Source organism: Pongo pygmaeus, chromosome 1 (assembly GCF_028885625.2).
Source record: "Pongo pygmaeus isolate AG05252 chromosome 1, NHGRI_mPonPyg2-v2.0_pri, whole genome shotgun sequence".
NCBI lineage: Eukaryota > Metazoa > Chordata > Mammalia > Primates > Hominidae > Pongo > Pongo pygmaeus.
This window is the reverse complement of record NC_072373.2, coordinates 133,659,634-133,731,722: the sequence shown is the minus strand read 5'-3', so window position 1 is coordinate 133,731,722 and position 72,089 is coordinate 133,659,634. Positions and strand designations below refer to the sequence as shown.

Below are 72,089 nucleotides of genomic sequence, written 5' to 3'. Positions count from 1 at the left end.
TTTGTTTTATTTCAACCATTTTAAAACATAAAAAAATTCTTAGAGGACTTCTTATTTCAGATGAGACATATCAAGAGTTTTAAAGTCATCACTGCCAATCTCATAACAAGTTAAAAAACCGAATATCAACAACTCCTTTTAGATCCATCAGAGAATTGAGGACACAGAACATACCACCACCTGGAAAACTAGAGAGAGAGGGCAATATACCTAATGCTAAATGATGAGTTAATGGGTGCAGCACACCAGCATGGCACATGTATACATATGTAACTAACCTGCACATTGTGCACATGTACCCTAAAACTTAAAGTATAATAATAATAAAATAAAATAAAAAGAATCACAACTTACCAGGAGCTGCAGCAGGTAACTGGTAGGAACACTTAAATGGTAATTGATGAATTGTTAGAGGCTGAGTGTGGACTAGCTTGAGAGTTAAAAATTCCTGGGGGTCCAGTCTTAGGGAGATCCCTATACCTTTGTGAGTTTTATTTTCAGGAGCCCAGACTGGAGGAAAATCCTCTCCCATTTTTTGGCAGGAGGAGAGAAAAAGTAAACATTTTGAAATATGCCCAGAGCATTTCATTTTTCTTAACAAAGCCCTGGCCTCAAGGGAAACTACTGTAACAGGAATAAAAAGGAAGATTACACAGTGATAAAGGGGTCATTCTCCAAGAAGACATTAAAATCCATAATATGTGTGTGTATTGGTAGAAGCATGTATATACATAAGTGTGTATGTCTGTATGTACACACAGTAATGTGTATGAGTGTATGTATAGGTGTATATATGTGTCTGTAAATATTGTTTCATCAGTTTTAACCAATGTACCACATGAATATAAGAACTAATAATAGAATAAACTAGAGCAGAGGTGGGGAAGCGTATATACAGGAACCCACTGTACTCTCTCTTTAATTTTTCTCTAAATCTAATATTGTTATAAAATATAAAGTTATTTTTTTCAATATTCTTAGCTCACAGGAATTACAAAATCCATCTGCAGGTTGGATTCAACCTCTGAGCCGTAGTTTCTTGACTTCTGATCTAAGAGAGCTTCATTTTGAGGTCGGTTTTCATCTTTTTGAAGCATTTTGGAAATATCTTTGTGAGATATGCCACATTCTGTTGGTGGTAAACTCTATTTTTGTTTGTCTGAAAATTTTTCTATTTTATTCTTTCTTTGAATAAAGTTTGGCTAAAGAATTCAATTTTAGGTTGACAGCATGTTCTTTAAGTATTTTGAAGACACTATGCTTCTGTCCTTCTTTTGTCTGTGAGAAATCTGCTGTAATTTGTCTTTTCTTTCTGATAACCTGTAATACTTCTTGTTTGTCTCTGGTGTTCTATAGTCTCTGGGATAGGCCTGATTGTGTGTTCAAAAGGAGATTTCTTGTTATTCCTATTTGAATTTTGGGAAGGATTCTTGACACTGAAGTTTTCTATTTTTTAATAATTTTATATCTTTTAATAATATATATATATAGCAGTCTTTATTTCTTTAAACATTCTTAGTTATCAAATCCTCATATTCTTGCCCCTAACCCTTTGACATTCACCTCTACATGCCAAAATCTGTTAGCTGGATCTTGCTGTTCTCTGCCTGATTACTTTTTGCTTGATCCTAAGGGCACACTCAGCCCAGGCACAAAGAAAATTCAAAGGATGAATGACCTGATGTTTCCAGAAGCATCCTTTATTTAATGATGGATAAGAAGTTGATAAATAAGCATCGCCAGCTTCTTTGTATCTTAGTTGGGATAACTCTGAAGCATGTTCCACCTCTGCTAGCAGCATTCCCAGTGATACTGAGATTCAATTGTCCACAGTAGAAACTCATTTGATAATATATCATCTACTGACTTCTTTCTCTTTTCTATCTAATTTTCCCAATCCTTTACTGATACATTCTGGGACCATCTACTACATAAACTACTTGCATTTGAATCCTTCCCTTGCAGTTAGCTTCTGGAGGGAAACCAAAATTTTATTTTACATTCACCATTTGATATTCCCATTACATGATGCTCCTGAATGGTACATTTGCTGTGTTTTTTTTTCCCTCTTGATTCATGCTTTTGTTGGCTTATTACTGTGTGTGTGTGTGTGTGTGTGTTTCTTTTGTTGTTGTTTAATTGTGAATTTATGTTTTGCATAATTTATTTATGAGACTCTTGCAAGATTTGGGTTTTGAGTTTATTTGGGTTCTCTTAAAAGAGATTTGTTCTTTGCTTTCATCAGGCTTGCCAGGGTGTTATGAACAAAATTATGTTAATTATTTTAACTTGAATTTCCCAAACAATTTGTCATAGTGTTTTATTTGAATCCAGAAGTGGTTAAGGGAGCCAAGTCTCCCTGGGTGCAATTGGTTGGGCCTGGTCTCCAGAGCTGCTACGGCTCCCATGGAAAGTGTAGCAATCATAACAGAGGCTGGCAGACAAGGTGGTGGCAGCTGTGTCTGGTACAGAGGCAGCAGCCAGGACTCCCATGAGGAAGCAGCCACCGGGCTCCAGAGGTGAGAAAGATCAACCAAATATGAGATGGTACATAAATTGCGTCCAGTGCATTGTGTCAAAGGTACGAATTGCAAGAGGGGAATTTTCTTCAATCTGGAGCCCAGGCTAATATAGAAAACTCACCTTCCCCAACCCAGCCCCCTGGCCCCTAGCTCACCTTTTCATTGAGGGAATAGGCTTTCAAGTGCCTGTCTTTTCCAGGGGGTCTCAGTTGCAAGCCTTCATCTTCCACAGTCCTAGGACATTTTCTCCGTTAGGCGTTGGGCCATTATCACCCAACCCTGGCCCCAGTGCATCCGTAGCATTAACATAAGCCTAGAAATGTGTCTTTCAACTCTCTTTTCAGTTTGATTTCTGGCAATTTCTGCTGATTTCTCAGAAATTCCTCCCTGTATTTATTCAAAAGGGCTTTTTGGTACCAATTTCAGCTCTTGTACATGAGTCTTTTGGATTTCTATCACATTGTCAGGAAACAATAAATATCTCTTCTTTTGAAAAGATTTATTATTCTATAAATTTGTCTTAATTTTATAATTAGAAAAAATATTTAAAAGCATAAATAACTATACAAATACATACATATATGCCACCCAAGAACTATGAACCAAATTTACATGAATAGTGATTAATTTGATCAGAAAGGTTAACCTACAACCATGGTTCTTAACCTTGGCTGCACATTTAAATTGACTATAGGAACTATTAAGAAACCATAATGCCAGGATTTCACCCACAGGAGGTCTTATTTTACTGGTCTGAGGTGAAGTTCAAACACAGATATTTTCATGAGCTACTCAGGTACTTCTGTAAGCATTTCTGGCTAAGAACCAGAAATAGTCTAGACCCATTAGAGAGACTCCTCTGTAAGGAAAGAGGAGTGATTAGACTTAGAAAGGACAGGTTCAAATAAGACACAGAACTTTACAACTCATCATCAGCATGAGTGCCCTGAATGTGAGATCCAGTACTCTCTACAACTAGTGACTCTGATATCCTAACTAGGACCTCCAGTCTAAGCTTTGGAACCAACCCAGTTCCAAATCAGGTTCCTTTCTTACTCCTATAACTAAGTCTCTTCCTTATCTTCTATTTAATAAAATCAGTTTCCGATACCTTCCCTTCAAAACAGTTTTCTGCTTCAATAACCTGTGTTACAATAACTACTCCAGCACCCTCTACGATTGGAGCTCTATTTGTATGCTTGTTGTATGCTTTACAGATTCCTACATTGTAGTCATTAAGAGCGCTCAGATTTGAAGTATGACCAACATGGGTTTAACTCCCAGTTGTGTCACATACTAGTTCTGTGACTTTGGGTAACTAACCTGACTTCTGTATGTCTTTATCCATAAATGGCTGTGATAATACTGCCTGTATTATAGAGCTGATATGATAAGAAAATGTGATGCTGAATGTAAGTTTTTTATTATAACACCTGGCAGATGGTAAACTCAAAATGTCATTGTTAATGTATTGTTATTATTATTTAGTATCCCTTCCAAAAACCCGATTTCCCATGCTGCCTCATCTCATTCAGGGTAACTCTCAGGCTAGTAACTTCATAGTGTTTGACTCATGACACCCTAACACCATCCTCCCTCTACTCCTACCTGCTCTGGCATCACCAGGTACCCCCTGACTTAGACCACCCATTCATTTATCCATTCAGTGTTTATTGAGAGCCTAATGTGTGCTAAGACCTTTGCCAGAGCTAGAAATACACTGAGAAGGAAAAACTGTCATAGCCTGGAATGTCACTTCCCACATTTCACCTTATGTCCTGCATGGAGAGACAGAAATGTGTGAATTTTTAAAATGTCCCCCTAGCTACTGCTGAGTGATGTATGCTCACCTCATCCCCCACCACACACACACACACACACACACACAGACACACACATACACACACGTACACCGATTATTGGTCCAGCTGAACATTTTCTCCCATGGTAAGATGCTGGTCTTATCGTGCAAACAGGTCTTTCCTTATCATCCCCACTAAGTTCTTTTAAGATCTTCTAAAATTCTAGGCACATAATTGGCATAATATAAAACATATTAAAATTTGCCCACATCATACAATAAATACATAGTATAGTAACATTGTATAAGTTGGGCTAAGCTTCAGTGAGGCCAAAATTATTATTATTATTTTTTTTCATTTTCTTTTTTTTTTATTATTATTATACTTTAGGTTTCACGGTACATGTGCGCAATGTGCAGGTAAGTTACATATGTATACATGTGCCATGCTGGTGCGCTGCACCCACTAACTCGTCATCTAGCATTAGGTATATCTCCCAGTGCTATCCCTCCCCCCTCCCCCCACCCCACAACAGTCCCCGAAGTGTGATGTTCCCCTTCCTGTGTCCATGTGTTCTCATTGTTCAATTCCCACCTATGAGTGAGAATATGCGGTGTTTGGTTTTTTGTTCTTGCGATAGTTTACTGAGAATGATGATTTTCAATTTCATCCATGTCCCTACAAAGGACATGAACTCATCATTTTTTATGGCTGCATAGTATTCCATGGTGTATATGTGCCACATTTTCCTAATCCAGTCTATCATTGTTGGACGTTTGGGTTGGTTCCAAGTCTTTGCTATTGTGAATAATGCCACAATAAACATATGTGTGCATGTGTCTTTATAGCAGCATGATTTATAGTCCTTTAGATATATACCCAGTAATGGGATGGCTGGGTTGAATGGAATTTCTAGTTCTAGATCCCTGAGGAATCACCACACTGACTTCCACAAGGGTTGAACTAGTTTACAGTCCCACCAACAGTGTAAAAGTGTTCCTATTTCTCCACATCCTCTCCAGCACCTGTTGTTTCCTGACTTTTTAATGATCGCCATTCTAACTGGTGTGAGATGGTATCTCATTGTGGTTTTGATTTGCATTTCTCTGATGGCCAGTGATGGTGAGCATTTTTTCATGTGCTTTTTGGCTGCATAAATGTCTTCCTTTGAGAAGTGTCTGTTCATGTCCTTCGCCCACTTTTTGATGGGGTTGTTTGTTTTTTTTCTTGTAAATTTGTTGGAGTTCATTGTAGATTCTGGATATTAGCCCTTTGTCAGATGAGTAGGTTGCAAAAATTTTCTCCCATTTTGTAGGTTGCCTGTTCACTCTGATGGTATTTTCCTTTGCTGTGGAGAAGCTCTTTAGTTTAATTAGATCCCATTTGTCAGTTTTGGCTTTTGTTGCCATTGCTTTTGGTGTTTTAGACATGAAGTCCTTGCCCATGCCTATGTCCTGAATGGTAATGCCTACGTTTTCTTCTAGGGTTTTTATGGTTTTAGGTCTAACATTTAAGTCTTTAATCCATCTTGAATTGATTTTTGTATAAGGTGTAAGGAAGGGATCCAGTTTCAGCTTTCTACATACGGCTAGCCAGTTTTCCCAGCACCATTTATTAAATAGGGAATCCTTTCCCCATTGCTTGTTTTTCTCAGGTTTGTCAAAGATCAGATAGTTGTAGATATGTGGCATTATTTCTGAGGGCTCTGTTCTGTTCCATTGATCTATATCTCTGTTTTGGTACCAGTACCATGCTGTTTTGGTTACTGTAGCCTTGTAGTATAGTTTGAAGTCAGGTAGTGTGATGCCTCCAGCTTTGTTCTTTTGGCTTAGGATTGACTTGGCGATGCGGGCTCTTTTTTGGTTCCATATGAACTTTAAAGTAGTTTTTTCCAATTCTGTGAAGAAAGTCATTGGTAGCTTGATGGGGATGGCATTGAATCTGTGAATTACCTTGGGAAGGATGGCCATTTTCACGATATTGATTCTTCCTACTCATGAGCATGGAATGTTCTTCCATTTGTTTGTATCCTCTTTTATTTCCTTGAGCAGTGGTTTGTAGTTCTCCTTGAAGAGGTCCTTCACATCCCTTGAAAGTTGGATTCCTAGGTATTTTATTCTCTTTGAAGCAATTGTGAATGGGAGTTCACTCATGATTTGGCTCTCTGTTTGTCTGTTATTGATGTATAAGAATGCTTTTGATTTTTGTACATTGATTTTGTATCCTGAGATTTTGCTGAAGTTGCTTATCAGCTTAAGGAGATTTTGGGCTGAGACAATAGGATTTTCTAGATATACAATCATGTCATCTGCAAACAGGGACAATTTGACTTCCTCTTTTCCTAATTGAATACCCTTTATTTCCTTCTCCTGCCTAACTGCCCTGGCCAGAACTTCCAACACTATGTTGAATAGCAGTGGTGAGAGAGGGCATCCCTGTCTTGTGCCAGTTTTCAAAGGGAATGCTTCAAGTTTTTGCCCATTCAGTACGATATTGGCTGTGGATTTGTCATAGATAGCTCTTAGTATTTTGAGATACATCCCATCAATACCTAATTTATTGAGAGTTTTTAGCATGAAGGGTTGTTGAATTTTGTCAAAGGCCTTTTCTGCATCTATTGAGATAATCATGTGGTTTTTGTCTTTGGTTCTGTTTATATGCTGGATTACATTTCTTGATTTGCATATATTGAACCAGCCTTGCATCCCAGGGATGAAGCCCACTTGATCATGGTGGATAAGCTTTTTGATGTGCTGCTGGATTCTGTTTGCCAGTATTTTATTGAGGATTTTTGCATCAATATTCATCAAGGATATTGGTCCAAAATTCTCTTTTTCTGTTGTGTCTCTGCCAGGCTTTGGTATCAGGATGATGCTGGCCTCATAAAATGAGTTAGGGAGGATTCCCTCTGTTTCTATTGATTGGAATAGTTTCAGAAGGAATGGTACCAGCTCCTCCTTGTACCTCTGGTAGAATTTGGCTGTGAACCCATCTGGTCCTGGACTCTTTTTAGTTGGTAAGCTATTGATTATTGCCACAATTTCAGCTCCTGTTATTGGTCTATTCAGAGATTCAACTTCTTCCTGGTTTAGTCTTGGGAGGGTGTATGTGTTGAGGAATTTATCCATTTCTTCTAGACTTTCCAGTTTATTTGCGTAGAGGTGTTTGTAATATTCTCTGATGGTAGTTTGTATTTCTGTGGGATCGGTGGTGATATCCCCTTTATCATTTTTTATTGCATCTATTTGATTCTTCTCTCTTTTTTTCTTTATTAATCTTGCTAGCGGTCTATCAATTTTGTTGATCCTTTCAAAAAACCAGCTCCTGGATTCATTAATTTTTTGAAGAGTTTTTTGTGTCTCTATTTCCTTCAGTTCTGCTCTGATTTTAGTTATTTCTTGCCTTCTGCTAGCTTTTGAATGTGTTTGCTCTTGCTTTTCTAGTTCTTTTAATTGTGATGTTAGGGTGTCAATTTTGGATCTTTCCTGCTTTCTCTTGTGGGCATTTAGTGCTATAAATTTCCCTCTACACACTGCTTTGAATGCATCCCAGAGATTCTGGTATGTTGTGTCTTGGTTCTCGTTGGTTTCAAAGAACATCTTTATTTCTGCCTTCATTTCGTTATGTACCCAGTAGTCATTCAGGAGCAGGTTGTTCAGTTTCCACGTAGTTGAGCGGTTTTGAGTGAGATTCTTAATCCTGAGTTCTAGCTTGATTGCACTGTGATCTGAGAGATAGTTTGTTATAATTTCTGTTCTTTTACATTTATTGAGGAGAGCTTTACTTCCAAGTATGTGGTCAATTTTGGAATAGGTGTGGTGTGGTGCTGAAAAAAATGCATATTCTGTTGATTTGGGGTGGAGAGTTCTGTAGATGTCTATTAGGTCCGCTTGATGCAGAGCTGAGTTCAATTCCTGGGTATCCTTGTTGACTTTCTGTCTCGTTGATCTGTCTAATGTTGACAGTGGGGTGTTAAATTCTCCCATTATTAATGTGTGGGAGTCTAAGTCTCTTTGTAGGTCACTCAGGACTTGCTTTATGAATCTGGGTGCTCCTGTATTGGGTGCATATATATTTAGGATAGTTAGCTCTTCTTGTTGAATTAATCCCTTTACCATTGTGTAATGGCCTTCTTTGTCTCTTTTGATCTTTGTTGGTTTAAAGTCTGTTTTATCAGAGACTAGGATTGCAACCCCTGCCTTTTTTTGTTTTCCATTTGCTTGGTAGATCTTCCTCCGTCCTTTTATTTTGAGCCTATGTGTGTCTCTGCACGTGAGATGGGTTTCCTGAATACAGCACACTGATGGGTCTTGAGTCTTTATCCAATTTGCCAGTCTGTGTCTTTTAATTGGAGCATTTAGTCCATTTACATTTAAAGTTAATATTGTTATGTGTGAATTTGATCCTGTCATTACGATGTTAGCTGGTTATTTTGCTCGTTAGTTGATGCAGTCTCTTCCTAGTCTCGATGGTCTTTACATTTTGGCATGATTTTGCAGTGGCTGGTACCGGTTGTGCCTTTCCATGTTTAGCACTTCCTTCAGGAGCTCTTTTAGGGCAGGCCTGGTGGTGACAAAATCTCTCAGCATTTGCTTGTCTGTAAAGTATTTTATTTCTCCTTCACTTAGGAAGCTTAGTTTGGCTGGATATGAAATTCTGGGTTGAAAATTCTTTTCTTTAAGAATGTTGAATATTGGCCCCCACTCTCTTCTGGCTTGTAGGGTTTCTGCCGAGAGATCCGCTGTTAGTCTGATGGGCTTCCCTTTGATGGTAACCCGACCTTTCTCTCTGGCTGCCCTTAACATTTTTTCCTTCATTTCAACTTTGGTGAATCTGACAATTATGTGTCTTGGAGTTGCTCTTCTCGAGGAGTATCTTTGTGGCGTTCTCTGTATTTCCTGAATCTGAATGTTCGCCTGCCTTGCTAGATTGGGGAAGTTCTCCTGGTTAATATCCTGCAGAGTGTTTTCCAACTTGTTTCCATTCTCCCCATCACTTTCAGGTACACCAATCAGACGTAGATTTGGTCTTTTCACATAGTCCCACATTTCTTGGAGGCTTTGCTCGTTTCTTTTTATTCTTTTTTCTCTAAACTTCCCTTCTCGCTTCATTTCATTCATTTCATCTTCCATGGCTGACACCCTTTCTTCCATTTGATCGCATCGGCTCCTGAGGCTTCTGCATTCTTCACGTAGTTCTCGAGCCTTGGTTTTCAGCTCCATCAGCTCCTTTAAGCACTTCTCTGTATTGGTTATTCTAGTTATACATTCTTCTAAATTTTTTTCAAAGGTTTCAACTTCTTTGCCTTTGGTTTGAATATCCTCCCATAGCTCAGAGTAATTTGATCGTCTGAAGCCTTCTTCTCTCAGCTCGTCAAAGTCATTCTCCATCCAGCTTTGTTCCGTTGCTGGTGAGGAACTGCGTTCCTTTGGAGGAGGAGAGGTACTCTGATTTTTAGAGTTTCCAGTTTTTCTGCTCTGTTTTTTCCCCATCTTTGTGGTTTTATCTACTTTTGGTCTTTGATGATGGTGATGTACAGATGGGTTTTTGGTGTGGATGTCCTTTCTATTAGTTTTCCTTCTAACAGACAGGACCTTCAGCTGCAGGTCTGTTGGAGTACCTGGCCGGCCGTGTGAGGTGTCAGTCTGCCCCTGCTGGGGGGTGCCTCCCAGTTAGGCTGCTCGGGGGTCAGGGGTCAGGGACCCACTTGAGGAGGCGGTCTGCCTGTTCTCAGATCTCCAGCTGCGTGCTGGGAGAACCACTGCTCTCTTCAAAGCTGTCAGACAGGGACATTTAAGTCTACAGAAGTTACTGCTGTCTTTTCGTTTGTCTGTGCCCTGCCCCCAGAGGTGGAGCCTACAGAGGCAGGCAGGCCTCCTTGAGCTGTGGTGGGCTCCACCCAGTTCAAACTTCCTGGCTGCTTTGTTTACCTAAGCGAGCCTGGGCAATGGCGGGCGCCCCTCCCCCAGCCTCGCTGCCGACTTGCTGTTTGATCTCAGACTGCTGCGCTAGCAATCAGCGAGACTCCGTGGGCGTAGGACCCTCTGAGCCAGGTGCGGGCTATACTCTCCTGGGGCACCGTTTCCTAAGCCCGTCGGAAAAGCACAGTATTCGGGTGGGCATGGCCCGATTTTCCAGGTGCCGTCTGTCACCCCTGGAAAGGGAACTCCCTGACCCAAGGGAACTCCCTGACCCCTTGCGCTTCCCGAGTGAGGCAATGCCTCGCCCCTGCTTCGGCTGGCACACGGTGCACTCACCCACTGACCTGTGCCCACTGTCTGGCACTCCCTAGTGAGATGAACACAGTACCTCAGATGGAAATGCAGAAATCACCCGTCTTCTGGGTCGCTCACGCTGGGAGCTGTAGACCGGAGCTGTTCCTATTCGGCCATCTTGGCTTCTCCTCCTCCCAAAATTATTTTTTGAAGTCTCACACCTCATGTAGCTCTTGAAATCTTGTACGCCCATGACACTTTGCCTACATGCCATTACCTTTGCCCACTCACCTCATCACCATTTCAATTCTCCTTCTGCTCTGACTTAGTTTTCCGGAGAGAAAGGGGAAAAAAAGAAATGGGTAGATAAGTTGCTCATAGGAAAATTAGAAATATTCAAATTCTGCCTTCTTTGCAATTTTGTCCAAGTCTCAGATAGCAACTGATATCAAATGCATAAATAAAAATATGCACATATATTTAATAAAAGGGAAACCTACATTCCCTTGTCAGTCCAATCTAGTAGGAACAATTTTCAGCTTTTATATAGTGCTCAACATTGAAAAAGTATCTTCATTTACTTAACATTATAAACAAAATATAATTATAATCCCATATGATGACAAAATTGAAAATCAGAGAAGGAATGTATCTTGCCGAGGATAACACAGGCAGTAAAAGGAGAGCTATGATCTGACCGGTATGCAGATGTGATGTCTGGAAATCCCAATTCCTTATTCTGTGACCAGCTTCCTGTATAATGCACAGTGATCCCAAACAGAACAGGGCACCTCCCTCAGAGGGAGCATATGCATATGTGTTCTCAAAGTACCGCTTCAGTCCTCTCAGCGCTTTGAGACTATATCCCTAAAATGCAAGTGTCTGCTGATTCTAAGCCCTGACTGAAGTGGAGCTGCACCCGTATGTGCCTATTCAGTGCCAGGATGCTGTTTTACTGCCGCTCCCCTGTCTTTAGCAGCAATCTAAGAACAAGGACCTCTAATCCCATATCAAATTTGCACTGCATCAAGGTCAATATCTCTTTTTTACCAAAGTAGTAAATGCATTCTTCACAGTTTTAAACCAAATAATAACCATTCCACACAGACTGGGTCTGACTTCAACATTATTGCTTTTTTTTAAGGTCCATAACTGTCTTAAATTACTGTTCCTTCCAGCATCAGCCATGCTGTAAAATTTTCAGGGACAAGCCTTTACTGCCTCCCACCTCTTCCTGCTTTATTGTCAGTGGCAATTTTAATTCATTTCATTTCTGTGTCACTGTCACTCCAACTGCTGTCTTCAGCTCTGTGTGGTGTCCTGAAGTTCAGAGTTAATGTAGAAACCTTTGCTTTAATAGAAAAATCATGTTGACTTTTTCTTTAACATTAATAGAGAGTCAGCCAAGACCAGCTCCAAAATTCCGCAAAATAAAATTATTTCCAAATGCTAAGGGACCCTTCACTGTCTTTGAAAGAGTGCTAGTCAGGCAAGAATTACCATGTACCTGAAACAAATAAGAAAACAAGATTTTAGGGAATAAATGGACTGGTTTTTCTGAGGTCTGGCTTTAGTTTCTTGCTTTATCACTGATTGGATGGACCTGTGATTTCAGAAGAACATCTTAATCTAAGGTTCTCCCTCTCTCCTTCTCGACCCCTTTCTAAAAATTGAGATACAGCTATTGCCATTTATTTTCCACTCAGAGATGCTTTAAGTTTCAACTCAGTGGAAAAAAAAAAAAAAACAAGGTACAAATTGTTACTGCTGACAATGGATCTGATCTTGTATTGAGCTAAGATGAACAAAATGCTCTCTGGGGAAGAGAAAGGTTCACCTATGTGAGGTAAATGAATTCTTCCACAGCTCTAGGGAACAGTGAGATTGCTGTATGGTATACTGATGCCCCAAGGAGTTTATTATCTTTATCCTGTTTGTGGATAACTTGCCCGGACTTGATATAGAACCCAGTCAATAATAATGTCTTTTTTGGATTTACACAGAAAAACTGGATACTATGTTTAGTACTCTTTTATTTTTGTATCAATAAGTACCTTGTAGCTGAGGCACAGAAAGAGGGGCAGCTATTTATCAGAGCCAACAACTGCCCCCTCCTTGTTCCCCACCACAGTCTAGGTTTGTGGGAAGATGGTTACCTGAGTTGGCACACAAAATTGAAAATAAGGAGTAAAGAAGTGGGAAACAGAATAAATGTTGATAGTAGCATTTTCCCATCCCCAGATATCTTTTCCTTATTTTCTGTCTCTGTATGACAAAGGCATTAGAAGGAAGGAAATGTACCTTCCCTAAGGAAGGTAGGGGATTTATGAAATTGTAATTATTTCTGGGCAACTGATAGAGTTTCTGGTAAAAAAAAAAAAAAAAATGAAAGAGATGACTCATATGACTTATCGTCTTTATGTTCTGTGATACTTGAGTCACTGAAGTAGAACTGAATGAATTGGTCCATATTAGAAATGGGGTCTTTCCTGGAAAATCCAGCTATATGACTCCTTTACCTCAGACCTGTATCTGAAATTGAAAACTTATCACTTCTGGCTTTGACCTCCTCTTTTCTTGCTAGAAAATATGCTAAACAAATAATTACATCATGGTAACAATAGGCCAGGAACTTTTCCAAGCATTTAGCAAACTGTAAATCAGTAACTGGTAGAATGGCTGATACTAAAGTTTCCCAGAGTCTCCAAGATAGTCTATCCTTTAACTCTGTAAGCAAATAGCTTTTCCTTTTCAGACTCCACAATTTCCACAGTAAAACTGAATTTCTAAGAAAAGCAAGGTAACATTTTTTCTGTAATCTTATAGATGTTACTTTTTTTGTTTGTTCTCTCAAGAAAAATTTAACACCTATTAGACATATGTTGAAATTGTAGATTTCCCACTTCCTATCCCACTCATCTCAGAAGTGTGCCATTCTCAGATGATACAAAAATTTTATACTGCTGGAAGTCTTCACTTTAAAGAGATTCAAATGTTCTTTATTATGTTATGGTCTTAACTTGAAAATACAATGCAATAGAAAAAAATAGCAGCTACCGAACATTGAAAATAATTATTTTTCTATCAAGAATTGTTTTTGCACTAAAAACAAACAAGTGTAAAGAGAGATTGGGATTAATCCCCCAGGCTATTTTTAGCTACAGGTAACATAAAACTCCAACTAAAGTCATTTAAATCACAGAAAATTAATTATATCCCATAACAAAAGCTTGACAGCAGGAAATTCTGGACTTAATTCGGCAACTTAACAATGTCAGATTTCTCTATGATTTTCCCTTCGCTTTCACTCATGGTCACAAGATGGCTCCAATGGCTCCAATTATCACTTCCACACATGACAACATGTAAAGATAAAAAGCACAAGCTTTTATTAGGTGTCACTTTTTAAGGGTAAAGAAAACCTTCCGAGGTACTCCCAGGAACCCTCTTTCTTTTATTTAACTGACTGCAGTGCAGCACATGACCATCTTTTGCTGACACGGGAATAAAATGATTATGATTGGCCTCAACATTTATCCCTCTAGTTTTGAGAAGTGATCCAGGAAGCACTTAAGAACCCAATACTTAAATAAAATAAAGATTTGATTAAGAGGCCGGGCGTGGTGGCTCATGTCTGTAATCCCAGCACATTGCAAGGCCGAAAGGGGTAGATCACCTGAGGTCAGGAGTTCGAGACCAGCCTGGCTAACATGGCGAAACCCTGTCTCTACTAAAAATACAAAAATTTGCTGGACATGGTGGTACGTGCCTGTAATCCCATCTACTCAAGAGGCTGAGGCAGGAGAATTGCTTGGACTGTGAAGACAGAGGTTGCAATGAGCCAAGATCATGCCACTGCACTCCAGCCTGGGCGACAGAGCAACACTCCATCTTGGGAAAATATATATATATATATATATATATATATATATATATATATAAAGAATAATGAGGATGGGAGCTATTTACCAAGGAGGAAAGCAACAAAGGATGGGGTAATACTCTAGAGCTGGTAACCACAGGAGGTGTCACCACGTCTAAGCCATGAAGAGGCAGGAAAAGAAGAGAAAAGACCATGAAGCATGGGCCATCCAGCAAAAGCTGTAGCCTGCCACAGAGTGAGGCAGCCACATGTGAATCCACAGGGAGCAGCCAGGAGAATGAATTCCTCAACCTAACTGTACTCCCTGTCTCTCGTCCCCCCTATAGACCGAGCCTAACCAGAAGCCAGAGAACATGGGAACTCAGTGATGCATCCTGTGTGTCAGCCTCCTGGGTGCAGAGCAGGATTGTAAAGCTTGAGGAAGCTGGAAGATGGTTCAGGAGAGACAGCAGCTCTCCATCACAGTTGCCATTCATAGAGGACTTACCTTGTGCTAGGAAGTATGATAAGTGATCTATATGCATAAAACAGGGATTTCACATGACAACTTCAACTGGGTAAATATGCTATTCACCACGCCCCCAGGAAAGAAATAGCAACATTGTTTTTAAAGATCCTTTGAGGAGAAATTGCGTGGGAAATGCCAAGGCTGAGTGGATAAAGTATGTAAGCAGAGAGGCCAAATATTCTGAACCTGAAAGACGGGGAGATACCCCAAACTGGGAAGGGGTGGGGGTTTTGACTGGTTTTGCAGGTAGTGAAGATCCACACCTAATTCAGTTTCTGCTCTCTCAGAAGATACAAGGCCTTGGAGTGAATGGCTGTGTGCTGTACTAGGGGCACTAAAAGCTGAACCTCCCAGTCTTAGCAAAGGCCCCTACACCCAAGCTTGACACAGAACTAGCAGAGCCTCTTCTATTAGAGTTGAACTATAAGCATCTAATAGCAACTACCATGGGTTGAGGAGTTGAGAATTGTTTTCCTTCAAGACACAATATAAGGCTCCTAGATTCTTTGGAAACAACTATCTGTGGCTAGAGGCAAAGAACAAATATGAATGATAATAGCTGTCTCACTATCCTGGTGAATGGCTGCTCATAGTGAGATTTAGTTTTTATTTAGAAGAATCATATGACATTTCTTACACCCAAGTGTGATAGGATAAAATCAATATCCTCAATACTTGTATCATCTGCTTTATCATACAAAATTTGTGAAATAAGAAATACTGTCTCTATTTTATTGATAGTGAAAGAAAGATTTAAAGAGTCCAAATAACTTGTGTATGATCATTCCACTGAAAAGTGGCTGACTGGGACATCCATTTGCCACAGTGTGCTTCAGAGCCTCTGTTCTCAATCACTATTCTATTATTACACAAAACTGACTGGTATGGAAATGTGGTCATCTTCTCCAGGCATCATGGAGCATTCTGTACAACATACCAGGTAATTTCATTGGATAATATTTGCTGCTACTGTACTTTAAGTAAATAGCAACACATTGAATCGTTGTAAACATTATCCCACTTGATTCTTACATTTGATTCCTGCCAAGTAGCCAAAATGTTACAACCACCACCACCATTCATCACCATTTTACAGATGATGAAAGCAAAGTTTTAAAAACTAAGGAGGGGAAAAAAAGAAGGAAGGAAGTAGAAAGAAAAAAAAGGGAAGGCTACCTAACTTAAGCAACTAGGAAAAGAACCAAAATCTTTTGACTCCTAGTTCTGTACTCTAATGCCTCTCTGCTTTAAGCACCACAAATTTTAAAAAGCAAAAACCAAAACATTGGTTTCTCCTTCCTACAGCACAGACAGTGATTCAGTGTTTGTGCAACGAGACTGAAAAGGCAAAGAGCTCTGTATATATCAGTGCGAGAATGCCAACAGACTGCTAATGGAAGTTAGATAATGGGTAAATGTCAGACAAGGATCAGTGACTCTTTGAGGATCACTTACCTTTTCAATACAGATCAAAATCCTTAGTACAAACTACTAATATGCCACATGTGTCAGATTACCCCTCCATTCCATCAACAATATCAATGGGGTGGCCTATCTTCCTGTCCTGGTAGCACTACAACCCCAACCTTAAATACTGTATCTACGACGTAAGACTTTTCTTCTGGGCTATGTTATTGAAGTATGGCAAACATCTTTCTCTCTTCTTCTCTATTCTTTCTCTTCCTGGATTAATTATCTCAATTGATGCCATATTAAGTCTCACAGTTTTCCAAGAGTAAAATTTGGCTAATCACCCTTGAAACTTATTTCCGTAATCCCTCAGAGCCAATCAGCCAGTATCAAGTCTATGCTATTTCTGAAATGCACCTGAAATCAGATCCTTCTTATTCTTTCCCCACTACCATTGTTGCTATCCCCTTAGTCCATGTTTCTATTTTTCTCCTGCCTGACCTTGGTAATAGACCCCTCTCTGATCTCTCTACCAGTAATCTCTCCCACACTAATTTATTATATATGCTCCTACCAGAGTTATATTTATAAAAGAATGTTTTGATGACATCTGTCTCTTGCTTAAAAATGTACTCAGTGACATTCCCCTATTCATTAAAACTCAGTTCCTTGTCAGGGCCCACAAGGCCTAAATGACCTGATTCCAACTTCCCTTACCAGCCCTTTCTCCCTCCTCTTCTACTCTAACACTACTAAATTCCTCTTAAGAACCTGATTGTATAATTTCTATGTCTTTGCATATATACGTCTTTTTTTTTTTTTTGCTTTCACTTCCCTCTCTGCCTTACATTCTTCAACTTACCCCTTGAAATGAGCTTAAATATTCTCTCCTCCATGAATCCTTTCCTAACCACTTAGGCATGGTTAATCAGTCCTGTGTCAGGATTATAATATCACTTTGGCATTGGACTGGGGCTAGCAGCTGGAGCTTAAGCTGTGTTCATGGTGGGATCCAGCTATATCCAGGCAAGCCTGGCAGCCTGGAATGGAAAGATCTGTAGAAGCTATTTGCACTAGGAACCAGGGGCCTTGAAAGTATCAGGCCCAGACACTGACCAGAACCAGTTTTGTGAGAAGAAATGTTTTATGCACAAATGGGGTCTGTTTCTCAAATATTTCCCCTGGTCCACAATAGCCCTAAACTCCTATCTGAATCCTTGGGAATGAGGACTGCAAAAAATATGTATACTAGCAAACTATCTCATTGGGAGCTCTGTGGGCCACTAAAAACAGGAGCAGATTGTTTGGGCACAGCCATGAAAAGCAAAAGGCACTTTCCTTAGGTTCATATAGAAGTAGTTCCATTACTGTTTGGATTCATTGAACTAGCTCTAGAAAGCTTGATGCAGCTTTAGAAATGGTCATGCTAGAAATGTTCATTGTCTGCCCCTCTGTGGGGGAAGTGAGGAGGGAAGAAGGGTTAGGCTGCAGAAACTCATCCTTGTGGCTATGGGACAAGAAGAGGTTTTAGCAGCAGGTATCCCAAAAGGGAAATAAAGCAAGATTAAAAAAAAAATGCGGAGATTGCCACATTTTAGTTCAAAAAACCATATTAATGAACTCAAATGAAATACACCTCAGAGACCTTCATCCATTCATTTACCACTTGTTCATGAGGGTCTACTCTGTGATTACATCCTACCGGGTGCCAAGGACATGGCAGAGAATAAGACAGACATAGGAAGGTGAAGGTAGACCATAAACCAGCCCACAAATAAAAGCCAAAGGGCGTTTTAGGTATCCATGAGTTTCATAAAAAATTAAACACGTTGATGTGATTGAGAGCTGGAGTCAGTGTAGGTCTCACTGAGAAGATGCCACTAGAGCTGAGATTTGAAAAGCAAAAAAGAATCAGCCTTGTGAAGATCCTGAGGGAGGAACATTCCAGGTAGCATTAACAGCAAGGGCACAGGCCTGAAGATCATAATAAGCTTGGCATTTCAAAAACCCGAGAGCAGGTCATAGGGGAAACCACAATGTGTGAGCAAGTGAAAGAGTGGTAGAGGGTGATTCATGAAGATGAGTAGGCATTGAGTCATGGAGAAACTGTTAAACCACATCAGGCATTTGGACTTTATTCTGTGTGCAGTAGGAAACTACTAGAAGGTTTTAGCTAGGAATTGCCATGATCTGAATTTTGTTTTTGTAGCTTCACCGTAGTTGCTCTGTAGAGGCTGGAATGTGGAGGGAAGTGGCAGCAGAAGGGGAAGTGCAGAGATCAATCTAGAGACTATGGCAGCATTTCAGGAAAATGATGGTGGGTGCTGAGATGAAGATAGCAGCACTGGAAACAGAAAAATACTTAGTTGACTTGGGACTTTGCAAATAACAGTAGACAGGATTTGCTGACATGTTGGATGTTGGGGTGGAGAAAAGAACAGAATTAAAAACACTTCATGGGGCCAGGCACAATGGCTCATGCCTGTAATCCCAGCACTTTGGGAGGCTGAGGTGGGCAGATCACTTGAGATCAGGAGTTTAAGACCAGCCTGGCTAACATAGTGAACCCCATCTCTACTAAAAATACAAAACTTAGCCAGGTATGGTGGCTGGCACCTGTAATCCCAGCTACTTGGGAGGTTGAGGCAGGAGAATCACTTGAACCTGGGAGGCGGAGGTTGCAGTGAGCCGAGATCGTGCCATTGCACTCCAGCTTGGGTGACAGACTCCATCTCAAAAGAAAAAACAAAACAGAAACAGAAACAAACAAAAAACAAATGAACAAACAAAACACTGCATGGTTTCTAGCTGAAGCAACTCTTAGAGAAATGGCTAATTATTGAAAAGGGGCAAGAACTAGGAATAGGTTCAGGGAGAGGGCTATTTATTTTGTGACCTTTTAGAAATTCAGAGAAGATGTCAGGCAATTGGATTAAAAAACAGTCTGGAGGTCGGGAGACAGGTCATGGCTACAGAGTTAAGTTCAGAAGCCATCAGAATATCAGTAATGGAAACAGTCCCAGAAATAAGTGAGGGAGATCTGGAGAAGCAAACTAAGGTTTCACAACCTCACGGAGTGTTATTTGCAAGATAATATTAATGATTTTTAGAGAGACTTAAGCGGATGCTTATCAAGAATGGTGTGAACTGTATGAGGCACCAAGCTTAAATAACAGAGACCAAAAGCCAGAAAAAAACTTGTCAAATCTGCACTTATCTTTTTTCTTCCTACAACTTCTCTAACCTGTGATTTTATAACTCCTGAACGTCCTCCATGCCTTTCCTTGAAGATGCTGCTGTCATCTGCATTCCCTTTCACTTTCAGACTTCTGTGGCATCTCCTTTTGTGATTACAGTAATATCATCAGGATAGAGTTGAAAAAACTAGAATTTATTTATTTAATGAGTAATATTTGTGTGATTTGAGAAAGATATATGTGAAATGACGAAGTGTCATATTCGTGAGCTATTAGCTTGCTGCAAAACTAATTGCAGTTTTTGCAATTACTTTCAATGTACAATTGGACAATAAGCAATTAAAAGTAATGGCAAAAACTGCAATTACTCTTGTGCCAGCCTAGTTTCTAGAATAAAAAAAGGTAAGGCAAAATTTTAGTGATCAAAAATTATCCTTGAAAATCTTCCAAATTGTCCATCTAAAGCAGAATCCTTTGTATATCAACCCTATACAGATACAAGTTTCTCAAGAAGTCCAGAGAAGACTGATTTTGCTCCAGCATTAATACAAACTACTTCTGTGATCGAGCACCAGATAAAAGCTGTGGTTGTACCAAAGAATACTAGCAGGTAGAATTGAATTCATGAATGTTCCGAATACGTATGAGATGAGTTCACATTATAACTAATACTAGTCTAAGCTTCCTTCTAGCCAGGTATGCAGATTCTAAAGGGGGGTCTTCCAATGGTAATGGAGGGGAGCTTTGTGCACTAGGTGTCAAGGGTCCTAAGAACACAGAAATGAGACTGCTGAGAACATATGTCCCTGATTCAGGAGCAAAGAATGCATTTGCTTATTATGGAATATGAGTGGGGTAATGTGTAAGAATTTGCAAGCCACAACACAGGATTAATGTCAACTTTACGTATAATTTCCTAAAACAAATTCTATGTGTTTCGAGTTCCTATTCCAAAAAGCTGGCAAGAAATTCAATCTTTGTTATCACTGAGTTTGCTACACAGACTCTAAGATCGGCTACACAGACTCAGATCTGCAGAGCCAAGCCCAGTGCCTGGGAAGGGCCTTCTGGTTTCCTGTTCATGAAGTTCATTGCCTGTATGCTCACTGTTCAAGTCAGCAGGTGCTCTTTAAGAATAGGGACTCCAATATGTCTTTGTCACGATCAAAGTATCCAAAATTTCCACTTGCACCGCAGATCTCATCAGAGATTCTACAGCCACCCCAAGCAGATAAAATGTGCAATTCTTTTAGAAACTGTAAAGCCCAGGGCTGGCCTCCCTTTTTCCCCCACCGCTCTCCATAATGATGTTTCAACCTCCAAGCTTTGGCCTTAACTTCACCTGCATTATGGCTCCTTCCAGCAAAGATCCAGTACAATATTGAGGTTGGGCTTTTAAAAACAAAACTAGTTTGTTTGTTTTTTTGGCCCACAGTGCAGAAGACTCCCAGACAGGGAATCACAAAGACTTGGTATATAGGAAGGAAAATACATGCAAAAGAAAGAGGGTTACAGTAAAAATTAATATTTTTATAGATTATCCTGCTACCATTTTTATGGTAGAGGGAAATGGCTTTACTGGATGGGGATTGCAAAGTATTCTGCAAATATGGAAAATATATATAATCCATTAAAACCACAAACACATACAGATCCAATGACTTGCTGCAAATTTAGTTCTTCGAGTCAGTCTTGAGTTGTCACATTGCTTATTCCCATTTCTAAAGGACACCGAATTCAAAAAGTCTTCTTAAACAAGTTAGAGGACATTGTTCTTACTACATTATCCCAGAATACAAGAGGCTACAGCTACCAAAAGACAGTACTGGGACTGGCAAGAAGTTAACCACATTTTCATGCTGAATTTGATGGAAAATTGGATGCATTCCAGTCTGTTTACAGTTTGGGTGGGAGGGACAGATTTGCCAATAGCACATTTAGCATGTTGCAGCATAGTTTATCTGTCTGCAAATCTGTCCATCCCACCAGACTATCTCTGCCTTGAGAAGTGGAATCCTAACACACTCATTTCCATAATTCCAGCAAGTCTTATGGTCTGGCATACAAAGGGCACTCAGTAAGTGAAGCCCACTACCATGATTGGGAAAAGGCTTTTTCCACTTAGTTTTCTGTTTGTCATGACACCCCTTCCACAATTAAGGCCATCATTTGTTGCTTATACTCTACAATCCATTGACTCACTAGACTAGGGCCAATTTTTGGGAGCTCTTCATGACAAAGTCAGCCATGCTTCAGCCCCTTGGCTGTTCTCCCTGCAGAGCTATTCCAGAAGCTACAGAGGATGCTTTTTTATCTCAGACCTTCTGTTGCTCTCTGGTTGACTCTGGTTAAAGAATTCTTCTATAATCCCATTAGGATCAGCTTTTCTCCATCTGTTCCTTATCACGAATCATTATTAGATGAAAGACAAAAATCCTATCACTTTAGTTAACTGGGTCACTAAGAACCATATGAGTCCTGTGTTCCTGTTCTGAAAGCATAATTAAAGCCCTGACTAATTAGTATTAAAGTAACCTTAATTAACTAACCTAACTTACCACTAATCAAGGGAATGGGTCTTCCGAGAGATCATGGATCATTTTCTAGTCAGTACACAATATAAGTTAATATACATACATACCCCTACGGATGCACTCATTAAAAAAAAAATTAAAACTCTTCATTGTTGGGAGTGTAAGCTGGAGGTTACTTGCTTACTTGCTTATTTATTTATACTCTGCCTCTTCCCACAAAGGATTGGACTCAGAGGACATTATCTTGCATTTGTACTGCAGAGCTCTTGCCATGATTATGAAACAAGAAGGTATTTAGCATGCTCTTTACTTGCTCTGGGTTATTAGTAAGCCCATGATAATTATGTTACCAAAGTAATGTAGAGGCTGCTGTATCTGATTTCCACATTACAGATAGTCCCTAGTCATCTATGTGACTTAGCACGCATCACTTTACCTCCCTGGAACCCAGCTTCCTCATCTATATAATGAGGCCAGTTCAGTCATGCACCCCATAATGACATTTTGGTCAACAACAGACCACTTTTATGATAGTAATCCCCTAAGATTATAATGGAGCTGAAAAATTTCTATCGTCATGGTGATGCTGGTATAAAGAAATGTACTGTGCTGCCAGCCAAAAATATAGGTTAGTACATAATACTTGATAATGATGATAAGCAACTGTGTTACTGGTTTATGTGTTTACTGTACTATACTTTTCATCATTATTTTAGCGTGTACTCCTACTACTTATTTTTTAAAAAGATAACTGCAAAAGAGCCTCAGGCAGGTACTTCAGGAGGTGTTCCAGAAGAGGGCTTTTTTTTATAAGGGATGACAGCTCCATGCATGTTATTGCCCCTGAAGATCTTCCAGTGGAATAAGACATGAAAGTGAAAGATAGTGATAGTCATGATCCTGACCCTGTGTACTCCTAGGTTGATGTGTGTATTTGTGTTTTAGTTTTTAACAACAAAAAAAAAGTTTAAAAAGTAAACCAAAAAACCCTTTGAAAATGGAAAAAAAGCTTAAAAAATAAGGATATAAAGAAATTTTTCCTTTTTTGTGAGACAGAGTCTGGTTCTGTTGCCCAGGCTAGAGTGCAGTGGTGCAATCTCGGCCCACTGCAACCTCCACCTCCCGGGTTCAAGCGATTCTCATGCCTCAGCCTCCAGAGTAGCTGGGATTACAGGCGTGTGCCACCATGCTCAGCTAATTTTTTGTATTTTTAATAGAGACAGGGTTTCACTATGTTTGCTAGGCTGGTATGGAACTCCTGGCCTCCAGTGATCCGCCCACCTCAGCCTCCCAAAGTGTTGGGATTACAGGCATGAGGTACCCCACCAAGCCAGAAAATATTTTTGTACAGCTGTATAATGTGTTTGTGTTTTAAACTAAGTATTATTAGCAGAGTCAAAATGTTTTTAAAAAAGTAAAAGTAGATAAAGTTTAAAAGTTACAGTAAGCAAAGGTTCATGTATTATTAAAAAAGAATTTTGTAAATTTAGCGTCTCCTAAGTGTACAGTGTTTATAAAGCCCACAGTAGTGTTTAGTCATGCCCTAGGCTTTCACATTCACTCACCACTCACTCACTGATTCACCCAGAGCAACTTCCAGTCCCACAAACTCCATTCATGGTAAATGCCCCATACAGATGTATCATATTTTGTTTTTCATATTGCCTTTTAGTTGTTTGTTTGTTTGTTTTTGTTTAGACAGAGTCTATCTCTGTTGCCCAGGCTGGAGTGCAGTGACGCAATTATAACTCACTGTAGCTTCGCATTCCTGGGCTCAAGTGATCCTCCTATCTCAGCCTTCCAAGTAGCCAAGACTACAGGTACATGCCACCATGCCCAGCTAAGTTGTTTTTTTTTTTTTTAATTATGTTTTGTAGAGACACAGTCCCACTATGTTGTCCAGGCTGGCCTCAAACTCCTGGCCTCAAGCTATCTTCCCACCTTGGCCTCCCAAAGTGCTAGGATGGCAGGTGTGGGCCACCACGCCCGGCCAATATACCGTCTTTTAACTGGACCTTTTCTATGTTTATATGTGTTTAGGCACACAAATACTTACCATTGTGTTACAATTGCCTACAGTATTCAGTACAGTAACATGCTATACAGGCTTGTAGCTTAACAGCAATAGGCTATATGTTATACAGCCTCAGTATGAAGCAGTCTATACAATCTAGGTTTGTGTCAGTACACTCTACGATGTTCATGATGAAATTGTCTAACAATGCATTTCTCAGATAATTTCTTTGCATGATTGTATATTAAGGCCCCTCCCAACTTTTAGCATGCTCAGTTATTCTCTGAGAGTAACATTTCTCTTGATCTCTGAGTCCTCTATCTTGCAAACCTAACAGATGTGATGTCTATTCTCTAATACAGAGTCATTTTTTGTGACTGCTCTTAACTATCAACCCTTTTGAGAGTTTATATCATACAGTCTCCACGACTATCTAATGAGAAAGCAGCATAACAAAATGCTTTTTGCAACTAATTTCAGAAACACGGGAGAGGATCCACCAAAGTACCTATATTATGCAGCTCTGATATTGTCACAGTACTTTGCTAATCAAACATGAGCAGGGAAGGAGAGGGCCCACCTGCCCCGCACTAGGAATGTCAATCACCATCAGGTGATGGTCAGGCAGTTATTAAACTGTCTCTCTAAAATAAGAATTAGTCTCAGCCAGTGCCAGGGAAAAGCAGTCCCCCAATAGAAAAACCTAAGGCCAGGCACAGTGGCTTACGCCTGTAATCCCAGCACTTTGGAAGACTGAGGCAGGTGGATCACCTGAGGTCAGGAGTTCGAGACCAGCCTGGCCAACATGGTGAAACACCGTCTCCACTAAAAATACAAAATTAGCCAGGTGTGGTGGTGCATGCCTGTAATCCCAGCTACTTGGGAGGCTGAGGCAGGAGAATCACTTGAACCCAGGAGGTAGAGGTTCCAGTGAGCCAAGATTGCGCCATTTCTCTGCAGCCTGTGCAACAAGAGCGAAACTCCATCTCAAAAAAAAAAAAAAAAAGAAAAGGAAAAGAAAAAAGAAAAACCTGAAACTATTGATCAGCTTTCCAATAAGATCTCAGGAGTTGGGTGAGTGGGCTCAAGCATGTGCACTAAGGCAAAATGGTAGCGTTTAACTGATATATGTAACCTTACAGGAACACTTGACTGGTAAGAGGAAAAAAAGCCTCAAGAGAACATGCATACAACTCCAGTAAATGCCTGTGCATATGCCCCCACAACAAGCACTAGCAGGCCACTGTGCATGAGGACAGCCCATCCCAAGGGAAGAATCAGGAGAAGTAACACAAGACCCTTGAAGCATGCCAAACTCTAAGGGAAAGTCAACCTGTGCACTTGATCTTTCAAGTTGCCTGCTTGGCCCTCTTCCAACTGCACTTTACTTCCTTTCATTTGTGAACCCCCAAGTATCTGAGACAGGTCTCAGTTAATTTAGAAAGTTTATTTTGCCAAGGTTGAGGGTGTGTGCCCATTACACAGCCTCAGGAGGTCCTGACGACATGTGCCCAAGGGGGTCAGAGCACAGTTTGGTTTTTATACATTTTAGGGAGACATGAGACATCAATCCACATATGTAAGATGAATATTGGTTCTATCCAGAAAAGGCGGGACAACTCAACGCAAAGGCGGGACTACTTGAAGTGGGAGGAGGCTTCCAGGTCATAGGTAGATAAGAGAAAATTGTATGCTTTTGAGTTTCTGATTAGCCTTTCCAAAGCAGGCAATCAGATGCATTTATCTCAGTGAGTAGAGGGGTGACTTTGAATAGAATGGGAGGCAGGTTGGCCCTAAGCAGTTTCCAGCTTGACTTTTCCCTTTAGCTTAGTGATTTGGGGGTCCCCAAGATTCATTTTCCTTTCACACATTCCTGTTCTAAAGCTTTTTAATAAACCTTCACTTCTGCTCTAAAACTTGCCTCCATCTCTCACTCTGTCTTATGGCCCTCGGTCAAATTCTTTCTTCTGAGGAGGCAAGAATTGAGGTGATTGCAGACCTGTGCAGATTCACTGCCACTAACAGTATCTGAAGTACCACACTTCAGTTCTACAGTGTAAGATATTGTGCATTTATCTATCATTTGTCATTGATGTGAATGAGTTTTCAAGAACATTTCCTTAGCAGAGATTGGGAGTTATAGGGAACCAAAGAAAACATTATGATACTGATGTGGACATACCACTGAAGGAGACCAAAGTAAAAACAAGGTGAACAAGCTTGATCAGCCTCTTAATAGTTCTCATATTTCTCAGGGCAGGATGGACTGTACAGCACCCCCCACCCCCCACTTCCTTGCATTTTCCATGATAAAGAATCTGTATCTGTTTTAACTCCGGAACTTGTATTGAAGGAAGTGGTTTTAACTCAGGAACTTGTATTGAAGGAAGTGGTATTATTCGCACTAGAACTAATGTTTGAAGGAGGCTACAAAATTTCCCATCCTAAAGCGGTTTAAGGATAAGTTAGTTTTGTTTTAGTCTGGGATTGTTTAAAAGAAATCTGCAAAAAGCCTGGGAGTGGGGATGCCTGTGGGCAGTTCTTCCAGCGCAGTGTTCCTTTGTTTCCTGATTGCAGGGAGCATTGAGTCATCATCTGACAGGCATAAATAATACTTGAGAAACATATCCTGTCTTTGAAAATAGATTCCATGAATTCTTCAAGTTGTGTTTTTGTATTTTTTTTTTTTTTTTTTTTTGAGAAGGAGTCTCGCTCTGTCACCCAGGCTGGAGTGCAGTGGCGCGATCTTGGCTCACTGCAAGCTCCGCCTCCCGGGTTCACGCCATTCTCCTGCCTCAGCCTCCCGAGTAGCTGGGACTACAGGCTCCCGCCACCACGCCCGGCTAATTTTTTGTATTTTTAGTGGAGATGGGGTTTCACCGTGTTAGCCAGGATAGTCTCGATCTCCTGACCTTGTGATCCACCCGCCTTGGCCTCCCAAAGTGCTGGGATTACAGGTGTGAGCCACTGCGCCCAGCCTGCATTTCTACATTTTACATTTTATACTTTATCCTTTGTCATCTATGAATAGTAAATAAACGTTTGAACAAAAAAGTGAGTAAATAAATGAACAGGTAAATTAAAGCATTTTCTTTATTTCCACCTAACTAAGTACATCAATTTTACTGTTTTACTCATCTGTGTAACAAATGTGAAAAATACACAGGAAAGGGTTTTTTTCCAGCATAAGCAATTCTTCAACTTTTATGTCCATAAGAATCACTCAGTAAACTTACTAAATGTGACGATTCATGAGCTCCCTACCTAAAGATTCTGATTTAATAGATCAGCACGTTGGGAGGCCGAGGCGGGCGGATCACGAGGTCAAGAGATCGAGACAATCCTGGCTAACACAGTGAAACCCCGTCTCTACTAAAAATACAAAAAATTAGCCAGGCGTGATGGTGGGAGCCTGTAGTCCCAGCTACTCGGGAGGCTGAGGCAGGAGAATGGCGTGAACCCGGGAGGCGAAGCTTGCAGTGAGCCAAGATCGCCCCACTGCACTCCAGCCTGGGCAACAGAGTGAGACTCCGTCTCAACAACAACAACAAAAAAATAGACCAGGCATAAACACACAGGAATGTAAATGGTAATATCATACACACAAACCACACCCCCATCCCCCACAGCAGCTGTGGCAAGACCCACCCAAGCGGAGAGTCTGAGCTCAGACACACCTAGCTCTGCCCGCACATGATGGTCCTTCCCTAACCACCCTGGTAGCTGAAGACAAAGGGCATATACTCTTGGGAGTTCTAGGGCCCTACCCACTGCCTGACCCTCCCTATACTACCACAGCTGATGTTCTCTTGAAAGCACCACCTTCTGGCAGGAGGCCAACCAGCACAAATATAGTGCATTAAACAACCAAAACTAAGGACCCTCATAGAGCCCATTTTGTCCCTGCCACCTCCACCAGAACAGGTGCTGATATCCACAGCTGAGAGAACTGCAGATGGTGTACATCATAGGACTCTGTGCAGACAACCGCCAGTACCAGCCCGGAGCCTGGCAGACCTGCTAGGTGACTAGATCCAGAAAAGAGATAACAATCTCTACAGCTCAGCTCTCAGAAAGCCACATTCCTAGGAAAGCCAGGAGAGTACTACATCAAGGGAACAGCTGTGGGACAAAAGAATCAGAACAGCAGCCTTGAGCCCTAGACCTTCCCTCTGACAGAGCCTACCCAAATGAGAAGGAACCACAAAAACAATTCTGGTAATATGACAAGACAAGGTTCTTTAACAGCCCCCTAAAAAAATCACACTAGCTCACCAGCAATGGATCCAAACCAAGAAGAAATCCCTGATTTACCTGAAAAATAATCCAGAAGGTCAGTTGTTAAGCTAATCAAGGAAGCACCAGAGAAAAGTGAAGTCTAATTTAAGGAAATCAAAAAATGATACAAGAAATGAGGGAAGAAATCTTCAGTGAAATAGCATAAATAAAAAACAATTAAAGCTTCAGGAAATATTGACACTCTTAGAGACATGCAAAATGTTCTGAAAAGTCTCAACAATAGAATCAAACAAGCAGAAGAAAGAGCTTCAGAGCTTGAAGACAAGGTTTTTGAATTAACTCAATCCAACAAAATCAAAGAAAAAGGAATAAGATAAATGAAAAAAGCCTCCAAGAAGTTTGGGACTATGTTAAATGACCAAACCTAAGAATAACAGCATTCCTGAGGAAGAAGAGAAATCTAAAAGTTTGGAAAACATCTTTGGGGGATTAATCAAGGAAAATTTCCCCAGCCTAGCTAGAGATCTAGACATCCAAAAACAAGAGGGACAAAGAACACCCGGGAAATTCACCACAAAAAAATCATCACCTGGGTATATTGTCATCAGGTTACCTAAAGTTAAGGCAAAGGAAATATCAAGAGCTGTGAGGCAAAAGCATCAGGTAACCAAGGAAAACCTGTCAGATTAACAGCAGATTTCTCAGCAGAAACCTTACAAGCTAGATTGGAGCCCTATCTTAAGCCTCCTTAAACAAAACAATTATGAGCCAACAATTTTGTATTCAGCGAAACTAAGCTTCATAAATGAAGGAAAGATAACAGTCTTTTTCAGACAAATGCTGAGAGAATTTGCTACTACCAAGCCATCACTACAAGAACTGCTAAAAGGAGCTCTAAATCTTGAAACAAATCTTGGAAACACATCAAAACAGAACCTCTTTGAAGCATAAATCTCACAGAACCTACAAAACAAAAATACAATTAAAAAAAAATAAGGTATATGGGCAACAAATAGCATGATGAATGGAGTACTACCTCACATCTCAATACTAACATTGAATGTAAATAGCCTAAATGTTCCACTTAAAACATACACAACGGCAAAATGTATAAGAATTCACCAACCAAACTCTCTGCTGCATTCAAGGGACTCATCTAACATATAAGGACTCAAATAAACCTAAGGTAAAAGAGTGGAAAAAGACATTCCATGCAGATGGACACCAAAAGCAAGCAGGAGTAGCTATTCTTATATCAGACAAAACAAACCTTAAAGCAACAGCAGTTAAAAAGAACAAAGAGGGACGTTATATAATGATAAAAGACCTTGTCCAACAGGAAAATATCACAATCCTAAATACATATACACCTAACACCGAAGATCCCAAATTTATAAAACAGTTACTACTAGACCTAAGAAATGAGACAGACACCAACACAATAATAGTGAGGGACTTTAATATTGCACTGACAGCACTGAATATGTCATCAAGACAGAAAGTCAATAAAGAAACAATGGATTTAAAGTATACCCTGGAACAAATAGACTTAACAGATATTTACAGGATATTTTACACAACAACCATAGAATATACATTCTATAATCAGCAGAAGGAAATTTCTCCAAGATAGACCATATGATAGGCTACAAAACCAGCCTCAATAAATTTTTTAAAAATTAAAACTACATCAAGTACTCAGACCACAATAGCATAAAACTGGAAATCAACTCCAAAGGAACCTTCAAAACCATGTAAATACATGGAAATTAAATAACCTGCTTTTGCATGATTATTGCATCAACAATGAAATCAAGATGGAAATTAAAAAATTATTCGAACTGAACATCAATAGTGACATAACCTATGTAAACCTCTGGGATACAGCAAAGGTAGTGCTAAGAAGAAAGTTCCTAGCCCTAAATACCTACAATGAAAAGTGTGAAAGAGCACAAATAGACAATCTAAGGTCACATCTCAAGGAACCAGAGAAACAAGAACCAACCAAACCCAAACCCACCAGAAAAAAAGAAATAACCAAGATCAGAGCAGAACCAGGTGAAATTGAAACAAACAAACAAAATACAAAAGATAAAGGAAACAAAAAGCTGATTCTTTGAAAAGATAAAAAACTGATAGATCATTACCAAGATTAATCAAAAAGAGAGAAAATCCAAATAAGCTCAATTAGAAACAAAAGGGAAGATATTAAAACTGAGGCCACAGATATAACCCTGAATGAACACCTATACATGCATAAACTAGAAAACCTGGAGGAGACGAATAAATTCCTGAAAAGTTACAACCCTTCTAGCTTAAATCAGGAAGAATTAGATACCCTGAACAGACCAATAACAAGCAGTGAGTTTGAAATAGTAATAAAAAAATTACCAACAAAAAAAAAAAGTCCAGGACCAGATGAATTCAGAGTTTAATTCTATCAGACATTCAAAGAAGAATTTGTACCAATCCTATTAACACTATTCCACAAGATAGAGAAAGGGAATCCTCCCCAAATAATTCTATGAAGCCAGTATCACCCTAATACCAAACCAGGAAAGGACAAAACCAAAAAAGAAAACTACAGACCAATATCCCTGATGAACACACATGCAAAAATTCTTTAAAAAAATACTAGCTAACTGAATCCAGCAACATATCAAAAAGATAAACCACCATGATAAATTGGGTTTCATAACAGGGATGCAGGGAAGGTTTAACATATGCAAGTCACTAAATGTGATACACCACATAAACAGAATTATAAACAAAAATCACATGATCATCTCAATAAATACAGAAAAAGCATTTGACAAAATTCAGCATCTCTTTATGATTAAAATTTTCAGCAAAATCGGCATACAAGAGACATATCTCAATATAATAAAAGCCATCTATGACAAACCCACAGCAAACATAATACTGAATGGGGAAACGTTGATAGCATTCCCTTTGAGAACTGAAACAAAACAAGGATGCCCACTCTCACCACTTCTGTTCAACATAGTACTGGAAGACCTAGCCAGAGCAATTAGACAAGAGGAAGGAATAAAGGGCATCCAAATCAGTAAAGAGGAAGTCAAACTGTCACTGTTTGCTGTTGATTTGATTGTATACCTAGAAAACCCTAAAGATTCATTCAAAAAGCTGCTAGAACTAATAAAAGAATTCAGCAAAGTTTCAGGATACCAAATTAATTTACACAAATCAGTAGCTGTCCTATACATCAACAGCAACAAAGCTGAGAATCAAATCAATAACTCAACTCTTTTTACAATAGCTGCAAAAATAAAATGAATACTTAGGAATATACCTAACCAAGGACGTGAAAGATCTATACAAGGAAAACTACAAAAAGCTACTGAAAGAAATCATACAGGACACAACGAAATGGAAACTCATCCCATACTCATGGATGGGTAAAATCAATATTGTGAAAATGGCCATACTGCCAAAAGCAATCTACAAATTCAGGCAATTCTCATCAAAATACCACGATCATTCATCACGGAACTAGACAAAACAATCCTAAAATGTATATGGAACCAAAAAAGAGCCCTCATAGCCAAAGCAAGACTAAGCAAAAAGAACAAATCTGAAGGCATCACACTACCTGATTTCAGACTATACTATAGGGCCATAGCCACTATAACAGCATGGTACTGGTATAAAAAGAGGTCCACAGACCAGTGGAACAGAATAGAGAACCCAGAAATAAAGCCAAATACTTACAGCCAACTGATCTTTGACAAAGCAAACAAAAACATAAAGTGGGGAAAGAACACCCTATTCAACCAGTGGTGCTGGTATAATTGGCAAGCCACATGTAGGAGAATGAAACTGGATCCTCATCTCTCACCTTATATAAAAATCAACTTAAGATGGATTAAGGACTTAAATCTAAGACGTGAAACTATAAAAATTCTAGAAGATGACATTGGAAAAACCCTTCTAGAGATTGGCTTAGGCAAGGATTTTATGACCAAGAACCCATAACCAAATGCAATAAAAACAAGGATAAATAGATGGGACTAGCTGGGATTTAATTTAACTGAAGAGCTTTTGCACAGCAAAAGGAACAGTCAGCAGAGTAAACAGACAACCCACAGAGTTGAAGAAATCTTCACAATCTGTACATCCAACAAAGGACTAATATCCAGAATCTACAAGGAACTCTAACAAATCAGCAAGAAAAAAACAATCCCTCAAAAAGGGGGCTAAGGATATGAGTAGACAATTCTCAAAAGAAGATATACAAATGACCAACAAGCACATAAAAAATGCTCAACATCACTAATGATCAGGGAAATGCAAATTAAAACCACAATGCAATACCAACTTACTCCTACAAGAATGGCCATAATCCAAAAATTAAAAAATAATGAATATTGTCATGGATGCATTGAAAAGGGAACATTTCTACACTGCTGGTAGGAATGTAAACCAGTACAACCACTGTGGAAAATGGTGTGAAGATTCCTTAAAGAACTATAAGTAGAACTACCATTTCATCCAGCAATCCCACTACTGGGTATCTCCCAGAGGAAAAAGAGTCATTATATGAAAGACACTTGTGCATGTATGTTTATAGCAGCACAATTTGCAATTGCAAAACTGTGGAACCAACCAAAATACCCATCAATCAACAAGTGGATAAAGAAACTGTGGTAAATATATATGATGAAATTTGTCATAAAATGAATTTATGACATAAAATGAATGTCATAAAAATGAATGAATTAGTGGCATTCACAGCAACCTTGTTGGGATTGGAGACTACTACTCTAAGTGAAGTAACTCCAGCAATGGAAACCCAAACATTGTATGTTCCAGATACCCCCTGTTTCCCTAAAAACCTATGGAAATAAAAAATTTCTTTAAAAACATACTGTTTTTACCTTTGAATTAAACAAAAGGAAAAAGGTATATAAGGTTTTAAAATGCCCGCAATGCAAGAACAAAGTGGGAGGACTAACACTACCCAACCTCAAAGCTTACTAGGAAGCTAAAGTAATCAAGACAGTTTAGTACTGACTAAAGACTAGACAAATAAATCAATGGGAAAGAATAGAGAGTCCAGAAATAGGCCCATATAAATATAGTCAACTGATCTTTGACAAAGGAGTAAAGGCAATACAATGGACCAAAGAGTAATTTTCAACAAATGTTGCTGAAGCAGTTGGGCATCCACATGCAGAAAGAAAAAAAACGAATCTAGACACAGACCTTACACCCTTTACAAAAATTAACTCTAAATGCATCATAGACCTAAATGTAAAGTACAAAATTATAAAACTCTCAGAAGACAATATAGGAGACTTTGATGATGTTAAGTATGGCAATAACTTTTTATATATTGTACCGAAGGCACAATTCATGAAAGAAATTATTAATAAGTTAGACCTCATTAAAATTAAAAACTTCTGCTCCGCAAAAGACAATGTTAAGAGACTATGAAGACAAGCCATAGACTGAGAGGAATATTTGCAAAAGACACATCTGATAACGCTGTTAACCAAAAAACACAAAAGACTCATTAAATTCAACAAAAAGAAAGAAAAGAAAGAACACAATTAAAAATGGGCCAAAGACCTTAACAGACACCTCACTAAAGAAAATATACAGATGTTAAATAGCATCTGAAAAGATGCTTTACCCCCGCTGTCACCAGGGAAATGCGAATTATAACAACAATAAAATATCACTACACACCTATTCGAATGTCAAAAATATAGAACACTGACAACAACAAAGGCTGGAGAGGATATGGATCAACAGGAGCTCTCCTTCATTGCTAGTGGGAATATAAAATGGTACAGCTACTTTGGAAAGCAGTCTGGTGGTTTCCAACAAAATTAAGTATATGGTTACTAGACAATCAATAATCACACCCATTATTACTTGCCCAAAGAAGTTGAAAACTTATGCCCACACAAAATACTGCACACAAATGTTTGTTGAAGCTTTATTCATCATTGCCAAAACTTGGAAGCAATCAAGAGGTTTTTAAAAAGGTGAATGGATAAAAAGATGGTATATTCAGACAATAAAATATTATTCTGCACTAAAAGAAAACAAGTTATCAAGCCATGAAAACACAGAGGAATCTTAAAAGCATATTACTAAGTGAAAAAAGCCAATGTGAAAAGGGTACATTGTGTGATTCCTACTACATGACATTCTGGGAAAGAGAAAATTACAGAGACAGTAAAAAGATCAGTGGTTGCTAGGGGATTGAGGCGGAGAGGGAGAGACGAATAGGCAGAGCACAGAGGATTTTTAGGAAAGTTCAACTATTCTGTATGATACTACAATGGTAGAAACATCATGATATATTTGTTCAAACCCATGGAATGTACAATACCAAGAGGGAACTCTAATGTCAACTACACATTTTGGAAGATAATGATGTGTCAATGTAGGTTCACCAATTGTAACAAACATATCACTCTGATAGGGGATGTTGATAATGTGGAAGGTGATGCACGTGTAGAGGACAGAGGGTATATGGGAAGTCTCTATACCTACCACCCAATTTTCTGTGAGCCTAAAACTTCTCTAAAAATAGTCTATTAAAAATGCATGGAATATAATACCTTATTTACAGATATGCAATGTTGTAGTAATCCTGTTTTTTTATTTTCTATATTTCTGATGCTTTGACACGGTGGGGGCTTTGCTGACCCTGAAGAAACTGGCCCTCCCAGGGCTAGCTAGTTGCTAGAGACAGTAAAAGACTTTCCTGTGAGTGTACTTTTCATAAGCAAACCAACCAATCCAGAGCCCACCATCACCTCCTTTATATGGCCCCCATAGGGCTCTTTCATTCAGGGTCACCATTCCCCTGCCCTAATCACACCAGGGCCTACCAGACAACTAGAGACAACCCCTATACCCTTGAGCCAGCTGAAATTATTCAAATTAGTCAACGTTAAACCTATTCACCCTGCCTCACCTGTTTCTTTCTGCAGAACCCACAATAAAGATTTTGTCCGTGTTTTCCCCTAGCTCTCTCTGACTTCTGACTGACCTTGGTGCTTCCCCTTGTGGCCCCTGCATGGTGAGGTATAGCCCTCCCCTTAAGAACTGTAATAAACTAACTTTTCAATGGCAATTGGGTCCTGATCTGTTGCCCTCACCATACCCAAATAATAATAAAACCTACATTTTAAAATAATTATTTATAAACATAGTATGTTAATGTATTTTTATAAAGCGTTGGCAGGATTTACACTAAATCTGTCAAATGGCTGACTCCAGGAATGAGAAGGGTTATACAATTCAGGAGTTGGGATATCAGAGGGTCACAACTTTACATGTAGGAGTATGCTGTCATAAAACAGGAGACTTGAAGCAAATATAACAAAATGTTAAGAACTACTCATTCTGTGTGGTGGGACAGAAGTGCTTATTATATGATTTTAAAATATTTATTTTTGAAAATAAAAATTATTTTTAAAAAAGTAATGTTACCTACAACATTTAAAAGATGTGGTAAAGATAATACTAAATAAAGAGCAAAGAGTATTCAGGAGATTCATATACAAGTTAGGATGCAATTTTCAAAACAAGTTGAGGCAAGAAATGCAGAGAAGCAACAAAATAGCAGGGGCTTTTAGGAAAGCAATGGTATCCCAGACACTCCAATTTATTCACAACTTGTTCAACACCCCTTCTCAGCTGGGTTAGTGTATCAGTTATCTGTTACCACAGTACTGCCGTGTAACAACCATGACAGAAAACACAAAACTCCCCTGGCATATGGCAATAAACTCTTCTTACTCACAAGTCTTTAGGCTGACAAAGCATTTTGTTGATCGAAGCTGAGCTCATCAAGACTTAGTTATGTGTCTATTGCCAGCTGTAGGGCAATTAAACAGTCAACCCTGGATGAACTTGCTCACAAGCCTGTGCCATCTTGCTCTATTCCACATGACTGCTCACCAGCAGGCTTATCCAGCCTTATTCTCATGGCAAAGAGAGCAGCAAGAGGCAACAAGAAGAAACACACAGGGCCTCTAAAGACCTGGGGTCAGAACTGGCACACTGTTGGTTCCACACATGATTTATGCCAAGGCTAGTATAGACTCAGTGTCTTTAATGGAAGGAGTAAACAAATCAAGACCATTGCCACCATCAATCCCACCTCAGTTAGACAAAAACTATCTTGGTGGATATGTTTTCCAGTTTACTTCGTTCACTGTGAAAATTAAGAAGCCAGACAGAGCAGGGATTAGCTCTACTTAGCGTTTGTTTGTTTGTTTGCTTTAAATAGATCCTATGTGTTCCTGCTTGAGATCATTCCCTGATATGGCAGCATCCTTATCAGTTGACCTAGACCTTCCTAGAGTATTGTAACCTAAGAAAGGTAAGGCCCATATTCTTCAGAAACGCAGTCTGAAATCTAATGTCTCTGATTATTTACCTAAGAGAGGACAGAATTATATGCTGGGAAGGTTAAAGTCAGTGACGGGCCACCTTCCGGTCATGATGTCAATTATATTCTTACCAGAATGCCTGTAAAGCCTTCTCAAAGGAAATCTTGAAAAACAAGGTGAATAAATAACACATATGACTATATTCCCATTTTGGGGAAGTCACAATACACCTTAGTTTTATACACTGTCAGTTGCCAGACCAATACCCATTCCCTCTTCCTTTCTTAACTAACAGATCCTTGATTTTGCTTTAGGACAGCAATGCATCAATTCAAAATATTCCTTATTCCAGACTCACTTACAGCTAGTGATAGCTGCATGACCTATTATTTCCTGGCAGTGAGACATAAGCACAAGTTAACTAAGTGGACAACTGAGAAAAATATATTTCTTTCCAGAAATAAAGGGACATATTTTCTGTTTTCCACCTTCTACTCTGGACTCTTTCCGGTGTTTCCTGCCTAGAAGTGCAGCAGCCACCGTATGAGCATGAGAAAGGAAGCCCCACACTATGCCAGGGAGGCTGCAGGAGAATTCAGAAAGGAGACTGCGCACTGGAGGCATCCTGGAACTGACATTCCACTCTGGATGCCTGTGTCTGCATTTATTTTTCTACATAAGAAAAGTAAACTCCTACTTGTTTATATCTTTTGCAATCAGATTTCTGTCACATGCAACCAAATGCAAATCTAAATAATTTGTGAGTTCTAAGAATTTCTGCACTGAAAGAAAAACCTTCCTAGCTAGATTAGTCATTCCACGACATATGTATATTGTACACCATAAATATACACAATTTTATCTATCAATTTAAAAATAATATTAACAAAATAATAAAGATGTGAAAGACCTAAATAAATAAGGGGCAAAAAAGCTCAGTCCTTCCCAAACTTATTTGCACAAGCACTTTTTTTAAAAGTAATTTATTTTTACCTTCTATAGTATATGAACAATGCTTCACAGAATATCTGTTTGGAAAATTCCATTTTATTTTGTGTTATATAACTTTTACCTTGAATGGCCTGTTTCCTGGTTAAAAGTACTGCATTAATGAAATCAATGTGTAAAACAGATCTTTATATGGACAAATCATCTTGTAACACCAGCTATCTCAGAATAGACATCATTTGCTTATCCATGATCCCATTCATCAAAAAATATTTATTGGTCACCTAATAGGTTCCAAACTTTGCTAGGTCCTGGGGATAGAAAGATAACTTAATCCAGTTCTCAAATCTTTGTTAGCTTAAGGTTAATGTGACAAGACAATTATTTATAATGTAATGTGTCTAAACTTCTCTGTTACCACAATTTAAGGACATTCCAAGCATCCAGGGCACACTATCATGATGCTCCTGATTCTTGAATATTAACCTAACACTGTCAGGTTCATGGGGAAAAAAACTGGATACTCAGGAAGGATTTGAGCCAACTATCCAACATTTACATATTTTTAAAAATTATTTTTTATTGAGACATAATTGATGTACATATTTTCAGGGTACGTGTGATAATCTGATACATTCATATAGTCAGACCAGGGTAATTAGGATATCCATCACATTAAATGTTTAGCTTTTCTTTATGCTAGGAACATTCAAATTATTCTCCTCTGGCTATTTTGAAATGTTTAATAGACTAATGTTAACTATAGTCACCCTTCTGATCTATCAAACACCAGGTCTTATTTCTTCCATCTATTAGTAACTGTATAATTGTACCCATTAATAATCTCTCTTTATTCCCTCCTTTCCCACCCTTCCTGGCCTCTGGAAATCTATCTATCTTCATAAGCTCCACCTTTTTAGCTCACACATATGAGTGAGAACATGCCATATTTGTCTTTCTGTGCTTGGTGTATTTCACTTCACATAATGCCCTCCACTTCCATTCATGTTGATGCAAATAACAGGATTTTATTCTCTTTATGGCTGGATAATATTGTTTATATACCACATTTTACTTATTCATTTATCCATTGATTGGCACTTAGGTTGATTCTATATTTTGGGTATTGTGAATAGTGCTGTAGTAAACATGCAGGTGCAGACATCTCTTTGATGTATTGATTTCCTCTCTTTTGGACCGGATCTCAACAATCCCTTCAAGCCTCCACCAGGCAGTGTGAGGATGCCTAACGTACCCAACACACAACCAGCAATAATGAAACCAACAGAGAAACATCCAGTTTATACACCGATTGCAAAAAAAACATGCATTGGCCCAAGCTGAACTTCTTAAACACCAGGAAGAAGTAGAAAGAAAAGATGCAGAATTAGATCATTGGGAATGAGAAATGCAAAACCTCACTCAACATGGTAGAAAAAATAGGAGGAGGAGCCAAGATGGCCGTATAGGAACAGCTCTGGTCTACAGCTCCCAGCGCGAGCGACGCAGAAGACGGGTGATTTCTGCATTTCCATCTGAGGTACCGTGTTCATCTCACTAGGGAGTGCCAGACAGTGGGCACAGGTCAGTGGGTGAGTGCACCATGCGCCAGCCAAAGCAGGGGCAAGGCATTGCCTCAGTCGGGAAGCACAAGGGGTCAGGGAGTTCCCTTTCCAGGGGTGACAGACGGCACCTGGAAAATTGGGCCACTCCCACCCGAATACTGTGCTTTTCCGACGGGCTTAGGAAACGGTGCCCCAGGAGAGTATAGCCCGCACCTGGCTCAGAGGGTCCTACGCCCACGGAGTCTCGCTGATTGCTAGCACAGCAGTCTGAGATCAAACAGCAAGTCGGCAGCGAGGCTGGGGGAGAGGCGCCCGCCATTGCCCAGGCTCCCTTAGGTAAACAAAGCAGCCTGGAAGCTTGAACTGGGTGGAGCCCACCACAGCTCAAGGAGGCCTGCCTGCCTCTGTAGGCTCCACCTCTGGGGGCAGGGCACAGACAAACAAAAAGACAGCAGTAACCTCTGCAGACTTAAATGTCCCTGTCTGACAGCTTTGAGGAGAGCAGTGGTTCTCCCAGCAAGCAACTGGAGATCTGAGAACGGGTTGACTGCCTCCTCAAGTGGGTTCCTGACCCCTGACCCCTGAGCAGCCTAACTGGGAGGCACCCCCCAGCAGGGGCAGACTGACACCTCACACGGCCGGCCAGGTACTCCAACAGACCTGCAGCTGAGGGTCCTGTCTGTTAGAAGGAAAACTAAAAGAAAGGACATCCACACCAAAACCCATCTGTACATCACCATCATCAAAGACCAAAAGTAGATAAAACCACAAAGATGGGGGAAAAACAGAGCAGAAAAACTGGAAACTCTAAAAAGCAGAGTACCTCTCCTCCTCCAAAGGAACGCAGTTCCTCACCAGCAACGGAACAAAGCTGGATGGAGAATGACTTTGACGAGCTGAGAGAAGAAGGCTTCAGACAATCAAATTACTCCGAGCTACGTGAGGATATTCAAACCAAAGGCAAAGAAGTTGAAACCTTTGAAAAAAATTTAGAAGAATGTATAACTAGAATAACCAATACAGAGAAGTGCTTAAAGGAGCTGATGGAGCTGAAAACCAAGGCTCGAGAACTACGTGAAGAATGCAGAAGCCTCAGGAGCTGATGCGATCAAATGGAAGAAAGGGTGTCAGCCATGGAAGATGAAATGAATGAAATGAAGCGAGAAGGGAAGTTTAGAGAAAAAAGAATAAAAAGAAACGAGCAAAGCCTCCAAGAAATGTGGGACTATGTGAAAAGACCAAATCTACGTCTGATTGGTGTACCTGAAAGTGACGGGGAGAATGGAAACAAGTTGGAAAACACTCTGCAGGATATTATCCAGGAGAACTTCCCCAATCTAGCAAGGCAGGCCAAAATTCAGATTCAGGAAATACAGAGAACACCACAAAGATACTCCTCGAGAAGAGCAACTCCAAGACACATAATTGTCAGATTCACCAAAGTTGAAATGAAGGAAAAAATGTTAAGGGCAGCCAGAGAGAAAGGTCGGGTTACCATCAAAGGGAAGCCCATCAGACTAACAGCGGATCTCTCGGCAGAAACCCTACAAACCAGAAGAGAGTGGGGGCCAATATTCAACATTCTTAAAGAAAAGAATTTTCAACCCAGAATTTCATATCCTGCCAAACTAAGCTTCATAAGTGAAGGAGAAATAAAATACTTTACAGACAAGCAAATGCTGAGAGATTTTGTCACCACCAGTCCTGCCCTAAAAGAGCTCCTGAAGGAAGCGCTAAACATGGAAAGGCACAACCGGTACCAGCCACTGCAAAATCATACCGAAATGTAAAGACCATCGAGACTAGGAAGAGACTGCATCAACTAACGAGCAAAATAACCAGCTAACATCATAATGACAGGATCAGATTCACACATAACAATCTTAACTTTAAATGTAAATGGACTAAATGCTCCAATTAAAAGACACAGACTGCCAAATTGGATAAAGACTCAAGACCCATCAGTGTGCTGCATTCAGGAAACCCATCTCACGTGCAGAGACACACATAGGCTCAAAATGAAAGGATGGAGGAAGATCTACCAAGCAAATGGAAAACAAAAAAAGGCAGGGGTTGCAATCCTAGTCTCTGATAAAACAGACTTTAAACCAACAAAGATCAAAAGAGACAAAGAAGGCCATTACATAATGGTAAAGGGATTAATTCAACAGGAAGAGCTAACTATCCTAAATATATATGCACCCAATACAGGAGCACCCAGATTCATAAAGCAAGTCCTGAGTGACCTACAAAGAGACTGAGACTCCCACACATTAATAATGGGAGAATTTAACACCCCACTGTCAACATTAGACAGATCAACGAAACAGAAAATCAACAAGGATACCCAGGAATTGAACTCAGCTCTGCACCAAGCAGACCTAATAGACATCTACAGAACTCTCCACCCCAAATCAACAGAATATACAATTTTTTTCAGCACCACACCACACCTATTCCAAAATTGACCATGTACTTGGAAGTAAAGCTCTCCTCAATAAATGTAAAAGAACAGAAATTATAACAAACTATCTCTCAGATCAGAGTGCAATCAAACTAGAACTCAGGATTAAGAATCTGACTCAAAACTGCTCAACTACATGGAAACTGAACAACCTGCTCCTGAATGACTACTGGGTACATAACGAAATGAAGGCAGAAATAAAGATGTTCTTTGAAACCAACGAGAACCAAGACACAACATACCAGAATCTCTGGGATGCATTCAAAGCAGTGTGTAGAGGGAAATTTATAGCACTAAATGCCCACAAGAGAAAGCAGGAAAGATCCAAAATTGACACCCTAACATCACAATTAAAAGAACTAGAAAAGCGAGAGCAAACACATTCAAAAGCTAGCAGAAGGCAAGAAATAACTAAAATCAGAGCAGAACTGAAGGAAATAGAGACACAAAAAACCCTTCAAAAAATCAATGAATCCAGGAGCTGGTTTTTTGAAAGGATCAACAAAATTGATAGACCGCTAGCAAGATTAATAAAGAAAAAAAGAGAGAAGAATCAAATAGAAGCAATAAAAAATGATAAAGGGGATATCACCACCGATCCCACAGAAATACAAACTACCATCAGAGAATATTACAAACACCTCTACGCAAATAAACTAGAAAAGCTAGAAGAAATGGATAAATTCCTCAACACATACACCCTCCCAAGACTAAACCAGGAAGAAGTTGAATCTCTGAATAGACCAATAACAGGAGCTGAAATTGTGGCAATAATCAATAGCTTACCAACCAAAAAAAGTCCAGGACCAGATGGGTTCACAGCCGAATTCTACCAGAGGTACAAGGAGGAGCTGGTACCATTCCTTCTGAAACTATTCCAATCAATAGAAAAAGGGAATCCTCCCTAACTCATTTTATGAGGCCAGCATCATCCTGATACCAAAGCCTGGCAGAGACACAACAAAAAAAGAGAATTTTAGACCAATATCCTTGATGAACATTGATGCAAAAATCCTCAATAAAATACTGGCAAACAGAATCCAGCAGCACATCAAAAAGCTTATCCACCATGATCAAGTGGGCTTCATCCCTGGGATGCAAGGCTGGTTCAATATATGCAAATCAAGAAATGTAATCCAGCATATAAACAGAACCAAAGTCAAAAACCACATGATTATCTCAATAGATGCAGAAAAGGCCTTTGACAAAATTCAACAACCCTTCATGCTAAAAACTCTCAATAAATTAGGTATTGATGGGTCATATCTCAAAATAATAAGAGCTATTTAAGACAAACCTACAGCCAATATCATACTGAATGGGCAAAAACTGGAAGCATTCCCTTTGAAAACTGGCACAAGACAGGGATGCCCTCTCTCACCACTTCTATTCAACATAGTGTTGGAAGTTCTGGCCAGGGCAATTAGGCAAGAGAAGGAAATCAAGGGTATTCAATTAGGAAAAAAGGAAGTCAAATTGTCCCTGTTTGCAGATGACATGATTGTATATCTACAAAACCCCATTGTCTCAGCCCAAAATCTCCTTAAGCTGATAAGCAACTTCAGCAAAGTCTCAGGATACAAAATCAATGTACAAAAATCACAAGCATTCTTATACATCAATAACAGACAAACAGAGAGCCAAATCATGAGTGAACTCCCATTCACAATTGCTTCAAAGAGAATAAAATACCTAGGAATCCAACTTACAAGGGATGTGAAGGACCTCTTCAAGGAGAACTACAAACCATTGCTCAAGGAAATAAAAGAGGATACAAACAAATGGAAGAACATTCCATGCTCATGGGTAGGAAGAATCAATATCATGAAAATGGCCATCCTTCCCAAGGTAATTTACAGATTCAATGCCATCCCCATCAAGTTACCAATGACTTTCTTCACAGAATTGGAAAAAACTACTTTAAAGTTCATATGGAACCAAAAAAGAGCCCGCATCGCCAAGTCAATCCTAAGCCAAAAGAACAAAGCTGGAGGCATCACACTACCTGACTTCAAACTATACTACAAGGCTACAGTAACCAAAACAGCATGGTACTGGTACCAAAACAGAGATATAGATCAATGGAACAGAACAGAGCCATCAGAAATAATTCCACATATCTAAAACCATCTGATCTTTGACAAACCTGAGAAGAACAAGAAATGGGGAAAGGATTCCCTATTTAATAAATGGTGCTGGGAAAACTGGCTAGCCGTATGTAGAAAGCTGAAACTGGATCCCTTCCTTACACCTTATACAAAAATCAATTCAAGATGGATTAAAGACTTAAATGTTAGACCTAAAACCATAAAAACCCTAGAAGAAAACCTAGGCAATACCATTCAGGACATAGGCATGGGCAAGGACTTCATGTCTAAAACACCAAAAGCAATGGCAACAAAAGCCAAAATTGACAAATGGGATCTAATTAAACTAAAGAGCTTCTGCACAGCAAAGGAAACTACCATCAGAGTGAACAGGCAACCTACAAAATGGGAGAAAATTTTCGCAACCTACTCATCTGACAAAGGGCTAATATCCAGAATCTACAATGAACTCCAACAAATTTACAAGAAAAAAACAAACAACCCCATCAAAAAGTGGGCGAAGGACATGAACAGACACTTCTCAAAAGAAGACATTTATGCAGCCAAAAAACACATGAAAAAATGCTCACCATCACTGACCATCAGAGAAATGCAAATCAAAACCACAATGAGATACCATCTCACACCAGTTAGAATGGCAATCATTAAAAAGTCAAGAAACAACAGGTGCTGGAGAGGATGTGGAGAAATAGGAACACTTTTACACTGTTGGGGACTGTAAACTAGTTCAAACCTTGTGGAAGTCAGTGTGGCGATTCCTCAGGGATCTAGAACTAGAAATACCATTTGACCCAGCCATCCCATTACTGGGTATATACCCAAAGGACTATAAATCATGCTGCTATAAAGACACATGCACACGTATGTTTATTGCGGCATTATTCACAATAGCAAAGACTTGGAACCAACCCAAATGTCCAACAATGATAGACTGGATTAAGAAAATGTGGCACATATACATCATGGAATACTATGCAGCCATAAAAAATGATGAGTTCATGTCCTTTGTAGGGACATGGATGAAATTGGAAATCATCATTCTCAGTAAACTATCGCAAGAACAAAAAACCAAACACCGCATATTCTCACTCATAGGTGGGAATTGAACAATGAGAACACATGGACACAGGAAGGGGAACATCACACTTCGGGGACTGTTGTGGGGTGGGGGGAGGGGGGAGGGATAGCATTGGGAGATATACCTAATGCTAGATGACGAGTTGGTGGGTGCAGCGCACCAGCATGGCACATGTATACATATGTAACTAACCTGCACGTTGCGCCCATGTACCATAGAGTCTAAAGTATAATAATAATAAGAAGAAGAAGAAAAAGAAAAAAAAAATAAAATGAATTATTTTGATTAAAAAAAAAAAAATGGACAACAGACACTAGGGAATACAAGAGGAGGCAGGGAGGGAGGGGAGTAAGGGTTGGAAAAAGCCATTTATTGGGTACTATGCTTACTACCTGAGGTGACATATTCATTCATGCTCCAAATCTCAGCATTGTGCAATACACCTTTGTAACAACCTGCACATGTGTGCCCTGATTCTAAAATAAAAGAAAAAAAAAAAAAAAGAAAAAATAATTGGCCACTTCTTCTTAGCAATTTTCCTATAGAACCTTTGTTCTATCAGGATTTTTTCTGTTGACATTCCTATATTATTCCAAAAGACAGTAAAGCTTATATACTACCTGTGGATGTTCCATGCTGTAACACTGTTTCTAAATATCTTCAGATGCTTGTCTTGGTTTTGTGTTGATTTTGCAAGAGTGGTTGATTTTAGTTTGAGTATCCTGTGGTTCTTGCTTTTTACTCCTTGTTCATTTGTCTGTTGGTACAGACCACTTTATGGAGCTTTCAGGAGTGACTGTTCATTCAGATTCTTTGTATTCTTCTTCGTCTACATTTGTTAGTTTGCTGTACATGCATTCCAGGCATATGAAATTGGGGCAATTGTGATTGAGTTTCAACCCTTACTGTTCTCAACCAAAATATTCCTATTGGAATCAGAATGATAATCACAGCAGCACTTTTCACAGCATCAGCAGCCATCTCACTAGTTATGTTTTTAAAAGATGATGGCCTCCAGTTGCATCTATGTTGCTACAAAGGACATAATTTCATTTTGGAGGCTGTGTAATATTCCATGGTGTATACATACCACATTTTCTTTATCCAGTCTACCATTGATGGACATTTAGGTTGAGTCCATGACTTTGCTATTGTGAATAGTGCTGCAAGAAACATACAAGTGCAGGCGTCTTTTTGAAGAAAGAAGGTACTAATTAACTAGTAGCTTCATAGCTTTTTTGTCTAGTAGTAGCTTTATTTTTAAATAAAGATATATTCTATGCCCATGGGTTGGAAGAATCAATATTGTTAAAATGACCATACTACCCAAAGCGATTTACAGATTCAGTGCAATCCCTACGAAAATACCAATGACATTCCTCACAGAAATAGAAAAAAAAGTACTAAAATTAATATGAAACCACAAAAGACCCCAAATAGCCAAAGACATCTTGAACAAAAAGAACAAAACTGGAGGCATCACACTACCTGACAACAAATCAGCCAATACTGCATAAAAACAATGGAACAGACTAGAGAGCCTAAATATCAATCCACACACTTACAGGCAACCCATTTTGGAAGAAAATACAATAAGGAGAGAGTAGCCTCTTCTATAAATGATGCTGAGAAAACTGGATAATCATATGCAGAAGAATAAAACTAGACTCTATGTCTCACCATATAGAAAAATCAAATCAAAATGAATCAATATTTACATCTTAACTGCGTCTTGATTTTCTTTAATTGCCCTCTACACGCAATGATTCATGTCAAAGGACAACAGTGGCAATTCTTTATGAAAACCCTAAGCAGTTAATGCCCTTGATAGAAGTGAAGAGACCTAATATATAAAGAATAAGAGAAAGATGTAATTATGACTAAACAGGGGTTCAAGTTCGAGGAAAGGATAACTTTGGTATCTTGAATAGGAGAGGGACAAGAAAGGGACACGAGAGCGACGTGTTGTCAGAATGCAGGGGAGTTTTTAATGGAAAGGCAGAAGATTAAAATACCAAAAAGAGTGGTTTGTTGATAGAGCAAAGTCTCAGAACACATAGAAGGCATTGGAATAAAGAACAAAAACATGAAATTAACCTGAACAGAAAGAAGCCATCATCCTTCGATACAAGAGAAGGAGAGTGAAATGAGAGTGGATGTGGGTAGTGTGTGGTTGAAGGAGAGATTTATATGGGTTGAATTGTGTTCCCCCAAAATATATATTCAAGTCCTAGCCCCACTCCCTCAGAATGTGACCTATTCAGAAATCAGGCTGTTTCAGATGTAATTAGTGAAGATGATGTACTGGAGTATGGTGGGCCCCTAATCCGATACAACTGCAATCTTTATAAAAGAGGGAAATTTGGGCACACACACACACACACACAGAAGGAAGACAATGTGAAGACACATGAGGGATGATGGCCATGACAACTGAGGCAGAGATTGGAATGCTGCATTTGCAAGCTAAAGAATGACCATGGATTGCCAAGTGCTTCCAGAAGCTAGGAAGAGGCAAGACAGAATTCTCCTCTACAAGTTTTAGAAGGAGCATGGTCCTGCTCATACCTTGATTTCAAGCTTCTAACCCCTAGAACTGTGACAGCATAAATTTCTGTTGTCATAGCCACCAAGGTTTTGGTACTTGGTTATGGCAGCCTTAGGAAATGAGTACAAAGGTGTTGCAGAGATCACACTGTGGCCTTTATCTTACTGATGACGAAGTTCAAGGACTAGCACCAAGATTAAAAGGGAGCATTGACCATAGTGAAGTTCCAAACCAATACCTGAGAAGAATAAAAGTGGAAGCCAAGCATGAAGATATACAAATAAGTAATAAGGACTTGGCTGAAGTCAGTGACTATGAATTTATTGCAACACTAATCTGATTAAAATTCCAGACACAAATATGAATTTAGTACATGATAAAGATATTTCAAATCAGTGCATATATGATGGATTGGTTATTCAATACAATATGATTAACAATTTGGGGGTAGAAAAATAAATATCTACAGGTGGAACTAACTGTCCCCTTGAATTAAAAATAATGTTAAAGAGTTGTTTATAATAATTGTTTTAAAAAGGGAAACAGCCTAAATATTGAATAAGGGAAAATATCATATAAATAACATCTGGTTGTTAACAAATTTTATACCATAATAATATATTCTTATTTTTAAACTGGAAAATGTCAATACATGCTATTGTCAACTATTATAATTTTATAAAATATACGTATATACATACACACATATACATAATGTGTCTATACATCTCTAAAGAAAATAAATGGTTATTGACTATTATCTCCATATGATAGAATTACAGGTATTCTTTCTATATGATTTTCTTTCAAATTATATACTTAATATTTGGCTTTAATTATTTATGGCTTTATTTAGAAAAGTACTGTAACAATGGTGGTTCTAGAATGTGAGGATCCTATGTCAGTTGTCAAAATAGCCCAATGTTTCAACTCTTTTTTTTCAAGAATCAAAAACAGTTCCTGAGATGGAGATCAGAAGAGTCATATTTAAAAGAATAGATGAAAACCAGATACCCAAGGAAACTACAGCAGGGAAATACATACCTGGGACCACACGTATATACTAGACATCTGGTGCATCGGTTAGGAACATTGCAAAGATAAATGAAATTTGGAAAATAAATTGCCCATGAAACAGTTTAGGCCATGTGAGGAATTTAAGATTTTGTGGTACAATTTGGTTTTGGTTTTAAACTTAGAGACTGGCAGTGACCTGTTTTATGCCATGTGAGTTTGGTTTTTACCTGCTGTGGTCTGAGTGAATGACCTTAAACTGTAGGTCATTTGGGATTTTGACCTTGTTCATTTCATGTCTGCTTATGCTAGCACTATGCAGAGGTAAGAAGCTGTTACACAGACAGGGACTCCAGGCACCAGCCTATGTGCCAGGGAGAGGAAGGTGGGGAGAGGGGGGCAAATTCAATGTACAGAAGTTGGCCACAATAGCCTCGTTTTATACAGGCCTTCTAGATGTTAGGGATTTAAACTTATTTTTTAGTTTTTCCGTGTTTTGCAGTCAGGCTTGCAGTCCAGGATTATAAACTGATGCTAAGTTCTGTGGGAGCTTTAGTGTATGCAAGCTTCTAGCTTTAAAAGTGTGTGCCAGGCATAGGAGACAATGTGGATAAGCTGCCTAAAATTCTATTTATTCTGTTCATCATTCAAGGCCAAGGGTGGTGCTGTGGAGGGAATAGGCTCTTGGACCCATGAAGCATATATCCATAATCTCATAAGAATTACTCCCAACACGTGGCTTCAGGTTAATTCTGGATTTGTTATTTTGCATAGAGTCTGGTCACGGCTATAGCTTTAGATTTCAGAGACCAAATCTGAATGCAGGGTTCAAATAATTTGTTCACATTCTCCTCTCTGAGTAGAACAATCCCACTCAAGTGATTGTCCCCCATCAAACAGGACTCATTCTCTTCTCTTCCTGCCTGGTTCCCCATAATATGCCTCATTATTGCTATGTCTTCCCTTAGAAGTCTATTCCATTTATTTATCCAGCATGAAGTTCACCCAAAACTGTCATATTGATACTTCCCTTGTAATTCTTCCAGTATTTTCTACTGATCTTCCTACTCTTCTCTATAATCTGTCCAGAATCTTTGTAACTACTCAAAATAGCAGTCTCAGTCCTTAAGATAGTGGGTTCCCAATTGTCTATATTATGAATTTTTCGCATTCAGCTTTAAGAGCTACCTCTCAACAGTTTTTTTGCATCCTGCTTCTCAGCAGGGTCTACAGACAATTCAGTCTGCTCTCTCATATCTTCCCCTCTCTTTCTACCCAAGATTTCTTTGGACCTCTGCCGCAGTTTCTGATCTAATAACAACAAAGCATCTTCCCCTTTTCTAATTCCTTTGTTATGTATAGTTAGATTTGGGTATATATTATTTTCCCAGTTGTCTTTCCTGGTCGTAATATCTGCTTTTCCCCTTTAACTCCGTCCAGTCTTCTGATTTCTGCAATCTCAACTTTTGTTTTTAGGGAATTAGTTTCTTCCTATAGATAATTGTTTTTCAAGGAGGGTACAATTGATAACAGTGGAGGATAACTCCTTTTCATCTATTATTTTGGTGAAGCTGTCCTATATATTGCAAATGGTTTAGCATCCGTGGCCCCTGCTCACTAAATACCAGGAGCACTTTCTCAAATTCCACTATGGAAATCAAGAGTCCACAGCTCTGTCTACATCATGATTTTTTTGTTGTTGTTGTGGTTGTTGGGGGGTTTTTTTGAAGCAGAGTCTCGCTCTGTTGCCCAGGCTGGACTGCAGTGGCGCGATCTCGGCTCACTGTAACCTCCGCCTCCTGTATGGTTTCAAGCGATTCTCCTGCCTCCACCTCCTGAGTAGCTGGGATTACAGGCACGTGCCACCACGCCCAGCTAATATTTGTGTATTTTTAGTAGAGACGGGATTTCACCATGTTGGCCAGGCTGGTGATGAATTTTTGGTGAGTGGGTTCAAATGTGCCTGACCAGTGTGACACGGCCTGCTAATTCTGCCTGCTCCCAGCCCTAGAGAGTCCCAGAAGAGGTTGTGGAACACTGGAAAAGTGTTACTAGCTCTACACTTGCTCTGGAAAGGAAGAAGTAGGAGATCTAGAAAAGCTGCTTCTGTAGCAATGCCAAAACCAAAGCCCACTTGGAATAGTTTGGGGAGAAAATGGGAAGTAAGGGTGATAAATGGAGATCAGTTTTCTTTTAAAAGGAGCGGAGCTGGAGCAGAAACTGAAGTGGGATGCAGGGCAAACAAGGGTTTTTTAAACAATGCAGATCAGAGAGTATGTTTGTATGTATGACACCAGGAGCTGCCTCAAAAAATTGTGGCCTCTTTCTCTCGTAACAGGATTTTTGAAAAAACTTAACAAGAAAAATAATTTGCCCAAAAGAAATACATATATGTTTGTGTGTATACTTACACCTACTCATATATATGCAAGTGCAACGGTGGGAAAGACTACATCTATAATATGTCACTTTCGTATCCCTAGATTCAATGAAAATAGAAGTTGTGCTGAAAACAAAATATTCTGAAAAAAAAAAAGCAGGTCAGTTTAAGTACAATTAAGCTCAAAAAAGTTTGAGTATTGTCTCAGTTGTGGAATGCAATCCAGGGAAAGCAGAAATTTGTAGAATATTCCAGAAATGATGAGTATTTGAAATGTTTTATTTTGGTGCTTTCATTTTCTATAATGAAATGAGATAACAAATCCCTATTTGCGTCTTAGTATTCCAAAATAGCTAGCAAGAATAGAAAAATCTGACAGTTGCTGAGAAAAAAAGAAAAAAAAAAACATGAAAATAGCCAAATCTGTCCAATCTTGTATTTATCCATTCAGGCTATAAATGGTGTTATTGTTGAAAAGAAGTTAAATTTTCTTCAGAGAAAAACTTTTTCTGTGGAGAAAATGGCATTCTTTGCTCACTAAATAAATGTATGTAAAATTAATTTCATTCCCTTCTATTAATAACCAGTAAAAATATAATAGTGGATTATCATTCATTCATTCACTCTACAAATACTTTTAGGTCCCAGCATGGGCTAGATCCAGGGTGCAGCACTGATGAAAACAGGCTCCAGCAAAAATGAGATGTATTTCTGCCCTCAAAGCACTGATAATCTTTATAAATTAAAATTATTATGAGGAACACAAACAGGCAATTCACACAAGAATAACAAATTGTCTAGAAATGTATATAAAATACTCATCCTCACTAGTAATCAATAAATGCAACTTTAAAATTACAGTAAGATACTGTTTTTCATCAACCAACTTAGAAAAGGCTTTCTAATAATAATATTTAGGATTCGTGCATAAAAATAGACCCTCTTATTAATTGTTATTTGGAGCATTAATTAGCAATATTTTTCTAGAATATAATCTGGCAACATGGATTAAAAGAATTAAAAGTTGTCATACTATATAGCACGAACCCACTTCCAGGAAATTCAGCTGAAAACCTAGATTACTGAAGTCTTTATAAATAAAGGAATGAGAATGTTCACCACACTACTATATATGTACCATGAAATGGAAGATTTATCAAAAAATATGGCACATTCTTATATACCATCTTACTAGTAAAAATTAGGTGGTAAAATAATACTGAATAAAATTAAGAACTTTATAATTAGTAAAAAAAGGAAACAATTAAAATTTGGTATAGCATAATGCTGTTATAAGTAATAAATGTGTATATACTGTAAAAAGATATATGTACACATGTAGAAGAAAATACAGTTGTTCCCCCTTATCCGCTAGGAATATGCTCCAAGACCCCCAATGAATGTCCAAAACCTTAAATAGTAGCAAATCCTATATATATACTATGTTTTTTTCTATACATACCTACCCATTATAAAGTTTAATTTATAAATTAGGCACAATAAAATATACTATAATAAGAGTTATGTGAAGGTTCTCGCCCTCTCTCTCTCTCTTAATACCTTATTGCACTGTACTCACCTATTTTCAAGCCACAGTTGACCAGAGGTAACTGAAACCTTAAAAAGCAAAATTGTGGATAATGGAGGATTACTGTAAACTGTAAACAAAAAGGTGAAATGAGTTACAAGAGAAAAGATTACAGGTCATTTAAATGTTCTTCTTTTTGCTTCCTTATATATTCTATATTTTTCATACTGAACATGTAACACATCTTCAGTTAAAAAATAAATGTTTAATTAAGTAGCTTTAATCTCTCTATGGTTTGGACACAAACTTTGTGTGGTTTCTCAGATTTTATTGACTGCCTTGTATCTCTCTCTTAGTTGACTACCCGCTTTCATTGAATTGCTCTCTGCTCTTAAACTTGGATGTAATACTATACGTTAGACTATGGGATTGCGCTTTCGGAGAAACTACTGAGGAGCCAGATGAAAAATAAGTATGATTCATGTTACAGCATTAAAAGAAAACCTTGAAAACACTATGTTAAGTGAAAGAAGCCAGTCACAAAAAGTCATATATTATATGATTCTTTTTATATAAAATGGCCAGAATGAAAAAATGTATAGGAACAGAAAGGTTAATGATTGTCACAGCTGGGGGAAAAGGAGAATGGGAGTGACAAGTAATGGGCTTGGGGTTTCTTTTAGGGGTGATGAAAGCATTCTAAATTAGGAGATTTATGGTTCCAAAAGGGCAATGTAGACACAGCTGGATTCATTCCCTAACACAGAAAACCAAAATATATATATATACAACACTGAGATTATCACCAGACTGCAACCTGTTTAGAGATAGGCAATCTAAAATTATGTAAATTGAGACAACCACAAGTCAAAATGTGGGGGAGATGGAGTTAAAGTGCATGATTGTTTTGTTTCGTTTGGTTTTTTACTTTTTTGTTTGTTTGTCTTTACTCTTTTTTTGTAATCTAAGTTGTTATCTCTTTAAATAATTTATTATATTTATAAGATGTTTTATGTAACCCTATGGTAACTACAATACAAAAACCTATAATGGATACACTAAAAATAAAAAGCAACAAATTAAGACATACTACAACTAAGAAAATTACATAGCCACAAGGGATGACAGTAAGAAAGGAAGAAAAGAAGAAAGGAGTTATAGAACAACGAGAAAACCAGAAAAAAAAATGGCAGTACTAAGTCCTTACTTATCAATAACAACACTGAATGTAAATGAACTAAATTCTCTAATTAAAAGACATAGATGAGCATTTTTTTCACATTTTTGTTGGGTGCTTATATGTCTTCTTTTGGAAGTCTCTATGCCTTTGCCCACTTCTTACTGGGGTTATTTGTTTTTTGCTTGCTCATTTAAGTTCCTTATATATTTTGGATATTAAGTTCTTCTCAGATGGATAGTTTGTGAATATTTTCTCCTGTTCTGTAGGTTGTGTATTTACTCTATTGATGGTTTATTTTGCTGTGCATAAGCTCTTTAGTTTAATTAGGTCCCACTTATTAATTTTTGGCTTTGTTGCAATTGCTTTTCGGGACTTGGTCATAAATTCTTTGCCAAGGCCGATGTTGGGAAGGGTATTTCCTAGGTTTTCCTTTAACATTTTTATAGTTTGAGTCTTACATTTAAATCTTTAATTCATCTTGAGTTAATTTTTGTGTGTGGTGAAAGCTAAGGGTCTAGTTTCATTCTTCTGCACATGGCTTTCCAGTTATCCCAGCACCATTTGTTGAATAGGGAGTCCTTTGTCGCGTATGTTTTTCAGCCTTGTTGAAGATCAGATGATTGTAGGTGTGTAGCTTTATTTCTGAGCTTCTAATGGGTTTCATTGGTCTATGTGTCTGTTTGTGTACAAGTACCATGCTGTTAATCATCAGAGAAATGCAAATCAAAACCACAATGAGATACCATCTAACACCAGTCTGAATGGCTACTATTAAAAAGTCAAAAAGCAACAGATGCTGGCAAGGCTGTAGAGAAAAGGGAAGGCTTATACACTGTTGGTGGGAATGTAAATTAGTTCAGCCTCCGTGGAAAGCAGTTTGGAGATTTCTCAAATAACTCACAACAAAACTTGAGACCATTATATTAAGTGAAATAAGTCAAGCACAGAAAAAAAATTTCATGTTTAATCAAATATTGCATGTAATCACTCATGCAGGAACTGAAAAGGTGGATCTCATGAAGATAGAGAGTAGATTCTCATGAAGATAGAAAGTAGATTGGTGGCTACCAGAAGCCAGGAAGGGTGGGAGAGGAGAGAATAAAGAGATATTGATTAATTGGGTACAAATACACTGTTAGATAGAAGAAATAAGACTTGGTGTTCAATAGATCAGTAAGGTGACTGTAGTTAACACTGATCTATTATACATTTCAAAATAGCTAGAAGAGAATAATTTAAATGTTTCTAGCACAAAGAAAAGCTAAATATTTAATGTGATGGATATCCCAATTACCCTAATTTGATTATATGACTGTATCAAATTATCACATGTACCACAAAAATATGTACAGCTATTAAATAGCAATAGAAAACTAATTAATTAATTAATTTTAAAAAGGAAAAGCTACAACTTGCATATTGCAATTTAAGTAATAAAACAAGATAATCATTAAACTAAAAAATAAAATTACATGGTGATGATGGTTTCAGTACTCTGTAAATAAAAACCATTGAATTCTACATTTTAAAATGGTGAATCTTGTGATATGTAATTATACCTCATTAAAGCTCTTATTTAAAGAAACGTTTGTTGTGAAAATCAAAGATGATAGTAAAATGTTGGACACAGTGCCTAGTACATAGTCAGCACTCAATAAATATTAGCTATTAATATTCTAGAGTGACTGAATTGAGGAAGCTTTGTGTGACTCTAAAGTCACTGGGAAAAAAATGGATGAGTCAACCGGAATTTGTAGAAAAGAAAATGATCACAAATCGTGGTGTGTGGGGTCCTGTGTTCTATCGTGGCCATGGCAGCTTTGAAATCCCATCTCCCTAAGGCCGGTTGAGTGGGGTATGTCTTGGTGACTGAGAGCAGAACAAGGGTCATTGTTCAGACCTGGAACATTTCTGGCCTGTTTTGCTTAGGTATGGTTAGGAACTTTCCAATGCCCTAAGGCTGAAAGAGACACATGCAGGCCTAACCAGAGCCAATCTTGATGACAAGAAACCATAAAAGAGGGGAGAATTTCCCACTGAATATCAGATATTTTAACCAGGGTCATGAACATAATTTCTACTACCAAGAGAGGAAAATGGGATTTAAGGAGAGAAGAACTACTTTAAAGCTGAGCTTTCTACACAATCTGGATCTACATAATGCAATAAAGAGGCTTAATGTTTTTGCGGTATGTTCTGAAGGAGCTGCTTTACCATGGCAAGATGTTCCATTACACGCACGAGGCCCTGAAGGTGCACACACTGGATTATTTAGCTGTCGGATGTGTTCTCTTACTGAATTTCGTCTTTTAAAAAAAGGAAGGAAGGCATGAAGAAATACCTGTAAATGACTAAGAAAATAATTTTTAAAGTTTTTTTGTCATAATTTGTGGGGCTTTTTTTCTTTGACTTCTGAAGCTCCAAATTCACCCTTAACAGATGTGTTGTTGAATTGTGACATTAACAAAACCAAATCATTTTAAACCACTCACCAGTAAAATAAAAACTAAATATTTGCTTAGCATTCCCAGCATTTCTTTCATTGTGAAAACAGTGAAAATATGGACAAATTAATTCTTAATGGTACTCTATACAATAATTTAGTGCTAGGATTTATATTAGAAATGAGGTTTTCCCAAACTAAGTCTGTGGTTGACTGAATCAAAGATAAGCAAGATAATACAGTGTGTTATAAAAAGTACCCTATAAATGTCAAAAGACCATAATAGTAAAAATATATTAGAATGATGCTAACAATAATAAATAGTGCTAGCTTTCCAAAGATTCCAAAAATCAGAGTTTTGGGGATTGATAGTAGTGCTTGCCTAAAGAACACATGGCACTTGAATTCCAAATCAAGGGAGGTCATTGAAATTGCACTGATCACGCACATGCATACACATTGATTTATTACATGTCTACAGATGTGTTTAACACAAACACATACTCCCAATTGTCAATGATCTTTGACTTTTCAGCCAAGTTTTATGGTGACCTGCCATATACTTGTCACTGTGCTAGACATCGAAGGAAATAAGAAGATACTGAGTACAGGATGTCTGTCATTAAAGCTTGAAATCTCATAGAGAAGTTTCAACCAGAGCACTAGCCTCCCCATTCTGAAGTCCAATGCCAGTGCCAATAATAAGAGGAAGAGCTACAGTAACACTGACAGAGGCTGGTTGGTGGAGTGGAGACTAGTGAAGAGTTTACAGGTAAAGAGGCATTTGAGCCAGCATTGTTGTAGTGAAAATGATAATGAGGGCCAGGTGCAGTGGCTCACGCCTGTAATCCCAACACTTTAGGAGGCTGAGGCAGGCCGATCACTTGAGGTCAGGAGTTCAAGACCAGCCTGGACAACTTGGTGAAACCCCATCTCTACTAAAAATTTTTAAAAATACAAAAAAATTTAAAAAAATTAGCTGGGCGTGGTGGCAGGCACCTGTAATCCCAGCTACTCAGGAGGCTGAGGCATGAGAATCACCTGAACCCAGGAGGTGGAAGTTGCAGTGAGCCAACATGGAGCCACTGCACTCCAGCCTGGGTGACAGAGCAAGACTCTGTAGCAAAAAAAAAGAAAAAAAAAAGAAAGAAAGAAAGAGAAAATGACGATGAGCTACGAGGAAAAAAGAAAAGTAGTTCTGGTTCTAGTATTGCTCTCTGTGTAGCCATAATAATGTATAACTTTTCTGGGCCTTCTAACTTATAAACTGAGAGAGTTGAACTAGATAATGCCAAGGTCATTTCAAATGTATCTATTAACAGTGACACATTCATTAGGTCATCCAAAAGAGGAAGACTTTTTTTAATTGTTCAAAGTTGTCACCACCATAGCAAGACGGAAAATTCCATTCACTGTGGGTGGGAGCATCTTTATCAAAATTTTCTAGACCTAACTTAGGATAGGGTGGGGCAAAGATGAGGGGTATCAATGTTAAGGAGAAACTAGCAAGGATTTTTTTCTAAGAAAATCAAATAAGAATTAGATTTTGAGATTAAGTAGCAGTTGTCCAGATGAAGAGGAAGATAAGGGGGAAATTTTGCTGTTTAAAAGTTCATACGTGGGTGGGGTGCAGTGGCTCACACCTTTAATCCCAGTGCTTTGTGAGGCTGACGTGGGAGGATCACTTGAGGCCAGGAGTTTAAGACTAGTCTGATCAACATAGCTAGATCCTGTCTCTACAAAAAAATAATAGCCAGGCATGGTGGTGTGCACCTGTAATCTCAGCTACGTGAGAGGCTGGGGTAGGAGGACTGCTTGACACCGGGAGGTCAATGCTGCAGTGAGCCGTGATCATGTCACTGTACTCCAGTCTGGATGACATAGCAAGACCCCAAGTCAAAAAAAAAAAGTGCACATTGTTTATATGTACAGAGTAGTAAGAGAATATGCCCAAAAAGGAATGCAAGTAGCCTCATTAGGAAAGTGTAGAAGAGAATAAATAGTTATGTTTAATTGTTTACTTTTTATTTTTGTGGATACATAGGTATATATATTTATGGGGTACATGAGGTACTTGGATACAGGCATGCAATGTTAATAATCACAAGCAATTGCCTCTTGGCCTCTTTTGCCACATTCTCTTCGACCTCTGTAAAAGCTATTTTAAAAATGAAAAAAATGACATAATTTGATTGGTGTCCTGGAAATATCACTTTGGTAGCAATATGAAGGAAGAACGGAAAGAACTAGAGTCAAGAGAAATTGAAGGCAAGGAGATCAGTCATGGAGCTCTCATGGTAATACAGTTAGAAACAAGGGATAGAATTAAATCAGTGACTATAGAGATAGGAGAGGGCAGCTATGTCAAATGACATACTACAGTATGTGTCAGAAGTCAGACATGGAACTCTTTAGAACCATAAGTGGGAGCTTTGCATGAGGAACAATACAGATAAGAAGAGATGTGGCCACATCACCACATCCAACAACATGCTCCCACCTACAAAGCAAAAAGAGTGAAATATTTAAGACTAAACTAACAAACACCGTCTTTCCCTTCTTTCCCACACTTCCTTCTAAGCGAATCTACCTTCACCCTCATCGCCTTCTGAAATGGTGATTCTGTGTGGTCTTGCTTGTATCACAGCTGAGATGAGAGCTGTATACATGATTCAAGGTGATCCAATAGGCTTCTTTTCTTTAGAATTTGTTCTAAGAAGTACAGAGGTTGGGGAGGTAGAGACTGTCATCCTTGGTCATATAGATTTAGAGCTGGAAGTCATTTTTATCCATGAATATACTGAGAGAAGCAGAGATAATAGGTTTAGGGAAAGAAGCATGAGAACCAGTAACTTGATGTTACAAGAAGAGACAAAGGTCCATGGAGACTAAGAGAAGCCAAAGTAGTTTCTGATTTTCCAGTTCCTAGTCTAGGTTCAGCTCTGTTCCTGGTAATTGAGTCCCTTGAATTTAGGCTCATCATTACTTGCAGTGGTGTGAATTAATATCTGTTCCTTTTTGTTTGATTGTTTTACTTTGCTTAATTTTTTACTTTTTATTTCTGCGGGTACATAGGTGTATATATTAATACGGTACATGAGATATTTTTTGACACATGCATGCAATGTATAATAATCACCTCACAGTAAATGGAGTATCCATCCCCTTAATGTCTGTATCTTGAAACAAAACCATTACTAATTCCAGCACAACCTGATAGATTGCAAAGCAGATGGCCTCTTCTAAGAAAAATTTAAAACTTGGTATTTCTAGAGCCTTGCCAAGAAGCACTCACCATGGTCCCCCTGAGAAACTATGTTCCAGCCAAATTTATAAATATTCAGTACTTTGGCACCTAGTATGTAATGAAAGTGAGATGGGCCAGCCTGCCCCAGAGTTAAGAGTGGGTATTGCTAATCTTCCTAAGGCAATCTAGTATAGTGGCCAAGAATGCAGGTTCTGGATATTAGTGCTTCAGTGTATGTATAGTTTGCAAATATTTTCTTCCATTTTGTAGGAGGTCTGTTTACTGTATCCATAGTTTATTTTGCTGCTCAGAAACTCTTTAGTTTAATTAGGTTATATTTTTCTATTTGGGGGTTGTTTTGTTATCGTTCATAGTGGTTTTTGTTTGTTTGTTTGTTTACAATTGCTTTTGAGGTCTTAATCATAAATATTTTGCCTAGGCCAGTGTCCAGAAGAGTTTTCCCTAGGTTTTGTTCTAGGATTCTTATAATTTCAGTTCTTACATTTAAGTCTTTAATCCATCATGAGTTAATTTTTCTGTATGATGAGCGATAGGGGTCTAGATTCATTCTTCTGCATATGGCTATCCAATTTTTCCAGCACTATTTATTGAATAGGGTGTTTTTTCTCCATTATGTATTTTTGTGGACTTTTTGTCAATGATCAGTTGGTTGTAGGTATGTGGCTTTTATTTCTTGGTTCTGTATTATGTTCCATTGATCTATGTGTCTATTTTTATACCAGTACCATACTTCTTTGGTTACTTAAAATAACCTTATTGTAGAATTTGAAGTCAGGTAATGTGATGCCTCCACCTTTGTTCTTTTTGCTCAGGATTTCTTTGGCTATTTGGGCTCTTTTTTGGTTCCATATGAATTTTAAGATGGTTTTTTCTAATTCTGTGAAAAATGGTGTTGGTTATTTAATAGAAATTGCATTGAATCTGTATATTGCTTTGGGTAATATGATCATTTTAACAACACTGACTCTTCTAATCCATGAGCATGGGATGTTTTCCTATTTGTGTCATCTACCACTTCTTTCATCAGTGTTTTGTAGTTCTTCTTGTAGAGATCTTTCAACCCCTTGGTTAAATGTATTTCTACATATTTTTATGCAAGGAACACAAACAACTCAACAAGAGAAAAACAAGTGACCCTATTAAAAAATGGGCAAAGAGCATGAACAGACATTTCTCAAAAGAAGACTCACAAGCAGCCAACAAACGTGGAAAAAATGCTCAACATCACTAATCATCAGAGAAATGCAAGTTAAAGCCAAATGAGTTATCATCTCATACCAGTCGGTATGACTATTAGTAAAAAGTTAAAAAACAGATGTTAGCAAGGATACAAAGAAAGGGGAATGCTTAGACACCGTTGGTGGGAATGTAAATTAGCACAATCCCTATGAAAAACAGTATGGAGATTTTTCAAAGAACTAAAAGTAGAACTACCATTTGACCCAGCAATCCCATTATTGAGTATCTACCCAAAGGAAAAGAAATTGTACTGCTCTTGTATGTTTATGGCAGCACTATACACAATAGCAAAGTCTTGGAATCAACCTGTGTCCATCAATGGATGACTGGTTAAAGAAAATGTGGTACATATACACTATGGAATACTACTCAGACATAAAAAAGAATAAAATAATATCTTTTGCAGCAACATGAATGTAGCTGGAGGCCATTATCCCAAGTGAAATAACTCAGAAACAAAAAAATCAAATACCACATGTTCTCATGTGTAAGTGGGAGCTAAACAATGGGTACACATGGACATACACAGGGAAATAATAGACACTGGGGACTCCAAAAGCAGGGAGAATAAGAGGAAGGTAAGGGTAAAAAATTTACTTATTGAGTCCAACATTCACTATTCAGGTAATGAAAACACTAGAAATCCAAACCATTATGCAATATATCCATGTAACATACCTTCATATGTATCCTCTGAATCTATAAAAATAATATAATGCAGGCTCTGATAGTAAACTACCTTAGTTTGCATCCTAGTTCTCCCTCTTGACTGCATGGCCTTGGTCAAGTCATGTAATTCCCCTGTGCCTGAGATTATTCATCTGAAAATGGGGATAACAATAGTATCTACCCCAAAAATTGTGTGAGGATGAAATGAGATCATGTATGTAAAGCAGGTAAATAGTTCTTTGTACATGTAAGTACTCAAGAAATGCTAGTCATTATAATATTTTATTATTATGTTTATTCTCCTTTTCTTATCAGCCACCAAATCCTTTTAATTTTGTCTTCTAAATATCTGTCACATCCATGCAATCATTTCCACCAAGATTGCTACTATACTAGCCTAGGTTACTGGTAGTGCTCACCTCAGTGCTTTACACTCACCAGTTATCCCTGGTTTCAGTGTTACCCACCTCAAATCAATCTATATACAAAGCTAGAGTAATCCTCCTACAATTCGAATGAATGAATGTCTCCCCTTCTTGAAAGCTTCAATGACTCCTCATTGGCCTCAGAATAAAGTCCTCTCCCTTCACAGTATGTAATGTCCTTCATGATGTGAATGATGTTTAGCTATTCAGCCTCATCTCTTGCCATTTATTCTCTCTGATACAGTTTCTACCCTTGGAGAGTTCTTCTGCAAGACCTTGCTACACTATGAAACACTCTTTCCTCTTTCTTCTCTTGCCTACCTTCCACTTATCATTGAGTTGTCACCTTAGATATCATTTCCTCTGAGAATGTTCTTTGATACCATTAAATTTGTCTTCCTCCTCTACCACAGTGTAAGTAATTTAAGTTGAGCAAGGTATATCGTTCAACATTTTTGATGTTTAATATAGTGCTTGACACTACTTTTTAAGTGAATGAATAGGTGGATGGATGAACAAATGAATGTATGCAATTTTGTAGTGCATGAAACTAGTTGCAGTATGGGAAGTTATGTGTGGAGGGAGGTCAACTATGAAGCCAGGTTAATATATCTAAAACTGAGTTTTCAATCCAAGCAACAAGATTGAGGGAGGGCCAAGGAGGGAAACAAAGCAGGGAATCCAAAGAGCAGGTGTAAGGAAACACCAAGGAAGGATTCATGAGGTGGAGTAGAGCAGCTCATCATAACTTTTCATGGGATCCCTGAGCTGGCTTGCACTGGCTTGTGTTCATTCAAAGGAACTCTAGTACAATAGACAATAAGCAATGAGAAGGGATTGAAGGATATTTCAGAGAAAAATGCATGATCAACTTCATTTTGGAGAAAAATTGCATTTTTTTTCAGCATTATAGAAGGGGGTTTGCAGGGCAAGATTGTTGGTAGGGACGCCAATTAAGAGATCATGTCAATAACTGAGTGATAATGACAGTCTGAACAAAGATAGTAAGGATGAGAAAGGGGAGCAGATTAGGGCAACTATGACCAAACACATATTAGACATATTCAAAGTATTATTAAGATTTAGTTTGCAGAGGGAGTTATAGAAACTAGTTTTAAAAGGCATAACAAATGTATGAAAGTATAGGGTAATTTGTGAATCCTGTGAATTTTAAGTTTGGATTTGAGAAAGGAGAAGCTATCACCTCTTCAACACTGTGAAACTACAATATCAATATTTAAGGAAAAAAAAAAGACTCTAGATGAATTTGCAAACAAAGTTTTCCTAGACCCAAAGCAGGACTATGACACTGGGATACATGCATTTAGTTTGTGTCTGTTTGCCCTAAGCCTTCCTACCAATCCCTTCCAACTCTCAGTTCCTGATGGTTATGGGCTCTTGTTTGAAGTGCAACAGCTCTGTCACTCACATGGAGTGTGACCAAGGACAGATCATGAAAGCTGCCAGCTTTCCATTTCACTGAAGTTGGCATGCCTTTCATGCTTACTGACCACAATGCTGCCATCGTGCCCTGGGTGAGGAGATACCTTCCCCTGGAAAGTGATCAGTAAAAGAAAAAGTGTTTCAGTTATCTCTAAAAGCAGGGAGCTAACTCATCTTGCTCTGATGCCACTTTCCTTTTCCAATTTTTAAACAAATGATTTTTGACAGAAACACTAGTTGAAGTCTCATAGTTAAAATTCTTTCCCAAATTATCTAAAACCTGTTGGGAAGATTATCTCAGAAGTTTACATAGTGAGACTTGAACATGAAACGTCAAAGGATGCCTCACATTTTCTGCTCTCTACTTGTCCTCTGTCCTATTAACCTCTCCTTTAAAAAAGAAAACAAAAAGGTCTTGAGGCTAGAATAGAGGGTAATCACAGTTTTTGAGCCACGGAAAGAAGGGCGTTGAGAGGAGAAAGCACGCTAGGTGGCTGGAGCCCTCTGAGATGTCACAGGACCTCTGCGAGGTGAGAAGCCAAGTGGTGAGAGCTTATGCTAACCTGCCTGACAGACAAGGTCTTGTTCCTTTCAAAGTAATCTCCCCTGAGCACTCCAAGACAGGCTGGCTTAGACAGACTCAATCCAATTTAATGGATGATTTGACAATGGAAAATTGAGGGAAGAAGGAAATGATACATGCCAGATATCAGTCCAGGCAAAGCTGAAAGGGTCTGATGCCTCCCATTCATTTACCAAGAGGGAAGTGCCTGAATGAGCAAGTGCTCAGTGTGGGGGCAAATTTTAGCAGAGGGTCTGGGGAGAAGAAATGTCCCTTTATCCTCTAGCCCTCTTGTAGAGTATCCAGAATTTGAGGGGCTCTGCTTGGAAATCTCTGACAGTCAGTCCATCTCTGCCCAATTTGACATTCTTCTTTTAGAACTTGCCTTTTCCCGGATAGGTGTGGGAATATCCTTTTTTTTTTTTTTTTTTTTTTTTTTTTTTTGAGGCAGAGTCTTGCTCTGTCACCCAGGCTTGGGTGCAATGGCATGATCTCAGCTCACTGCAACCTCCGCCTCCCAGGCTCAAGCGATTCTCATGCCTCAGCCTCCTGAGCAGCTGGGATTACAGGCAAACACAACCACGCCTAGCTAATTTTTGTATTTTTAGTAGAGACAGGGTTTCGCCAAGTTGGCCAGGCTGGTTTCAAACTCCTGACCTCGGGTGGGGAATATCAGTATTTGTGGCCTCAGCTCTTATCTCTTCTCAGTACCAGATGTCTCTATGGCATACCCTCCTCCTCCTCCTCCATTTCTGCTTATGCTTAGCACCATCCAGCTCTAATTCACAGTTGATAATCCCCAAGTTCCATTAGTAATGAATGACCTTAATTTGGCAGCCTTGGAACCTCTATTCTCATGTATTCTTATGGGCATCCCTTCTGGGCACATCACAACCCAGTGGACTCAAGCCAACCCCCTCCTTAAAGCATATCCTTTACTGTCCACACACTGTCAACCTACATTAACATAAATGGAGACAGAAATGGATTAACTAGTTGTAGCTTTAACTGCTCTTTATCACTTCTATATGATTGCTCACTGCCATGCTACAGAGGTACAACAGATGTTGGTGTCTCCTATTAAGAACTAGATAGCCTAGCGAAGGTCTGCATAGTATCCTGGGAAGCCTCAGGATTCATTTTAGAGGTCCTAATGACTCTTTCTCATGGTGCTGTAACATACTTATCTTGAACCTATCACTGTAGACCTCTGCTTTCACGACAGCATCAGAGGCCCTCTTGACATGCTTTGTTGTGTTTCAGTGGCATCAACAGGAGAAGGATCTGATTTCCCTTCAGAAAGGCAATCATTCATCATTTGCTGTCCTAAGGCAGTGTTTGGCCAACTGCCTTCCCTATTGACAGCTGGAATGCTGATTAGAAATAGACCATTCCAATCATGTCATCTGCAAACAGGGACAATTTGACTTCCTCTTTTCCTAATTGAATACCCTTTATTTCCTTCTCCTGCCTAATTGCCCTGGCCAGAACTTCCAACACTATGTTGAATAAGAGTGGTGAGAGAGGGCATCCCTGTCTTGTGCCAGTTTTCAAAGGGAATGCTTCCAGTTTTTGCCCATTCAGTATGATGTTGGCTGTGGGTTTGTCATAGATAGCTCTTATTATTTTGAGATACGTCCCATCAGTACCTAATTTATTGAGAGTTTTTAGCATGAAGGGTTGTTGAATTTTGTCAAAGGCCTTTTCTGCATCTATTGAGATAATCATGTGGTTTTTGTCTTTGGTTCTGTTTATATGCTGGATTACATTTATTGATTTGCATACATTGAACCAGCCTTGCATCCCAGGGAGGAAGCCCACTTGGTCATGGTGGATAAGCTTTTTGATGTGCTGCTGGATTTGGTTTGCCAGTATTTTATTGAGGATTTTTGCATCAATGTTCATCAAGGATATTGGTCTGAAATTCTCTTTTTTGGTTGTGTCTCTTCCCGGCTTTGGTATCAGGATGATGCTGGCCTCATAAAATGAGTTAGGGAGGATTCCCTCTTTTTCTATTGATTGGAATAGTTTCAGAAGGAATGGTATCAGTTCCTCCTTGTACCTCTGGTAGAATTCAGCTGTGAATCCATCTGGTCCTGGACTCTTTTTGGTTGGTAAGCTATTGATTATTGCCACAATTTCAGATCCTGTTATTAGTCTATTCAGAGATTCAACTTCTTCCTGGTTTAGTCTTGGGAGAGTGTATGTGTCGAGGAATTTATCCATTTCTTCTAGATTTTCTAGTTTATTTGCATAGAGGAGTTTGTAGTATTCTCTGATGGTAGTTTGTATTTCTGTGGGATCAGTGGTGATATCCCGTTCATCATTTTTTATTGCATCTATTTGATTCTTCTCTCTTTTTTTCTTTATTAGTCTTGCTAGTGGTCTATCAATTTTGTTGATCCTTTCAAAAAACCAGCTCCTGGATTCATTAATTTTTTGAAGGGTTTTTTTGTCTCTATTTCCATCATTTCTGCTCTGATTTTAGTTATTTCTTGCCTTCTGCTAGCTTTTGAATGTGTTTGCTCTTGCTTTCCTAGTTCTTTTAATTGTGATGCTAGGGTGTCAATTTTGGATCTTTCCTGTTTTCTCTTGTGGACTTTTACTGCTATAAATTTCCCTCTACACACTGCTTTGAATGTGTCCCAGAGATTCTGGTATGTTGTGTCTTTGTTCTTATTGGTTTCAAGGAACATCTTTATTTCTGCCTTCATTTCGTTATGTACCCAGTAGTCATTCAGGAGCAGGTTGTTCAGTTTCCATGTAGTTGAGCGGTTTTGAGTGAGTTTCTTAATCCTGAGTTCTAGTTTGATTGCACTGTGGTCTGAGAGACAGTTTGTTATAATTTCTGATTTTTTACATTTGCTGAGGAGAGCTTTACTTCCAACTATGTGGTCCATTTGTCTCAGCCCAAAATCTCCTTAAGGTGATAAGCAACTTCAGCAAAGTCTCAGGATACAAAATCAATGTGCAAAAATCACAAGCATTCTTACACACCAATAACAGACAAACAAAGAGCCAAATCATGAGTGAACTCCCATTCGCAATTGCTTCAAAGAGAATAAAATACTTAGGAATCCAACTTACAAGGGATGTGAAGGACCTCTTCAAGGAGAACTATAAACCACTGCTCAAGGAAATAAAAGAGGATACAAACAAATGGAAGAACATTCCATGCTCATGGGTAGGAAGAATCAATATCGTGAAAATGGCCATACTGCCCAAGTTAATTCATAGATTCAATGCCATCCCCATCAAGCTATCAATGGCTTTCTTCACAGAATTGGAAAAAACTACTTCAAAGTTCATATGGAACCAAAAAAGAGCCCGCATCACCAAGTCAATCCTAAGCCAAAAGAACAAAGCTGGAGGCATCACACTACCTGACTTCAAACTATACTACAAGGCTACAGTAACCAAAACAGCATGGTACTGATACCAAAACAAAGATATAGATCAATGGAACAGAACAGAGCCCTCAGAAATAATGCTGCATATCTACAACTATCTGATCTTTGACAAACCTGAGAAAAACAAGCAATGGGGAAAGGATTCTCTATTTAATAAATGGTGCTGGGAAAACTGGCTAGCCCTATGTAGAAAGCTGAAGTTGGATCCCTTCCTTACACCTTATACAAAAATTAATTCAAGATGGATTAAAGACTTAAACGTTAGACCTAAAACCATAAAAACCCTAGAAGAAAACCTAGGCATTACCATTTAGGACATAAGCATGGGCAAGGACTTCATGTCTAAAACAACAAAAGCAATGGCAATAAAAGCCAAAATTGACAAATGGGATCTAATTAAACTAAAGAGCTTCTGCACAGCAAAAGAAACTACCATCAGAGTGAACAGGCAACCCACGAAATGGGAGAAAATTTTCACAACCTACTCATCTGACAAAGGGCTAATATCCAGAATCTACAATGAACTCCAACAAATTTACAAGAAAAAAACAAACAACCCCATCAAAAAGTGGGCAAAGGATATGAACAGGCACTTCTCAAAAGAAGACATTTATGTGGCCAAAAGACACATGAGAAAATGCTCATCATCACTGTCCATCAGAGAAATGCAAATCAAAACCACAATGAGATACCATCTCACACCAGTTGGAATGGCAATCATTAAAAAGTCAGGAAACAACAGGTGCTGGAGAGGATGTGGAGAAATAGGAATACTCTCACACGGTTGGTGGGACTGTAAACTAGTTCAACCATTGTGGAAGTCAGTGTGGTGATTCCTCAGGGATCTAGAACTAGAAATACCATTTGACCCAGCCATCCCATTACTGGGTATATACCCAAAGGACTATAAATCATGCTGCTATAAAGACATATGCACACGTATGTTTATTGCAGCACTATTCACAATAGCAAAGACTTGGAACCAACCCAAATGTCCAACAATGATAGACTGGATTAAGAAAATGTGGCACATATACACCATGGAATACTATGCAGCCATAAAAAATGATGAGTTCATGTCCTTTGTAGGGACATGGATGAAATTGGAAATCATCATTCTCAGTAAACTATCGCAAGGACAAAAAACCAAACATCGCGTGTTCTCACTCATAGATGGGAATTGAACAATGAGAACACATGGACACAGGAAGGGGAACATCACACTCTGGGGACTGTTGTGGGGTGGGGGGAGGGGGGAAGGATAGCATTGGGAGATATACCTAATGCTAAATGACGAGTTAATGGGTGCAGCACACCAGCATGGCACATGTATACATATGTAACTAACCTGCACATTGTGCGTATGTACCCTAAAACTTAAAGTATAATAATAATTGAAAAAAAAAAACAGATGTAAAGACAAAAAAAAAAAAGAAATAGAGCATTCCACAGTCTGGCCAGGAACCTACTCAAATGGACAATTTCCCCATTCTCATTTATAGAATAGGTAATAGCAATATCTAACATTGATGAGCACTTACTGTAAGCTAGAACAGCTAGTTTGCACAAATTCTCTCATTTAATCCTCACGATTAAATAAATAAGTAGATATTTATCCCCAATTTATACATAAAGAAACTAACCAGTTAAATAATTTCCCCAAAATAAGGGAATTATAATAAGTCTCAAATATAAGTTGTATCTACTTTTGCAGCCTCAGTTATACTTCTCTAAAAGTATCCTTTCTATTACAGAAGACAGAGAGATGTTTTCCACATGGACCTTTTCTTGTCCCTTTTTAGCCCAACGGCCATCTCCTATTTTGCACTCCTGGTTTCCCACTCCAGTAAATTTTTCTCTATTCAGTGCCAAAATTATCTCTGGGACTTTTTGTTACATATTTCCCAAGGAGTTTTTGTCATGCTGTAAAGATCAGACTTTTCAATAAAGTTTCCAGTTTCCCAAAAGCAATGAGTCAGACCCAGAAATCATGTAAAGTGTCACTTCTACTTAGTGATCACTATTAGATAGTTTTCTATTTTGGTACCATGTTTCACTCAGTTCCTGCTACTTGCAACCCCAAAGAAAGAAACTTCTTTGAATTTTTGTTGTCGTTGTTACCTAGAGGATAGGAAGCTATTTCTGTTCACAAATAAAGAATGATTTTTAATACCAGATTTAGCATGGTACAATTCAGCGACTATTATTTCTCTGTGTCTATGATATACAAGACATGGTACTTGGTGGGCAGAATCCACAGAGGAAGAAAACACACACCAGCTGAGAACCTGTGGGAAAAAATATACATCAAACATATTAATAGAAATCATCTTTTGTAGGTTGCTTCATGATAAGATATCAATTTACATATGAAAAAACTATGGCAAAATGTGCATGTTACACACTCTCCAGAACATTGGTTAATTCTTTCTTTAAATTTTTATTAATTATTATGGGTTCTACCACAGCAAGGTGTAAGTATAAAGAGAAGTTAGGAAAAGTAATCTAAACTCGACATTGCAATGCAAATTTGCCTTTTCAAGTAAATAGCATCAAATTTCTAATGTAAACTCCTTAGTCATATTAGGCAAACACAAAAGCCTGTTAACAAATTATAGAGTTCTGCTTAATCATATTATCTCACTTAATATGTGATTTCTTACTAATGATTGATTCTAAATATTTTTTAAGTCACATTATTAATGGTCACAATATTTTGAGTTCTAAACATCTATTCTAAAAGATACATGAGGTATCAGCAGTCTCCACATTAGTCTCACCATTAAAACTCATATTTAATCAAATTTTGGGGTGCTTTAGAAAATATGAATACTTGAAAGTTACTAAATTGGCTTGAAGTTGCATTATGATTAACTGCAGGAACAATGATTACATGTCAGAGATCAAATCTAGTAATGATATAACCTTTTTGTAACATTAATAACCATATTCATAAATTCATTATATTTATATATGTAGAAAATAACAAGACTTTTCTATAAGGAGAGCTATGACACAGTCCCCCAGATTTAGCATTAAGTGGCTAAACAGTGTACATAATAGTGTATAGTGTACCATCATTATTTAAATAAAAGGATATAGATACATATACTTTGCATGATGTGTATAAATATATAAATATATATACATCTCATATATTATATACATATTTTCATCCTATGGCATCCAGTGAGACTTCTCTAATCATATTCTGAGTTCTTGTTTTTTTATTTCTGAGAATTTCACTAGAAGCCCAGGCCTTCCTGCTTCAATTAGCACCTGCCCTGTGTTTCTATAGTTTTAGGTGATTTTTCAAGCCTTTGCTTAGTGGCTTTCATCGGGAGACATCTGCTAAGCCTTAGCTTCAGGGAATGAAATACTTTGCCATACTGAGAAGTGTCCCTTCCAACAACTCAGGGGCTAGAATCAATGCAAGAAAGCTCTCTCACGTCGCTCTTCAAAACCTGAAGAAATCCTTCAGGGCGATAACACAGGCATCAGTAGGTGCTGAGGGGTGTTTGGCTGTTTACCCTCAAAGTTGTGATCTCCACTCGACTTACTCATTTTTATGGGTCCTAGAGAAGTTGAGGGGGGTGTGGCTAGAGTCGCCTCAGGTGTCTGAAGGGCAAAGATATGCTATCACCTGCTTTTGCTGCAAATTTAAAGATTATGTTATCTTCTGTGGCTAGACTCATATTTCACTCTCACAATCATCTAGTGATGGGAGAGGCATGGGAAATATGGCTCGCATAAAGCCTTGGAGGGAGGCCACCAAATGTGTGGGAAGGGGCAGTTGAAAGCACAAAGATATTGGAAAGGGCACGAAGTTAGGGTAAAACTTGGTTCATGCCACTCACTCATGCTGTGGCTGTATTTGTACCTAGAGTTGAAACAGCTCCAGAATTTCTTATTCGGAAGGGCTTCACGGCAGCTATCTGCAGAAGGTGGATGGAGAGATGGATTTGTGCTAAAACCGCAGTGGATAACAAGCCTAATGTTTTCACTTGTTTTTATATTTATTTTTGTATTTATGTTAAATGACTTGATATATTATCCTAGCAAGCACACAACTGTTATTAAGATTGGGTATTTATTTGGGGGTATAAGGCACCTGAGAGATTATAGGAAGGATAAAAACCATTACCCAGCCACACTGGCAGATCCACTAGGCAGTGTGGCTTGCAGAAGCATAGATCAGAGCAGAGCTGGCAGCAAGAGCTGCCACTTCTGAGGCAGCTGCCAGGTCACTGCACCTGCCACGTGCAGGTAACTTGTTCTTCAAATGGAAATTTTCATCCTCAAGTGTAGAGTCGCCATAAAGTCCCTTGATGTCATATCTAGAACAATACAGTTGTACCCTCAAAAGAGAGCAGAAAAAACAGATGGAGTGACCACATTTTCTGAAGTTGCTTCAACTAGATGAAGTGTATCTGTGATTACAGCTCTCACAGTGTCCACATACACCAAAAAAATTATTTTCTATATAATTCTCAGCTTTAATTAGCTTTAATGCAGCATACTAATTTATATATCAAATTTATATATCAGCTGTTTTTACTTCTCCTATTTAGCAGATTATAATTCACTACATCAGAGATCAGCAGCTACTTCCCATCAGTTGATTGGCTCATGTTCAAAAATAGCTGACGTCATAATCCCTAAAATGAAAAGGAAGCCTGTCAGTGTCTTAGGCTGGATTCCCCAAAAGCAGATCTAGCGATAAGGATCTGAGCACAAGTAGTTCATTTGGGTGGTAATCTTAGGCAGCCCCAGTAGAGAAATAGGGAACTAAAACGTAGAAGGGAAGGGAGACCATGACATGTGCATTATAGCTGGCTGCAGTTGAGGCTCAGCCCCACTAGGCACTGCAAGAGACAACGTAGAGCATGCCTCAGAGTTATCCCCTGCTGAGGGACAAGGAGGCTGCGTTTTTAATCCCCTAACCCTCATCTGTCATGGGCTACAGCCTGCCCTCAGTGGCATTTCAGACCTGTCAAGATAAAACGCCAAGGAGAGCAGCAGTATCTTGCAGTAGACACCATTGATGTGTAATGGAACAGTGGAAGTTGAAAGAATACAGGCAGGCCACAACAGCATCTGCCATAGTAAGGGTCT

The 72,089-nt window shown here is 38.7% G+C and overlaps 1 pseudogene; it reads left to right on the top strand.

Moving 5' to 3' along the window:
* The first annotated feature begins 35,570 nt into the window (after window positions 1-35,570).
* On the top strand, window positions 35,571-58,330 carry LOC129043005 (secretory carrier-associated membrane protein 1-like; annotated as a pseudogene).
* Window positions 58,331-72,089: the final 13,759 nt, after the last annotated feature.